The sequence below is a fragment of the Glycine soja genome, chromosome 16 (assembly GCF_004193775.1).
Source record: "Glycine soja cultivar W05 chromosome 16, ASM419377v2, whole genome shotgun sequence".
In the NCBI taxonomy this organism is placed as follows: domain Eukaryota; kingdom Viridiplantae; phylum Streptophyta; class Magnoliopsida; order Fabales; family Fabaceae; genus Glycine; species Glycine soja.
The window spans coordinates 27,574,366-27,646,454 of NC_041017.1; the positions used below are offsets into that span (position 1 = coordinate 27,574,366).

The following is a 72,089-nucleotide window of genomic DNA, read 5'->3' on the forward strand; positions in this document are numbered from 1 at the left end:
TATAAAACAATTGATGTAAAAAAGGAATACATTTTACATTGACAAGATTTGCATGTTGGTTGTAAAATTGATGTAAAAAGCCCATTTTAACTAATGCAAAATATTTCCCCACCATTGGTGAATTTAAAAATATGTGCAAAGACTTTTTTATTTCTTGGGGACCGGTGCAAAGACTTGAAATTGCTAATCTATGCAAAACATTCATGTAAAGACAAATTAGTCATGCATCTCTTGTACTTTGACAAAATAACACATCATATTTTTTGGTGGACTTAATTTTTGTTTTTATATTTTAGTCCTTGTAATTTTAATATTTGGTTTTATTCCTTGTTATCAACTATCAACATTTTACGGATTATGTAATAGTGATGTTGATTGTCCATTGACTTGTCAGGTTACTAATGAGTTAATTTGACTGTCATGTGTAAATTTTGTAGCAATATGGATCTTCAAATTTTCATATGTTCAAAAGAATTTGTTGAAGTCCCACATCGAATGAAGATAATGTCGAGATAAATTATATAAGTGGGGACTAATTCTCACCTTACAAGCCAGTTTTATAGGGTTGAGTTAAGCTCATGAAAAATCCACTTTCTAATAAGCCTTGAGCATGAGGGGAGGTGTGGTCACACTTAGACAGAGGAATGTGATGAAAGTCCCACATGACTCATGAGGAAAAATGTGACATGTTGATGATGTTAGATTAGTTGATGAGAGATTTTAAAAAATTACACATTATTTATTATTAAGATCTTTGATAATATGGACTGATTTTTTTTTAAATTTTACTGGGACTAAAATAAAAAAAAAACATTGAAAGACTATAAATCATAGTTGAATTTTTTATTTATTAAAATTAGTAACATCATTTTTTTGTCGAATTATCTGATGAAATTTTAGTTGTTACAACTTGCTGGTACAATATGAAGTAGAGCTTGATCAACCTGTAATTAATATATGAAATAATTTTATTACACAATTATATAATTATTGAATTTTTTATTATAAATTGCTATAAAGGAATTTAAAATATATAAGCATCGTATATGGAGTCTTTGTATTTTAATTTTTAAAATAAAGTTTTTTTAAATTTTTAAAATAAAGTTTTTTTAAGAGAAAATTCCCTTATTTTGTTGTCTTCGATAAGTGAACGAGAATTAACAAGTCTATCATTTAGTCATACTATGTTTTATGTCGTCATATTTTTTCTTTATTCTAAAAGTTTACTTTTGAAAAACTTAGTTTGTTTTCTTGTCTTTGAACAAGAATTAACAACTTATTCGTATGGTCGTACTATCATCACTCTTCCAGATTTTCATTTTACTGAGTAGTTTCGTATCAGCAAAAATATAATGACCAATAATTGTTTTCAAAACTAACGTATGCACTTGTGCTGCTTTTATCGCGAGCTTCAGGTTCCATTCTTGGATTCAACTGGATTCAAAAATGAAATACATTTTAGATGGAGAAGATTTACAATGTAGAAATTGATGTAAAAAGCCCATTTGTGAATTTAAAAAAAAGTGCTAAAGACATTTTTATTTCTTGGGACAAGTGCCAAGATTTGAAATTGCTAGTTTATGCAAAACATTTATGTAAAGACAAATTAATCTTACATTTCTTGTACTTTGCCAAAATAACACATTTTTTTGTGGGCTTAACTAATTTATTACACAATTATATAATTATTGATTTTTTTTATTATAAATTCTATATTTTTCCCATGAAGAATGGTAAGTTTAAATTTCTTATCACCTGAATGTAATAAAGGAAATTAAAATATATAAACCTCGTATATGAGTCTTGGTATTTTAATTTTAAAAATAATTTTTTTAAAGAGAAAATTTGCTTTTTTTTTTCTTAGATAAGTGAACGAGAATGAACAATTCTGTTGTTTAGCCATACTATCAGCTATATAAATCCTACCGCAGGCTCCATCTTTCATACTTGACAATTAAAGAGAAAACTGATCACAGTAACTGATCTTTGTTTTACTCTTAGTCATTTCATATCAACAAAAATATAATGAGTTGTTATTTTCTGAAACTATTTTATGCACTTTTGCTGCTTTTATTGCATGTTGTAGGGTCCATTCTTGGATTCAACAACCTTCCCAATTTGATATGCCAAACAAGCAAGATAAGTTTAGATTTTGAACCTATTATTAAAATAGGTTCAACTTATATATTTGGCAGGTTAAGCACGAGTTAGGTTAGATCAATCTGTCGAGTCGACTTTTCTTTTAAATTTTTTTCTTGTATTTGTTATAACTCATCCAAACTTGTTGAGGAGGAGGGTTGTTTTGTTATTTTTTGGTTTTTCTTTTTACATTTTGTGGTTGTCTTGTTCCCTTTTATTTTTATTTCATGAGTTTTAAGAGTAATTATTTGAATGGGGAAAAGAACATTTCAGGTGTGATTTTCATGTGGATGTTTGTTGATTATTGTGGGAGAGAAATTGATGATAGAAAGAGTGGCCATGGTTGTTTCATAACTGATGTAGAAAAACATTTTTTATGTTCGTTACTGTTGAATGATTGACAAGTGCACCAAAATAGCACAAGTAATAAAGTTAAAATGAAAGTTTGAGTATCAAATCTTAGGGACTTCGTTTGTACTTAGATAGATGAATTTTTTATTAATAAAAGAATTTAAAGAAAATTTATTTAAAAAGGTTGTGAGAAAAATAGTAAATTAAATTGGTAGAAAAGTAAATTAAAATAAACAAGATAAGAAATTAAACATGAATTTAACATAATTAATAAAAAATAGAAAAGAGAAGAAAACCAATTTTTATAGAAGTTAAATTCAGAAGATGAAAATGTTGGAAACTTAGTCTATCAGAACTATTTTTTGATGTAATATTAATTATTATTTTTTATTTATAATTATTCCAATTTATACCTGCATATACTAATATACTCTAACCAAGATCCTTCGAGTGAAAGAGCCTAATTTATCTATCTTTTTTTCTCAAATTCCTTTGCAGATAGCAAATACTTAAATTGCATTAAGAATAAAAATGTATAACATGCTAAATAAAATCAACCTATCCCTAGTGATGATCTTATTTTAGATACTCTTTTCTAGTTCTTTTAGAAAATAACGTTTTCCAATGCCACCCCTAAAATTTACTATGCAAATTAACCCATAAACAAAGAAATTAGGGATAGGAAAGGATAATCCAAAAGTAATAATATTAAATAGATAGGAAGAAAAAATTACATTAAGAGTAGTTGGTTTGTCAAGTTCCCAAGAATGAGAGTTTAACCTCTCATAGTCATGGGAAACCTTACAATTGCAAGAGAGATGTAAATATAAAGGGAAGAAGATAAGAAAAGGGGATGAACGGAAGAAATGAGATTCTTAATGATAACTTTTCATTCTTCTAGCCTTTGTCTTCTGTAAGAAATTGTAATATCTTGAAATTTATATGTATTTTTTTTCTTCTCTCTCCTTCTTTTATAGGTATAGTTCAACTTGATTTTTATGCAACATTCGTGCTTAGCGAGTATGACCTATTCGTGCTCAGCACGTGTCTCGCGCTAAGCGTGTCTTCATTTTCTTGATTTGACTTACTTTTCTAAATTAGTCCTACTTCGCTAAGCGTGTTGTGCCCATTAAGCCTGTGCGCCTCATGCTAAGTGTCTGAGATGCACTAATATGCTCTTTTGGACTTTACTTTATTTTCCCGAGCTAATTCTTTAGTAAGCATCATAAATTCATCAATTTTAATATTTTCTGCACAAAATCTTAAATGATATTAAAATAACAATTATTTGCATAAAAAGGGAGAAATAAGAGAGAAAAAATATCAATTCCTATATCATTTAACCCCTAAATATACTTATACATAACAATTATCACTTGCAAAACAATTGATGTAAAAAAGGGAATACATTTTACATAGACAAGATTTACACATTGGTTGTAGAATTGATTCAAAAAGTATGTTTCAACCCATGCAAAATATCTCCCCTCCATTGGTGAATTTAAAAACAAGTGGAAAGACTTTTTCATTTCTTGGGGACAAGTGCAAAGACTTGCAATTGCTAGTCTATGCAAAACATCCATGTAAAGACAAATTAGTCTTGCATTTCTTCTACTTTGGCCAAATAACACATCATATTTCTTGGTGGTGGGCTGGTCCCTATAAAATTAGGAATTCTTTTAGTACTTTAAATATTTTTTTTTAAATATTTTAGTATTTTAATTTTGATATTTGGTTTTAGTCCTTACTATCAACTATCAACATTTATTTATTATGTATCAGTGATGTTGGTAAGCCATTGATTTGTCACATTACCAATGAATTTGACAGGGTGTCATGTGTAAATTTTTTTAGTAAGCTGGATTGTTCAAAACAAAGAAAGATGTAAGATTAGTTGATGAGAGATTTAAAAACATAATTTATCCAAAATAATTATATATGAATTATAGATAAAATCTTTGATAACATGATATGTCAATACACTATTAATGTAACTACATGTTATGTCATGGATTAATGTGCAGCTCACGTGTTATTTAGTGACATTACAAAAATTCCCTTGATAATGTAAAAATAAAATCATAGTTATATTTTTTATTTATTAAAATTATTAAATCATTTTTTTTCAAATTATCTGATGAAATTTTCGTTGTTACAACTTGCTGGTACTATATGAAGAAGAGCTTGATGAACCTATAATTAACATATGAAATAATTTTATTACACAATTATATAATAATTATTATAAAATATATTTTTCCCATGAAGAATAGTAAGATTTTATAAGAGTATTTATTTTAAAAGTCATGTTTTAATTAAAGAAAAAAAATCAAATAAAAAACTTTTAAGAAATATGAATAAATAATGGTACAATAAATCATACAAACAAAAACAAGTTTAAATTGTTTATCACCTAGTGTAATAAAGGAAATTAAAATATATAAACCTCGTATATGGAGTCTTCGTATTTTAATTTTAAAAATAATTTTTTTTAAATTGCCACAAAATGTATATTTTCTAGTGTTATGTAAAGGGTTGGACAAGCTAGATATTAATTAAAAACAATGAATTTGACAGGGTGTCATGAAATGTATATTCTCCTCATGCTATTTCGTTGATCAAGGGTCCTATCATCATGGCTCATCGGTATGCTTCTCTTATTAAGAATATGTCTTTACCTGAAAATATTAATTAATATGTGACACTTACACCCAACGAAGAATAGTCAATTTGTCAAAGTGCTTTCCACACTTGAAAAATAAAATTATTAGAGACATTTATAAACATATTACAATATAATGAATTAATGATTGTTTGTTCCTCCCTGGTAAAATTGAGTGGAGCTTGGAGACCAATAAGTACATCACAGGAAATTAGTTAAAAGAATCTCTCAACGAATAATATAGTTGAGAATTTGATTTTTATTTGAGTCTAATAGTAATATAATACAAATATTATAAATGTTATTGTTATATAATAATGATATATATAATAATAATTAGACAAATTATAGTTTTTTATTATATTCATATTGATATTATGAGTATGAAATATTGATATTTTTGTATTGTAATATAAAGATTATATTTTAAATAAACAGCGTATACACTATAATTTTTTAAAATTTTCATATGTATCAAAATATATTAGTACTTTTAAATAATGACAAAAAAATAAATGATATTGTGGTCTTCTTTGTTTTCTAACTCTTTTAATGGGTTAGAAAATTAAGCACACAATCACATCAAATTTTAAAAGTAAAACGATTGCATAGACTTTGAAATTATTAGTCTTCGTGAAAATTTTATATCAAGACAAATTAAGCTTACATTTTCTGCTTTAGCCAAATGACAAATGATATTTATTCATATTAGTTCTAAGTAGACTTTTCACCGTATGATATCAATCTTAAAAAGACTAGAAATACTCTGACGTGCAACCACTTTTTTTATTTCTTGGGGACACAAGTGCAAAGACTTGAAATTGGTAGTTTGTGCAAAACATTCATATAAAGATAAATTAGTATTACATTTCTTGTACTGTTATAAAATAACACATCATATTTTTGGTGGGTTTAAATAATTATTTTTATCTCTATAAAATTAAAGATTCTGTTAGTACTTTAATAAATATTTTTTTATTTATATTTTAGTGCTTGTAATTTTAATATTTGATCTTATGGTTTGCTATAAACTATCAATAGGTTATTATGTAATAGTGATGTTGGTAGTCCATTGATTTGTCCACAATATCAATAGTTTGACATGATATTATATGTGAAGTTTTTGGTAAATTGAATTTTTAAATTAAATTCTCATATGTTTAAGCCTTGTTTGTGTTAATTTTACATAAACTTTTTCTAAGCATGGTGTGCTCGTTAAAGTGACAAACTCAAATACTTTTTATGGGAAGCTCACGTGTCATTTAATGACATTATAAAAATTCCCTTGATAATGTAAAAATAGAATCATAGTTATATTTTTTATTTATTAAAATTTTTAACATCATTTTTTTGTCGAATTATCTGATGATATTTTAGTTATTACCACATGCTGCTACAATATAAAGTATATCTTCATGAACCTGTAATTAATATACGAAATCATTTTATTACAAAATTATATAATTATTGATTTTTTATTATATATTCTATTTTTTCCTTGAAGAATGGTAAGATTTTGTAAGAGTAATTTTTTAAAAGCCATGTCTTGATTAAAAAAAAAAATCAAATCACAACATATAAAAATATGAATAAATAATTGGTACAATAAAACATACAAACAAAAACAAGTTTAAATTGCTTATCAGAAATATTTTTTTTTTAGTGATGGATTACTAAAAAAAATTAGTTTGTTAATGGGGTGATTATAATTTGCTTATTTATTAGTATAAAATAAAGCAAATATCATCAATAGAGAGAATGAGAGGGATAGAAAGCCTGTTGTGGGTGAGTAGAGGTTTCTTTAGCCAAAAAGTTCGACACAAAGTTTCCAATTTTCTACCCCATGCAAAACATTGCTATAGTGAATTTTGTTTTGCGTTGACTTGGAAGTCAATTTATGCAAAGATGGAAAGCAGGTATGTCAAAGAAATTAATAAGGTTGTTGCAACATTGCCATCGAAATTAATAAGTTTTATTTTAGTTTAATTTTGTTATTGTAAACTTTGAAATTTGGTCCCCATTTTTTTTCTTGTAAATTTGGTCTTTCCCCATTTTAACTTTTGTTCATAATTAATTTGATATTCAATATTTAACAGAAATAGAGAAGGCAACACTATCCCATCAATATTTTTGTTAAATATTAGATGTATGAACAAAAAATTATATTAGGAGATTTGTGCTCATGTCGAGAAAATTAAACTATATAAACCTCGTATATGGAGTCTTCGTATTTTAATTTTAAAAATAATTTTTTTTAAAGAGAAAATTTCCTTAATTTTGTTGTCTTCTATAAGTGAACGAGAATAAACAACTGTCATTTAGCCATATATTATCAGCTATATATATCCTGCCGCAGCCTCCATCTTTCATACTTGACAATTAAAGAGAAAACTGGTCACAGTAAGCGATCTTTGTTTTACTCTTAGTCATTTCATATCAACAAAAATATAATGAGTTGTTATTTTCTGAAACTATTTTATGCACTTTTGCTGCTTTTATTGCATGCTGCAGGATCCATTCTTGGATTCAACAGCCTTCCCAATAGCGCAGAAATTAAGTGCATTGAGAGTGAGAGACAAGCACTCCTCAACTTCACACATGGCCTCATAGATGGCTATGGCATGCTCTCTACATGGAGGGACGATGACGCTAAGAGAGACTGTTGCAAATGGAAAGGCATTCAATGCAACAATCAAACTGGTCATGTTGAGACACTTCATCTCCGTGGTCAGGATACACAATATTTGATAGGTGCAATCAATATCTCTTCATTGATTGCCCTTGAAAATATTGAACACTTGGATCTCAGCAATAATGTTTTTGAAGGGAGTATTCCTTCTGATCTTGGAAAGCTTAAACATTTACAATATCTTGATCTAAGTGATAATGATCTAGATGGGGAACTCCCATATCAACTTGGAAATCTCTCGCAGTTGAGGTATCTTGATCTTGGTGAGAATTCATTTTCGGGAGCACTCCCTTTCCAGGTTGGGAATCTTCCTTTGTTGCACACTCTTGGACTTGGTGGCGATTTTGATGTGAAATCTAAGGATGCAGAGTGGTTGACTAAGCTTTCTTCATTGACAAAACTTAAGCTAAGTTCACTACACAACCTTTCCTCTTCTCATCACTGGCTACAAATGATCAGCAAGCTTATTCTAAACTTAAGAGAGTTGAGGCTATTTGATTGTTCTCTTTCAGATACAAATATTCAATCTCTGTTTTATTCACCTTCCAACTTTTCCACTGCTCTTACCATCCTTGATCTTTCTTCAAATAAGCTCACATCCTCAACATTTCAACTGTTGTCAAACTTTAGCCTTAATCTTCAGGAGCTTTATCTTGGTCTTAATAACATTGTTTTGTCATCTCCTCTCTGCCCAAACTTTCCTTCTCTTGTGATCCTTGATCTTTCCTATAATAATTTGACATCATCAGTCTTTCAAGGTGGTTTCAACTTCAGCTCAAAACTTCAAAATCTTTATTTGGGAAGTTGTAGTCTTACTGATCGAAGTTTTCTTATGTCATCTTCTTTCAATATGAGTTCTTCATCTTCTCTTGTTTCCCTTGATCTCTCCTTAAATCTGTTGAAATCAACAACTATATTTTACTGGCTCATTAACTCTACCACCAATCTTCATAAACTTTTCCTTTATAATAACATGTTAGAAGGTCCCATTCCAGATGGATTTGGGAAAGTAATGAACTCTCTTGAAGTTCTTGACCTCTCCGGTAACAAACTGCAAGGCGAGATTCCATCTTTCTTTGGTAACATGTGCGCATTGCAGAGTTTAGACCTCTCAAATAACAAGTTGAAAGGGGAAATTTCTAGCTTATTCCAAAATTCTTCATGGTGCAACAGAGACATATTTAAGAGGTTGGATTTATCTTATAACCGGTTGACTGGCATGTTACCTAAAAGCATTGGATTGCTATTAGAGTTGGAGGATCTTTACTTGGCTGGGAATTCTTTGGAGGGTGACGTCACTGAATCCCATCTTTCTAATTTTTCCAAATTAAAAGACTTGACCCTATCAGAGAACTCGTTGTCTGTGAAATTGGTCCCGAGTTGGGTTCCTCCATTCCAATTAAGTTCATTGGAACTCAGATCTTGCAAGTTGGGCCCCACCTTTCCTAGTTGGCTCAAGACTCAAAGTTCTTTGAATAGTCTTGATATTTCTGATAACGGGATTAATGACTCTGTACCAGACTGGTTTTGGAATAACTTGCAATATATGGGAGATTTAAATATGTCTTTCAATTATCTCATTGGTTCAATTCCTAATATATCATTCAAGCTTCGTAACAGACCGTCTGTACATCTGAATACAAATCAGTTTGAGGGTAAAATTCCGTCATTTTTACTACAAGCTTCCGTGCTGATTCTCTCTGAAAATAATTTTTCAGATTTGTTTTCATTCTTATGTGACCAAAGCACAGCTGCAAATTTTGACACTTTAGATGTATCACACAATCAAATAAAGGGGCAACTCCCAGATTGTTGGAAATCAGTAAAGCAATTAGTGTTTCTTGATTTAAGCAGCAATAAATTGTCAGGGAAGATTCCTATGTCCATGGGCGCCCTTGTTAATATGGAAGCCTTGGTTCTACGAAACAATGGTTTAATGGGTGAGTTGCCTTCTTCTTTGAAGAATTGCAGCAGTTTATTTATGCTGGACCTGAGTGAAAATATGTTGTCTGGTCCAATACCATCATGGATTGGAGAAAGTATGCATCAATTGATAATCTTGAACATGCGAGGAAATCACCTCTCAGGAAATCTACCCTTTCATCTCTGTTATTTGAACCGTATTCAATTGTTGGATCTTTCAAGGAATAACTTGTCAAGTGGAATTCCATCCTGCTTAAAGAATTTGACTGCAATGTCTGAACAGACCATCAACTCAAATGACACTATGTCTAATATATATGGGAATGATAAGTCTTCCTTTGGAATTTATGGTTACATATTCCGAGATTATACGCTTGACATAACATGGATGTGGAAAGGTGTGGAACGGGGGTTCAAGGATCCAGAGTTAGAGCTCAAAAGCATTGATCTTTCTAGTAACAATTTAATGGGTGAAATACCAAAAGAGGTCGGATATTTGCTTGGGTTAGTTTCTTTGAATCTATCAAGAAACAATTTGAGTGGAGAAATTCCTTCTCAGATTGGGAATATAAGTTCACTTGAATCACTTGACTTGTCAAGTAATCACATCTCTGGGAGAATTCCTTCATCTCTTTCTGAAATTGATTATTTGGGAAAATTAGACTTGTCACACAACTCTCTTTCTGGAAGAATCCCATCAGGAAGACATTTTGAAACCTTTGAAGCCTCTTGTTTTGAAGGAAATATTGATCTTTGTGGCGAACAACTTAACAAAACTTGTCCTGGGGATGGAGATCAGACAACAAAAGAGCATCAAGAACCACCAGTCAAAGGTGATGATTCTGTTTTCTATGAGGGATTATACATGAGCTTGGGGATTGGATACTTCACTGGATTTTGGGGCTTATTAGGGCCATTACTACTGTGGCGTCCTTGGAGAATTGCTTACATGAGGTTTCTGAACAGATTAACAGACTATGTATATGTATGCTTATGGTGAATGTGGGAAGTGTTGCTGATCGCTCCAAGGCAGAAAAGGTATGTTCTAGATTTTATTTGTCAAGTTCATGTTTTATGTTCTGACTTTGTTTTACATATATCAAGAATTGCTTTACTGATAACAAAAAAAAGACGATATGTATTTCGAACATAAAGCTCATATTGACAGTAAACCAATTGTTAGAAGTTAATAATTTATTTCTTCACCCCAACTTGACAAATCTATTGCTGCTACTCTAATAATTATTATTTTAACTACAGTGCTATGTGAATAGAGGTAATCTATGAGAAATGAAAAAATAATTACATATATAAAATGATTTTGTATAATTATATATGTGCACTTCAACATTAGAAATACTTTATTATTACCTTTAATTTATTTTTATCTCACTTTTTACCATCACACTATCACATTATATTATTTATTATACTTACACGTTTCTCTTCTTTTTTTTCTCCCCGTAAGTATTAACTACATGTATTATTTTAAATATTTTTTCATAAATTTTAAGGGAATCGACCGTAATTCTTTTTACATGGTATTTTAAATACACTTTGTGAAAAACTTGGGGCCATGGCCCCTGCATGTATACTTCCATTTTCAATTTTATTTAACAAATAAAATTCTGTCTATATCTTTTAATCCACCACATTAATTTTTGTGCAAAAAAATGCTGTTTGTTGCAGATGTGCTGCGTGCTTCTGATCAGAGAAGAAAGCATTATTGGCAGCTACAAGTGCGAAATATTTGTTTAGTATATGAGTTTACAATTAATGTTTTGTATTTAAGTAATGAACTGCAAAATCTTGTTTCCGGAAACTTGGTATGATATTGTTGTATTTTATTGTATAATATATTTGTAATGCTGTTTATTTTTCATTAATGTGCTTACATCTGCGAAATCTAAATAAAATTTGACCACTTCATATTTCATCTTCATCGATGCTTTCTGCTATATTCTCCTAGTTCAGCTATACTTACTGTGAATCAAATTTGTGCATGAGAAGAAGATTGCAAGATACCCTATTTGTTCCTAGTTACTTCCAATATATTTGTATCCTTGTGTTAGACCCCTTCAGTACATGCACTTTTGGTTCGCCTAAATTTGAATGTTCAATCTTGCTTCAAGAAAAATATGACATTTTAATTTTACGAGGATGAAAAATATATCGAAATTTTATCGATAAATTTTGAACATTTTAATATTTATGAGAATTAAAAATATATTTTAATGTTATAAAAATGTCAACAACTAAACAAAATGTATTTTGTTTAACAATTTTAAGAATTGATTAATTGATAGTAATCATAATTTTAAAAAATTAATTAACGTATTATACAAAATGCTGAGCTAAAGATCAATTAAGGGTATTTTTGAATGTTCATGGCCCAACCATTCTTTTACAAGCTAGGTCACTGCCCATGAAACCTACTGATATCGCATCAAAATTTTCTCACTTCTTCCATTAAAGGAACTGGAGGCTGAAAGTCGTAATCATCATTTTTATACTTTTTAGATTATACAAAGTTGGAAAATTAAAACATTAATGCAAATTAAACAAAATATTGATAATGAAAGTGGCGAAAAAATAGAGGACAAAGTATGAGATCTGCACAGGTTATTCTAATTTAATTCTAATTAAGCAATTAATTATTTTCCATTTTACTCCCTTTATGACAAATTTAATTTTTACTTATAAGCCGGTCTCTGATAAACCTTGTACCATATTTTAAAGCAAACCATAACACATCATAAAACTTAATTTATGTATTTCAGGTCTCACATAAAGTTTGACGATATTGTAATTAAATTGGCATGGATCAAAAGAAAGTTACTAAAATGTTATTCACAATCTCTTGTTTGGTAAGACACTTTAGAGAGCTTATAAGCTTCTTTCACTAACTTAAAAACCAGTTTGGCTGAGTTTTGTTTGACACAAATTTATTTTAGTAGCTTTTGGGTTTATTTTACTTTAAGTATTAGAACATTTTTTCTTTAAAGTGTCTTACCAAACAAGAGATTTATTTGAACTGGAGCAAGTCAGAGGTGTCATGAGGGTGGCATAAGGAATGAGAGGGTGAAAAATAAAGGAAGAGCAAATGGGAACAGAGAAGGAAACACCACATCCATGATTCCATATTCTACTCAAAACTGTTTACGTGCCCTTACTATAAGGGAACCAAACATTAATATTTACAGCAAAAATAAAAAGATGATATGAAAAATTAAGCATTGATAGCTGTCCCAGCAGCTTGGAGACTTCAACAACCCATCCATCACTCAAAAACGAACCTTCATTTTCCAATCCTCTCATCACGCCATTCTAATTAATTCACTCGGAACACATTTCCCCAAACATGATTTATCTAATTTTTTTTATTTCATTTAGAATACCAACTTACTATAAGTGAAATCACATCATGAAAGTAAACCTCTGGCTTGTATTTTATTGATCGAGAGGCAAAATATATACAAGTGAATACATTGTCAATTACATAGCATTAGGAGAGAAATAAGCTAAATTTCTAGAAACTAGACAACTATCTTTCCTATATTAAGTAGGTATTTTTATTTAAGCTAATTACAATATTTGACAATAATTAAAATCATATCAAAGAGTTGAGTGAATAATCAAAATATATCAGAATCAAATCCTTGACTGAGTAATTAAAATCAATCATAATCAGATCCTTGATTGTGTAACAAAGAGCATTTTGTACACCTTGAATGGATCGGATGAGGATGATCCATTTTAGTAATTAGTTAAGTGGAATGAAATATTAAATGAGTTAACTCCAATAAGTAATGAATAACACACACATATATATAATGAAAAATATTAATCCGTGCCCACTTAAATTTAGGTATTTTCTATGTAGTAGAAATATGTAGTACATTTTAATTTTTTATTATTTAAAATTAGGTATTTTCTATTATTTTTTAATTTAAAAAATAAATAATAATTCTTAACAATAGTAAAAATTATTTAAAAATATTAAATACATTAAATAAAATGAAAAAAATACAAAAATATTAAATAAAATCATATACAAATATTAAATAAAACTAAAAAACATTAATTTATCAAATAACCAAAATAAAAAAATTATTTATGATTTAAAAAAATACATTAGGTGTAAAATAAATTGAAGTCATAAAATAAGTTACGACTTCAATAAAAAAAGTTTATGACTTTAAAGTCTATGAAAAACAAATTTTACAACTTTAAAATCATATTTTAAAAAAATAAAAATGAAAGTCTGTAAAATTTCTTACAACTTTAATGGAAAAAAAAATCATAACAAATGTCACTACTTCTAATTTAGAAGTTGCATAATTTATTATGACTTATTTCCTTTGAGAATATCAACTTAAATTGTATCTCCAAATGATAAATTTTAAAAGAAAAAAATATCCTTGATCAACAGTTTTGAGATTTCTTATGTGTTTGGTTGACGTTGGAAAATTAAAGAAGAATATAAAATTGATTTTAATTTCATAATTGATTCTAAGTTAAAATATCTTTAAATAATTTCAGTATTGGATCCAAAATTTTATAATAAATTTTACTCCTAATTTAATTTTATAATAAAATATACAAATATAAATTATATCATTTTAAAATCAATTTTATTAACACTCAACGAAGCATACACTTCAACAACCCATCCCTCGCGCAAACCAACATTCATTTCCTAACTCTTTCATTATTATCTCGAGGTTCTGCCCAGAATTTTCATTTGAATTAATTTGGAACTCTTTGCAAACACGATTTATTTGGTTTTTCTACTTTGTACATCTATTTTATCGTTTTAATTTTTCTCTTTAAAATGTATTTTGTAATTTTTAAACCTTCCAACTTCAGCAAAGGCGGATAATCAGTTTTAGCAAGTAGTAAACTGAAATTAAATAACACTGAATAAATTAATTTGAATAAATAAAATTAATAAACTAAATAATTTGTCACATTCTTTTCCTTACTAATTCTGTTCTAGTTTCTCTGAACAATATTAATTCAGTTTGATAATTAGAAAACTATATTGATACCTTTCATATGAACTATTCATTATTTCTTGTTCATGCCTATCAAAAGTGGAGTTTTTTCAAGAATGCTTGACAATTTATGACTAAAGATTCTGAAGTTTTTATTTTTTAATGTATCATTAAACTTTATCTGATGCCAAATTAAAATGAGGGAAATCTAATTAAAATGCATACTTCAAACACTAAAAATGCTGAAGTCGACTGATATCCAGAATACAGATTGATAGTTATTGTTCTGCAAGTACATTTAATTGGGAGGTTCTCTGTATACTGGAGAGGTGATGTATTGCTTCTGACTTCTGGGTTTGCAGAAATTTTTCTATTATTTCTTTATGTTCTTGTTTATTCTTAATGGTCAAGCAAAACGGTTTTCTGTATTTCGAATAAAGGTATTCCTAGAAAGCCTCAATAGAGGGAACAGGGGCATTGGAGCAGTAGAACCTATAATTTCTGTCCAAATAAATTACAATAAAGCAATACTTTTGGCATTATGAATTTAATACTATGAATAATATGATAGGTAATTGCTGTTTTTATTAAGACACTTTTAATGGAGTGGGAAATGCATGGTATTTTTTTTCCTGTCACCAACGAAATTTGCTAGTTGATAGCAACGGACTAATTCCTTTTGAACATCATACAGATCACAAACGGCATTGGAGCAGTAGAACCTATAATATCTGTCTAAATAAATTGTAACCAAGCAATAATTTTTAATAGACACCTTTAATGGAGTGACAAATGGTATTTTTTTTTGGGAAAAAATGTAAATTATATTAAACCCAAAATGATACAACAATAAACTGGGCATACCCGCAGCTAGAGAAAATCAAAAGTCTCCCTGATGCAAGAAGGCTTATATCAAAATGTTAAAACAAATGCAACAGATGCCCTTGTCTATACATAAGAAACTTAATCTTGCTAATAACTTCTATTACAGAAAATTGATAATCTTCAAAATCAGTTTGTTCCTAGACAGTCAGATGAAGTAGACTGTAATTGTTATAGTCAGACAACGAAATTTTTCTTGAATATCTGATGTGGATTTGTCCTTAATTGAAGAGTCAGTAAAGCGCTGCAAAGCAATGAAACGCCTGCGGAAAGGAGTCAAATCACGAATGTGAACTTGGAGAAATTTCCGACAAGAAAAGAACAAATGAGTATTTGACTCAGCCTCATTTTTATTTGAGCATCAACATGACTAATTTCTTTTGAAATATGGAGATCATCCAAATAAATTTTGTTTCTTTTCGTAAAGTCTTTCTTAGACACATGGTCATTAAAGATTATTAGGCATGATTGCAATTGAATGGTCGGTAATTGTCAATGGAAAAAAAATATATATTGATGGATAAATTATTGATAACTTAGTTAAGATTGTCACGAGATCAAGTCAATGTGTAGTGCATAGAATCATCATAAGAAAATATAATGGTTCATCATTTTGGAATTCAAAATGTATTGTGGGGAGTTGTTGGAGATTTCGAATCATGACCAGAAAAAGTAAGTAGTAATTGTAAGTCATGATCTAATAGAAGGATCCCTACAACTTTATATAAACTGTCTATTAACTTTAAGATGTATCTAATTTCTTGTGCTCCATATTTTAGGAAGATAATAAATCAAATACAAACTTATTATATCTTATATTTTATCTTTTACATTTAATTTCAGCCTTTATTATTTTCCTTTATTGTCTTTTTTTTACTACTTTAATTTCTTGTTTTCATTTCATATACTTTTCATTTACATTTCAAACCTTTGTCTTTTACACAATCCTATCTTCTACATTCTTCTTCATTCACCTAAACCTAATTTCTTTTAGGACTGGTTTGAGAACCCATAATCAAGAAGCATATTCCCCCTTCTTGCACAAATCGTTTGATTATTCTGGCCTTTCCAGATCTTGTTGAGATAAGAATAGGGAAAACATATTTCGTCTGATTTTGAATTTTTAAGCGACATCAATGATAAAATTGTTTTTACTTTTATTTTAAATGAGAATTATAGTAATTATAGCAATTCTTGACATCAATTCCTGATATCTTGCCTTACCTACAGTTGAAGCTCCAAGTCAATCATAGTCTCGGCTTCTAAAAACTCTAATGTAAAGTAAAAACTCTTGCAGACCTTTCATGTCATGTGTTCCACCAAATGATATACGTACATGTCCTGTCAGATTCTCTTTGCAATTGCCTTGCCATTGAAGCAGCAGTTTAACATAATTACGCTCTTAGATGAGATCATTTAAATTGTATTAGAAAAAATGGGTGTGCAGACCAACGAGATGCAAATGTTTTGGGATTTTGGCAGTGCATATGAAAATAGTAAATAAGTTGAAACTCAACGGCTGGTAGAAACAAATGAAAAAAAAAATCGGACGTATCTCAAAATAGGAAACTCCGTCTTCAGTGGCTCCAAAAGCCTTGGAAATTGAGAGAGAGAAAGTTTTGCAGTTTTTAACAGCATAAAACTTAAATTTGATTTTGAAATGTACTTTGTTGTTCAATCATCACAAATGATGTTATTAAATATTAAATGGACATTTCATTATTCTTTCCAAATATTAGGAACAAATAAGATATGAAGCAAAAATGAGAAGCAAATTATTTAATATATATATATATATATAATATTTTTTTAGGTATAAGATCGACTTTATGATTAAATAATGAAGGAAGGAGACAAATGATAAATTTGAATCTCTTTTACTAACAAAAAAATAATAAACTTACAGTTAATATTTGAATAAAAAAACTTAATATTTTTTATAAAAAACTATACAACTATATCAACCACAAACACATTACTATCTAATTAATTGTATCATTTATATGAAAAATAAATAGATACATTTTTTTCTTCCTAATTATTACAAACATAAACTCTTTCAAATATATTAATTATAGATTTATAGAAAAACAAATAGATGCATTTCTTTTATGCTCTTTATTGTGAAGTTTACAAATTAGACAATCAATCATTTCATACAAAAGTGGATATATTTATTGATTTGTTAACAATTTAAGTCAATCTTATAGGTGAAAAAAATTATTCAGTAATATTATCAAATATAACTACTACTTAAACTATTTAAATATATGCGTATTTCTAGAATAAAATTTTAATTTATGACATTTTTAATTAAAATAGTTAACTTGATTATTTTTATTGATTTTGATGAATTAGTTATTTATTTTTTAAATATATAAATAAAAGTAATATATCAAAAAAGAAAAAAGTAATTAGATATATAAAATGATTTTCGATAATTATATATGTACACTTCCTCATTACAAATACTTTATTATTATCTTTAATTTCTTTTTATCTCACTTTATACTATCACCCTATCACATTATATTACCTATTATACCTTCACTTCTCTTTCTTTTTTCCTTTTGTCTCCCTAAGTGTCAACTAACATGGCATGTATTATTTTTCAATATTTTTTCCATAAATTTTAAGGGGACCGTAATTCTTTTAACATGGTATTTTAAATACACTTTGTGAAAAACTTGGGGGCCATGGTCCCTGCATGTATATACTTCCATTTTCAATTTTATATAAACAAATATAATTCTGTTTATATCTTGGAATACACCACATTAGTTGTTGTACGAAAAAAATGCTGATAAGTGCAAGATATTTTTTAGTATTACAGTTTACAATATTTTGTATTTAAGTAATGAATTGCAAAATCCTGTTTCCAGGGACTTTCTATGATTTGATTGGATTTAACTTGTAATCCACTATTAACTCTTTGGCAAATATACCAAATTTGTCAAGTAGTAAAATAATGAGAAGTTCGAGTATCGAATCCACAGGGACTTCGTTTGTACTTAGATTAATGTAAATCCAATTTAAAAATAATAAATTAAAATAAATATAAAAAAATATAGTAGATAAGATAAAGATTTAAAGATGAAAATAAAATATTTAAATTAAAAGATGATAAAGATAAAATATAAAGGAAATAAAATTAAAAGATAAGAAAAATAAAAGATAAAAAAATACTGATTTTATATAAACAAATATATTTATGTCTATATCTTGTAATCCACCACATTAATTTCTGTACAAAAAAATGTTGATTGTTGCAAATGTGCTGCACGCTTCTGATCAGAGAAGAAATCATTGTTGGCAGCTACAAGTGGGAGATATTTCTTTAGTATAGGAGTTTACAATGCTTTGTATTTAAGTAATGAACCGCAAAATCTTGTTTCCAGAAACTTAGTATGATGTTGTTGTATTTTATTTGATAATATATTTGTAATGCTGTTTATTTTTCATTATTGTGCTTGGATCTGTGATATCTAAAATTTGACCACTTCATATTTCATCCTCAACAATGCTTTCTACTATAGTCTCCTAGTGCAGCTATACTTACTGTGAATCAAATTTGTGCATGAGAAGAAGAATGCAAGATATCCTATTTGTTCCTACTAACTATCAATATATTTGCACCCTTGTGTTAGACCCCTTGTGTACTTGCACTTTTGCTTCGCCAAAAGATGCAAGCAGAGCATTAAAATTTGCATCAAGCTAGTGTTAGGTTGCTGGTCTTATCACATTTTATGAATTTATCTCACAATTATCATGAAGATAGACAAGGGATCTGTAAATGAAATTCACCCAATGAATGCTAATTTTACTTTTGAAAAACTTAGTTTGTTTTCTTGTCTTTGAACAAGAATTAACAACATATTCATATAGTCGTACTATCATCACTGTTCCTGATCTTCATTTTATTGAGTTGTTTCATATCAGCAAAAATATAATGACCAATAGTTGTTTTCCAAAACTAATGTATGCACTTGTGCTGCTTTTATTGCGTGCTTCAGGTTCCATTCTTGGATTCAACTGGCTTTCCAATGGTGTAGAAATAAAGTGCATAGAGATGGAGAGACAAGCACTACTCAAATTCAAGCAAGGCATCCTAGTTGAACCTGGCATTTTGTCTACATGGAGTGACGACGACAGAAACAGTGATTGTTGAAAATTGAAAGGCATTCAATACAACAATGAAAAAGGTCATGTAAGAATCCATGATCTCCGTGGTCAGAATACACAATATTTGAAAGATGCAAACAATATTTCTTCATTGGTTGCCTTGCAAAATATTAAACATTTGGAGCATTCCTTCTGAACTTGAAAAGCTTTCACATTTACGGTATTAGGATCTAGGTGACAATCTTCTTTATGGAGAAATCCCTCACCAACTTGGAAAGCTTACACATTTACGATATCTTGATCTCAGGGGTAATGATCTCCAAGGACAAATCCCTTATCAACCTGGAAAGCTTATACATTTAAAGTATCTGGATCTGAGTACTAATGATCTCCATGGTGAACTCCCTTAACAACTTGGAAATCTGTCAAAGTTGAAAGTTGAAGTATATTGATCTTACTGGAAATTCATCTTCTGGAGCACTCTGATAGGTTCCAACACTCAGAATAATGCTGGAAATGAAAAAAAAAAAACAAAACAAGAATACTAAGGTAAATTGGATAAATTTTTTCTGTGTACTCTTCTCATTCATACTTCCTTATTTATACATAAACTTCTATACCAAAGATGTAACTAACTTTGGCCTGTAGGACTAATAACAAATTCATAACAGAATGTATATATTCTTTTATTACAGTAACTAACTAAATGGGAAGGATAGTGAAATAGGTAGTGGGGATAACAGAATGGATTTAGTGCTTGCTTAGTAGCTTCAAATAAAGTCCCAGAAGCGTGTGGGTTTTCTGGTATTCCATCTGGGCTTGCTATGGTCCAATTCCCTGTCGCTATTATGCTCTTCATGTTCCTGTATGTCTGAATTGCTATCACACTCCCTTTCCAGGTTCGGAATCTTCCTATTTGCACACTCTTAGACTTGCTGGCAACTTTGATCTCAAATCTAAGGATGCAGAAAGGTTGTCTAATCCCTCTTCCCTAACAAATCTTGACTTTAATTCTTTGCATGATCTTGACTCCTCTCGTAACTGGCTACAAATGATCACCAAGCAGCTATTCAAAACTTAAGAGAGTTGAGGTTAGTGGATTGTAGTCTTTCAGATAATGATCACCAATATGCTGACATCCTCAACATTTCAAGTGTTGTTAAACATTAGCCTTAATCTTTAGGAGCTATATCTTGTAAAAATTCTTGAGGGTTTTCTAGACTAACAATTATAGAAAACCAACAGGATCTTGAAATTTATGGTTCTCACAAACAATCAATAAAGAATAATAGATAATGATGTGTACCTTTCTCCATAGGAACTTCTCTCTGGTGCACTTTGATTTCCTTGATCTTGAGAGAAATAGGATTTCACTTCCTTTGGCCTTTCTTTTCTGTCTCTCTCCGTTCGTGATGGCTATGGATGAGAAAAGTGCACTTTCTGGTCAGGAAGGGGACCTTATTTCACGTTAGTGGGTATTAAGCCCCTTTTATAACCACTACTCCCATCAAGTAGCAGTTAACCTAGAAACTTCTCCTATTAAGCCCAATTACAATTTAGCCCTTAATCGTTAATTATTTATTTATTAGTCCCTACTAAGTCATATGCCTCTCACATGAGACATTAATTCTAACATTCTCCCACTTGGCTCATGTGACATTAATAAACATTATGGACTAAATAAATAAATAGATTAACTAACATAATGCGCATTAAAAGTTGACTAAATTGTTTTATACATTGGGTACATCATAATTTCATGATTAAGAATAGGAACCAATTCGAGTCATGGCGGTTGTACATCATCTAATCGACATAGTCCCTTCCATGTACTACAAATTAGTCTTCTCCTTAATATGACCATTAGTTAGGAGTACATAATTGGTCCAACATAATGTCTTCATTCAAGACAAAACCTGTTAACATTACTTTAACACAAACATGCATGCAAACATAGAGAACAGGTAATCAGAAACATATCATAATTGAGCTCAGAGTGTCAGCAAAATTACATAAGGTAAATTACACTTAATGATCATCAATAACAATAATGCCCATACTTTCAACATGTTCTATAAATGTCTTGGGCGGTAATCCCTTTGTCAAAGGGTCAGCTATCATAAGCTTTGTGCTAATATGTTCTATTGACACTCTTTGTTTCTGAACTTCTTCTTTCACGGCAAAGTACTTCAATTCCATATGCTTAGCACCCGTAGAGTACTTGTCGTTCTTAGAAAAGAATACTGCTGCGAAGTTATCACAATACATTTTCAGCGGCCTAGCAATACTGTCGACAATTCCAAGCCCTGAAATAAAGTTCCGCAGCCAATTAGCCTGAATTGTAGCCTCAAAACATGCTACAAATTCAGTTTCCATGGTGGATGCAGCAACAACTGATTGTTTTGCACTCTTCCATGATATTGCTCCTCCGGCTAAGAGAAATACAAAGCCAAGAGTGGATTTTCTTGTATCCACACATCCAGCAAAGTCTGAGTCTGAATATCCAATCACCTCTAGGTGATCAGACCTCTTATATGTAAGCATGTGGTCTTTTGTTCCCTGTAAGTATCTCAGAACTTTCTTTGCAGCTTTCCAATGTTCCATTCCTGGATTACTTTGATATCTTTCCAACATTCCGGTTGCAAAGCTTATATCTGGTCGAGTGCAGGTCTGAGCATACATAATACTCCTAACAACTGATGCATACGGAATTGCTTCCATTTGCTTCCGTTCCAGATCATTTTTAGGACATTGTGCGAGACTAAATTTGTCTCCTTTCTGAATTGGAACGGGAGATGCTGAGCACTTTTCCATCCTAAATCTCTCTAGTACTTTATTGATATATGCTTTTTGAGACAAGCCTAATAATCCTTGTGATCTATTTCGGAATATTTCTATCCCTATCACATAGCTTGCCTCACCCATATCCTTCATTTCAAAGTTACTAGAAAGAAACTTCTTAGTCTCATGAAGAAGACCAAGATCATTAGTTGCAAGCAATATATCATCAACATACAGGACTAGAAACATATCCTTACTCCCACTGACCTTCAAATATACACACCGATCAACAGTGTTTTCCTTAAATCCAAAGGAAACAATGGTATCATTAAATTTCAAATACCATTGGCGGGAAGCTTGATTAAGACCGTATATTGATTTCTTTAATTTGCACACCATGTGTTCCTTCCCTTCAACTGAGAATCCCATTGGTTGGTCCATATAAACATCCTCCTCTAAATCTCCATTCAAAAAGGCAGTTTTCACATCCATCTGATGTAGCTCCAAGTCATAATGGGCTACTAATGCCATGATAATCCTGAAAGAATCCTTTCGTGAGACTGGTGAAAACGTCTCTTTATAATCAATGCCATCTTTCTGAGTAAATCCCTTAGCAACAAGTCTAGCCTTGTAACGTTCAAGGTTGCCATGAGAGTCACGTTTAGTCTTGAAGACCCACTTACAACCAACTCTCTTACAACCCTTTGGTAATTCTACAAGGTCCCAAACACCATTATGTTCCATGGAATCTATCTCTTCTTTCATGGCATTTAACCACTTCTCAGAATTATCACAACTTACAGCTTGTGAAAATGAAACTGGATCATTATCATTAATGCTTAAGTTTGTTTCTGTTTCATGTAAGTATACCACATAATCATTCGAAATAGCTGGTCTTCTTTCTCTTTGAGACTTCCTTAATGCTACTTCATGTGGTTCTTCCACAATGGGTTCATTATGTATCATGGGCTCATCATTGTGTTGTACTTCTTCATTACTGTTTGTAGCAATAACTGAAGTAGTAATCACCTTACTGCTAGAGGCAAAAGCTAAAGGGACTTGCACTCTAACTTCTTTAATTTCCACTTCTCGTGGAACTGTACTCCCACTGATTTCACCGTTTTCAATGAACCTTGCATTTCCAGTTTCGACAATTCTCATACTATGATTAGGACAGTAAAACATATACCCCTTTGACTTTTCTGGATAACCAATGAAATATCCACTGATTGTTCTTGCATCCAATTTTCTTTCTTGCGGATTGTAAATTCTTATTTCTGCCTGGCAACCCCAAACGTGCAGGTGCCTCATACTAGGTGTCCTATTTGTCCACAGTTCAAAAGGTGTCTTTGGAATTGCCTTACTAGGAACCCTATTTAACAAATACATGGCAGTTTTCAAAGCATACATCCACAAAGATACGGGCAAGGTTGAATTGATTAACATACTCCTAACCATATCCATTAAAGTTCTGTTACGCCTTTCTGATACACCATTTTGTTGTGGCGTACCAGGCATTGTGTATTGCGCACAAAGGCCTCGTTTCTGAAGGAGCTTAGCAAATGGACCTGGGTGTTGCCCAGTTTCATCATATCTTCCGTAATAATCACCACCTCTATCAGATCTAATAATTTTCACCTTTCTGTCTAATTGTCTTTCTACTTCACTCAAGTAAATTTCCAAAGCATTCACTGCCTGAGATTTCTCATGCAGTAAGTAGACATAACCATAACGTGAATAATCATCAATAAAGGTGATAAAGTATTTTTCCCTTCCGAAAGAACTAACATCAAAAGGTCCACAAATATCTGTATGCACAATTTCAAGAAGCTGAGTGCTTCTTGTGGCTCCTTTCTTTGTCTGTTTTGTTTGTTTTCCCTTGATACAATCCACACAAATATTTAGATCCGTAAAATCTAGATCAGGAAGAATTTCATTCTTTATTAATCTTTCTATCCTCTCTCTAGAAATGTGACCTAAACGTTTATGCCACAAGAAAGCAGATCGTTCATTCACTAAACTACGTTTAGTGCCAACATTATGATGCAGAGTTAAAACGGTTTCAACATACAAATCATCCAATTTCAATCTATATAAACCATCGCAAAGAACACCAATACCAATGAGATGATTATACTTAAATAAACTGAAACATCCATTACCAAAATTAAAAGAGTATCCAGTAATATCATGTTTAGATAATGAAACCAAATTCCTAGATAAACTAGGTACATAAAGAGTTTCCAGTAAATCTAAATGATGTCCAGTGTCGAGTTTTAAACGATAAGTCCCGACTGCTTCCACTGGAGCTTTCACTCTATTCCCCATGAAAACAAACTTCTCATTTGGGCTTATGGTCTGGATTGTAAGGAATCCCTGCATAGTATTAGAAACATGAGTTGTACATCCAGAATCAATCCACCATGTATTATGGGGAACTTCAGTTAAGTTTGATTCAAAACATACAAGAGCATTGAGCTCACCTTTCTTTTCGAACCAAGACTTACGCTTTGGGCAATCTTTCTGGAAGTGTCCAGATTTTCCACAAAAATGACAATTATTGTTCTTTGATGCTTTCTTCTGGATTTGCACAGGACCGTCCTTGATCTTTAATGGTCCTTTGCCTTTATCATGTTTCTTTACAAATTTTTTTCCAGCTCCTTGATTCCCTCGGTGGCTTACATAATGGATTGAGTGACTTCCTTGATTCTTAAGCCTCGTTTCTTCCTGAACTAACATACTGTGCAATTCATGCACATTCCATTTATCTTTCATGGTATTATAGCTCATTTGAAACGGGCCATACTCAGACGGTAATGAGTTTAGAATAAACTGAACAAAGAAGTTCTCATTCACAGCCATTCCCAAGGTCTTAAGTCTTGCTGCAATGTTTGTCATCTCAATGACATATTCATGCATAGTACGTGAACCATCAAACTTCATGGTGGTTAGTATACTCATTAATGTCCCAGCAAGAGACTTATCAGCTGTTTGAGAGCGCTCTCCCACTAACCCCATAAACTCTTTAGCACTATCGGTTTTAGGGAGAGCTGTCTTAATACTGTCTGCAACAGTCATTCTCATGAACATTAGGCTGAGTCTGTTAGATCTTTCCCAAGCTTTATAATGAGCTTTCTGTTCATTGCTACTAGCATCAGTAATAGTAGCAGGCTTCTCTTCCAATATAGCAAGGTCAAGATCCAAAACACCGAGATGAAATTGGACTTGCTCATTCCAATCAGAGAAGTTAAGCCCATTAAAAATTGGTACAGATGATACATGAGAATTCAATGAGTTGGGAACAGGTACTGCATAATAAAACTTCACATAAGCATTTTGGTACATGAAACACAAGTCATGCATATAATTTACTTAGATAAAAATCAATGTATATTGATGTTCTCCTTTGGGTGACACACCAACACACAACATACAAACATGATGATGCTAATAAAATTTTAACATTATTTGACAATTAAATATGCACCAATTAGTAGTATCTATTTCCTTTGGGTATATAAATAAAACTAATGATACACACAAATTGCCTACAATAATATTCATTAATTATAAGAACAACTAATCAACCTTTGGGCGATCCATAAATGCCTTATAACAATGAATTTCAATTACCCATAAGCCAACAATCATATAATTTAGCATCCATTATTCTATGAATAATTGAAATAATTATTAATTTGGAATTAAATAACCTTACAAATTTCGCCACTTTGGTGACTAAAAAAATTTAACATACATTTAATTCCAACCAAATATATATGGCCTGCACATACTTATTGCTATTAACAATTCATAGCCATTCCATTAATTCCATTCTAGGCCATAAAATAATATTTGCATTTATTTGTGTTTTTACATTCTAACACGTTCAAGCAAATATGTAGTATATACATATATTTACTGCTACCAATAATTGCAAAACATTCACATTAATTTAATTATAGAACATAAACTTTCAATCCTTTAATCATGTTTAATGATCATTTTCGAGAAAAAAAAATAGGCAAGTGGGATTGGAAATAGCAGAAAGGGGTTTGCAAATAGAAATTCGAAAAGGAATCCTTCCCTACAATAAAGGTACCTGACAGCTTTTCAAAGTTGGAATTAACAATAGGAGCGTAGCACTTTCTCCATAACATGAAACTTGCGGTTACGTAATGGTATATGGCTTTCTCCAAAACGTAATTGGTATTTATTATTATTATTATAATATATAATTTTCATCTCTAATTCCAATAAAAGACATGAATTGGAAGTCCAGCAAAGATCACTCTGGCTTTCTTTCTCAAAAACAGAATTTCCAAAAATTCTACCGCTTTCATGGCTTTCCTTCTCATGAAATTTTATATATCTAGAATTTCATACTTTGCAGCGGAAAATATAATTAACACGAAAGGCACGTTATCAAAACATGTAATTAAAAATACATGTAACATAAATTAAAAATCCCTAAATTTCATAATTAGGGTTTATGCATAATTGGGAGAAATTAAATCATTCTTGGAGAATCATAAATTTCATAACACATGCTCTGATACCACATGTAAAAATTCTTGAGGGTTTCCTAGACTAACAATTATAGAAAACCAACAGGATCTTGAAATTTATGGTTCTCACAAACAATCAATAAAGAATAATAGATAATGATGTGTACCTTTCTCCATAGGAACTTCTCTCTGGTGCACTTTGATTTCCTTCATCTTGAGAGAAATAGGATTTCACTTCCTTTGGCCTTTCTTTTCTGTCTCTCTCCGTTCGTGATGGCTATGGATGAGAAAAGAGCACTTTCTGGTCAGGAAGGAGACCTTATTTCACGTTAGTGGGTATTAAGCCCCTTTTATAACCACTACTCCCATCAAGTAGCAGTTAACCTAGAAACTTCTCCTATTAAGCCCAATTACAATTTAGCCCTTAATCGTTAATTATTTATTTATTAGTCCCTACTAAGTCATATGCCTCTCACATGAGACATTAATTCTAACATATCTTTCTTCCAAAAAAATTGTTTTGTCATCTCCTCTCTATTCAAGCTTTCCTTCTCATGTGACGGTTGTCCTTTCTCCTAATAATATGACATCATCTATATTTCAAGGTAGTTTCGGATTTTGTTCAAAACTTCAAAATCTTTATTTAGGAAATTGCAGTCTTATGGATGGAAATTTTCTTATGTCATCTACTTCCAATATAAAACTCCATACCCTTCTTGTCTTCCTTGATCTCAACTAAAATTTGTTGAAATCTTCGGCTATATTTTACTGGCTGCTTAACTTCACTATAAAACTTCATACCCTTGACCTTGTTGGGGAGATTCAAGGGGTACACCTGTGGATCACGAGCCACCACATAAGGAGATCTGACACCACACTCTAACCCAAAACCTTAAGGCTCAGGTTTATGGGTCTTCTCCTCACTTATATGGTGCTCAACCTTTCCACTTCTACCCGATGTGGGACTTCACCTCACACTTGTAACCCAACACATCTCCCCCTCGAGTGTGAGTCTCTTTCACATTGTAGCCTCCCCCTCGAGCGAAAGTCTTTATCATCCACGAGTATAGCCATGGCCACCTGCGGTACTTGCCCTGCCCGCTAGCCATTTTGGCTACCCTGCTCCACCTGCGATACTTGCATACTCGTCTGAGCCGATCACCAACTTGAACCATCGGCTCTGATACCAATTGTTGGGGAGATTCGAGGGGTACACCTGTGGACCACGAGCCACCACATAAGGAGACCTGACAAACCTTTCTGATAACATGTTACAAGGTCCCATTCTAGATGGATTTGGGAAAGTAATAAACTCCTTCTCTATCTTTCTCTCTAAACTATTCTAATAGCTAGTAAAGGTAAGCATGTGACGTGCCTTGAGGGGGTGAAAATGTGTGGGGTGAGGGTTCTTACTTTTGATCAGATTGAGGGGTTGAAGAACCCTGATATGCAGTGTTGGGGCACTGAGGAAGGTGATGATGCTGAGACTCTAAAGTTGTTCGGGCCAACCATATTTGAAGCCTCAAAGCTTAGGTTTTGTTCTTAGGAGTGGACGAAAATAAACACCTAGGAAATCTCCCAAGGACTTATACTCTAACCCATACGGATATAACCGCTAAGCTCACCTTGGCAATCTCTCAAACCATAAATAATTCTCAGGTATTTTTTTTATCTTTGATCTTACAATTTTGTTTTCATATTCTTTTGGAATCGTTGTTAAGCAAAAATTTAGTGAAGAGGATGCAGATGTTGCCGCAAAACAAAAGAAGCCAGTGTATCTTACATTCTTGCTGTGTAAGAGAACACTTTTTGGTCCAAAACGGTAGCATATCACGATAGATGGTAACATGTGAATCATACTGCCGACCAATTAGATGGGTCCTTGGTTGAATTCATTGAATTTATTCTGTAAAAATAGTCGTTTGAGAAAGTGATTATTTTGCATAATTAATTTGATACGCAACACCCACAGAAATAGGAACGGATTGTTCAACACTCCAACCTGATAGAAAATGAATCCTTTTAAGTCCAAAATGTGTGTTTGACTTATAATTTGGAAACTGCCAACCTAAAATTGGTCATTGTAAATTGTTCTTGTTTACCAATAATAATATATTTTGGTAAATCAAAATAAATTGTATATGTAATTAATTTGAATCAAATCATGGTTTTTGTAGTTCCATAAACCTAATAAATAATGCTTTTGCAGAGATCATTATGAAAACATTAGTAAGTAGGGCCGTGGTCACAATTAATTTAGCAATTAGCTAAAGGTAACCCATTTTTTCTTTTCAATTTCGATTTGCAAATCATTATGAATATTATTTATAAATGAAACCTAGTTTACAAAGTTCAAATTGATCTTCCTCAAAGGAATTAATCCGTCATCATCCCTATGAGTCGAGGAACGTCATTGTCGTTAACAATTCGCCCAACGTGTTTCTCTTCCTTTTCCTCCTCATGTGAGATCGAGATCAAAAGCCCTAACACATCGACATAAGAGAAAGAAGAAATATTAACATCGATTTTTATAAAAAAAAATCAATATTAACATATAAATACAACATCAGTTTTCAAACAATACCAGTTATTATGAAAATTGATGTTAATATCGACACACAACATTAGTTTTCAAAAGAATCGATATCAACGAACTCAACTTATTTATAATTATGTCATTGTATTTTGTAACATCGATTTTTATTAAATTGATGTAAAAATATTGACATTAAATTTATATCTTTTAGTATTATATAAAGTGTTGTATCAAGCTAGATCGAGAGGAATTCAGAATCTGACTTGCTACTCTCGTTCTCCTCTCTCATTCTCCTCATGCTATTCCGTTGATCAAGGGTCCTATCATCTAGTGGTGTGTCACTTATTAGCTTTTATTGCTAGAAAATAGAATACTCGTTTTGCCATTTAAAAAAATTATGTATTTCATTTTAAAAATAGTATAATATATAATTTATATCAAATTAAAAATATTACTTAATATGTTTTTACCTAAAAATATTAATTAATATGTCACACTTGCACCCAACTAAGAAAATATAATAGTAAATTTGTCGAAGTACTTTGCACACATAAAAATAAAATTATTAGAGACATTTATAAAGATAGTAAAATATAATGAATTAATGATTGTTTGTTGGTCATGGAAAAAATAGAATGGAGCTTGGAGACCACTAAATACATTATAGGAAATTAGTAAAAACGAATCTCAACGAATAATATGATTGAAAATTTGAATTTTATTTGAATCTAATAGTAATAGAATATGAATATTATAAATGTTATTGTTATATAATAATGATATATATCATAATAATTAGATAAATTATAGTTTTTATTATATTCATTCTGATTGTATGAGTATAAATATTGATATTTTTGTATTGTAATATAAATATTATATTTTAAATAAATAGTATGATACTTACATTATAATTTTTTTCTTAAATTTTTACATGTATCGTAATATATTAGTACTTTTAAATAATGATAAAAATTGATATTGTTAACTCTTTTGATAGGTTAAAAAAATAAGCACACAATCACATCAAATTTAAAAGGTAAACTGATTGCATAGACTTTAAAATTGTTAGTCTTTGTAGAAATTTTATATCAAGACAAATTAAACTTGTATTTTCTGTGATTTATCCAAATGACATGATATTTACTGGTCTTAATTCTAAATAGACTTTTATCAATCCTAGAAAGATTTAGAAATACTCTAACGTGCAACTAATGACATATGTTTTGGAAGAGAGGAAAGAAAATGAAAAAGAATAAAAAAAGCGTTTAAAATTTGAATTTAAAAAATTAGAAGGAAAAAATTTAAATTGGCTGAAAGTAACACACATTTCCATCACTTTGCCTTTTATTTTTCTTCTCTTATACACCTTACAACTAATTTCATCTTTGAGGAAGACTAACAATACTCTTTTGTGTTATTTATTAAAATTTTTAGAAAATCACGAATTTTAATAGTTTCACATTTAAATATATAAATATATATATATATATATATATATATATATATATATATGTATATTAGAGGTCAGAAATTCAAATTTATAATTTCTAACTAATTTTAGTCAATAATATACAGCATTAAAAAATATTTTTTCTTTATAACAAAAGAAGAGTACTAGTTTCTGTTATTCAGAATATGCCTTTACCTAAAAATATTAATTAACATGTGACACTTACACCCAATGAAGAATAGTAAATTTGTCGAAGTGCTTTCCACACTTGAAAAATAAAATTATTAGAGACATTTATAAACATATTAGAATATAATGAATTAATGATTGTTTGTTCGTTTCTGATAAAATTGAGTGGAGCTTGAAGACCAATAAGTACATCATAGGAAATTAGTTAAAAGAATCTCTCAACGAATAATATAGTTGAGAATTTGATATTTATTTGAGTCTAATAGTAATATAATACAAATATTGTAAATGTTATTGCTATATAATAATGATATATATAATAATAATTAGAAAAATTATAGTTTTTATTATATTCATATTGATTGAATGAGTATGAAATATTGATATGTTTGTATTGTAATATAAAGATTATATTTTAAATAAATAGTGTATACACTATAATTTTTTAAAATTTTCACATGTATCAAAATATGTTAGTAATTTTAAATAATGATAAAAAAAGATGATATTGTGGTTTTCTTTGTTTTCTAACTCTTTTAATGGGTTAGAAAATTAAGCACACAATCACATCAAATTTTAAAAGTAAAAGGATTACATAGACTTTAAAATTATTAGTCTTTGTGGAAATTTTATATCAAGACAAATTAAGCTTGCATTTTCTACGCTTTAGCCAAATGACAAATGATATTTATTCATATTAGTTCTAAGTAGACTTTTCACGGTATGATATCAACCCTAGAAAGACGCAGAAATACTCTAACGTGCAACGATTTTTTTATTTCTTGGGGGCAAGTGCAAAGACTTGAAATTCGTAGTCTGTCAAAACATTTTCGTGTAAAGATAAATTAGTATTTGCATTTCTCGTACTGTGATAAAATAACACATCATATTTTTGGTGGGTTTAAATAATTGTTTTTGTCCCTATAAATTAAGGATTCTGTTAGTACTTTAATAAAGATTTTTTATTTATATTTTAGTGCTTATAATTTTAATATTTGAATTTATGGTTTGCTATAAACTATCAATAGGTTATTATGTAATAGTGATGTTGGTAGTCCATTAATTGGTCCACAATATCAATAGTTTGACATGATATTATACGTAAAGTTTTTGGTAAATTGAATTTTTAAATTAAATTCTCATATGTTTAAGCCTTGTTTGTGTTAATTTTACATAAACGTTTTCTAAGCATGGTGTGGTCGATAAAGTGACAAACTCAAATACTTTTTACGGGAAGCTCACGTGTCATTTAATGACATTACAAAAATTCCCTTGATAATGTAAAAATAGAATCATTGTTATATTTTTTATTTATTAAAATTTTTAACATCACTTTTTTGTCGAATTATCTGATGAAATTTTAGTTATTACCACATGCTGGTACAATATGAAGTATATCTTCATGAACCTGTAATTAATATATATACGAAATCATTTTATTACACAATTATATAATTACTGAAACATAAAAGGTTCACAAAAAAATCAGTCACACCAAATTGAATCCTCAAAACTATAAAATCAAACTACCAGGTACCAACCAAAAAGGCTCAACCTATCCACTCCCATCTGCATGACATATAGGTATTACAGTTGGAACTGAGTGATCAGACCTATAACTAATAAGCTAAAAACAATTCTTACAATTGTAAATAAACTTGTTAATAAGCACTTATGGAAGAAGAAGAAAAATGAACTAAACTTCTCAAATCAGATAAAATTAATTTATACATCTCAGCTTTTGGAGAAGTAGAGCGAGAGAGTTTTTTTTTTTTTTTTTTTTTATAAAAGTTGAAGAACATAAGTTGAATTATGAAACTTTTCATAATCCTGCAAATTCTAAGATCTAGTACTGAATTATATTTCATATTGTTCCCTCTCTAGCTCTCTTTCCCTTTCCATGCCCTTAAATTTTCAACAGGTATATGCAGAGCAGTACCATCTATATCCTTGTAAGCCCCTCCCACAGTTTCATTCTCTTCTATATTCATAGGATAGCCATTACAGAAAATAGATGGGAGGGATTCCGTTAAATTATATCATAAAAACATTACAGTAAAAAAAATGTTAAACTATATGTGCTAAAAGTTACAATTACGTCTGGATTCTAAAACTTAAATGTCTTCATCTTTTTTCCAGGCAGGGTAGCATCTGACCCAACTTTTTTTGTGCTTCTCTCCTCCTTAAAAGGAGAAGTCAAACCAAACACCATTACAGTGAAGCTCTGGAAAATAAAAGTAGCTTTTAAAATGAACAAAAGCCCAGAAAACAGAGCTTCTGTAGAAGCTCATTAGAGGAGCTTCTACTTTGAAGGAGAAAAGAAGCCCAAAAAACAGTAGGTGAAACACTACCCAAGTAGAATTCTATAAAGGTTGACGAAAAATGACTTACATGGTCCACAGCTGCAGGATAGATATGTTCAAACACTTGTCACCTGATATTATTTCCGCTAGATCAACATGTGTGATGAAAAATTTTGCCCCAACATCAGGAAGTCCAAATTGCGTTGCCTCCCACGGCACTTCCACTGGAGTCTTGTACACGTAAAATAATGTCTTCATCAATTCGCCCAACGGATCAGCTTCAGCTGCAACCTCAGCCTCACCAAGACGTCCAACTGGAAAACGCGCATTATGATTTGAATCCTATATGGTACAACAAAATAAGTAGTAAAGTTAATCACAAATGGTGTATTACCAAATTTGTATTCAATTAAATGACATTAGGCAGGGCGATAATTATATTACTTACATCAGTTATAGGCTTCACTAGATGTCTGGGCCATGCAATGAATGTGCTACTCGCGTCCCTGACATACTGAATCTCTGAAGTTGGAAACGGGACACTGGCGTTACCATCGTAAATTGTCTCAACACAAACCCTTACTACATCATCTGCGTAAGCAACAGTGTGTATAATGCCACCAACTCCATACATTTTTCCCGCAGCCACCACCTGTGTACTATCGCCACACACAATGCATAACCCCACAATAGAAGCATCAAGTGTAGACCGCTCCTTAGCAACAACATTTGCAGCAGCCTCGGCACAACTTTCTTTGGTGCTGACACGTGCAACCAATACATCAGGGATAGACGGTCTAAAAGGAGCTGACTGTTGCGTTTGAATTTGTGATAACTCACTCTTGATCGCATCCAACTGCTTCTGCAATAAGTCGATAGTCCGTTTGTTTTCGTCTTCTACCTCTTTCCTCAACTCTTGCTTTATACTTCCTATGATTTCCACCAATTTATCTGCACTCATCGTCGCCGAAGAAGTGTTGGAGCCACTACCACGCGGTCCATAGTAATTACCTATAGTGACACCATGTCCAGCAACACGAACCCGACCTGGGTGCTCTGGACGGCCAATGGCAGTGTTCAGAATGTCTTCACGACCATGCGAGACAAAAGTTCCCTGTGTTGATTGTTCCTGCAAATCATCCTGTAACAATCACAACAAGTAAACTTATAAGTGTCATTACAACTTAAAATTTTTAAGGGTGACATATATTGAGCTTAAAATTTTGTCTGCGATTTCTTGAGCTGCAGCAGATGTCATTTGCCCAAATTTGTTAGTTCTAGCCTTCTTCCACTTCACATGTCTTGCAATAGGGGATGGAGGGTCGACGACCACATCTGTATTGTCAGTACCGTCACCTTGATTGACTCTTGACTTTGTTTTCTCAGCCATCAATTTTTTTCAAGCACGTCGTACCCTCCACGAGACAGTATATGGGGACAGTCGTTAAATTTTTGAATTTCCTGTGCTTTTTTACGGATTCCCTGTCAACATTATTAAATACAAGTCAATATATCAAAACTTTGACAACAATTAAATAAGTTAAATGTTGAGTAAAAGCAATTCAATTTAAACCTTCCAAGTAGGTGTCTGTCGAGTCTTTGAAAATGCTTCCCATGTTTCTCGATCGAAACCATACTTAGCAGATGGATCAATGTTTTGTTGATCGTCTTTGTCATTGTATACATATCTGGAGGTCAGGGAGGACTTAAATTGCCTCCATCTTGTCGCAACCGTGGACATAACCTTCTTCTTCGCAGTTAAACCTTCTGGAATATCAAATTTGGCCTAAAATAATAAATACTTTTCAATCAGTAACTGCATAAACCAAATTTCCACAGGCATTAAATATACACAAAAGTAAACTCGTTACCAGTTGAGTGGACTTGCCAAAATGTCATCCCATACAATAACTTTTAGAGTGTCGGGGACATCTTTCCAAGTAGCATGAACAATAGGGATTTTCTCCCGCGCCACTACCCCCAAGTAACTATGGAATTTTTCTTTATGCGGGCCAAATCCTCTACCAGTACTAGTGTTGACGTGGACAGTTGGTCGTGCTTGATATAAGCTTCGTGCAGTCAACCTTCGGAGCCTGGTAGTTTGTCTAGTCTTCCTTTTTGTGGTTGCACTAGGAGAATCTGGTGGTGGAGGGGATCTCGGGGGTGTTGTCATGGCTGCAATCAAAAAGAAAAATTAATTATGCCAACTTAATTGTCACAACATACAAGTATGAAATTGAAATTATAATTGAAATTGCAAGGTTTCTAATGCATTGATTATTTGTTTCTGGCAGATTAAATCTATGAAAGAAAGTTACTTGCCAGAGTTGAATGAAATGTACCAAAAGATTGCTACCCAACTTCAACAGGTATGATTTGTCAGACAATTTTTAATAACTGCTATTGATAAATAATCTTTTTCCATTATTGTTATTCTTGCAAACTCTAGAGATTGTAGCATGTTCTAAGCCCTATATCAGGTCATCACCTTTCCTCAAAGGGAGTCCTTTATTGTTGTTTTTTCCTCGTAAATTATTTTTACTATGTTTAACCCTGTATCTTTCCTTTATCAGCACAATTCCCTTTCAACACAACCAAAGTTAGATCAACTTGAAAAGATGAATGTATTTAAAATGCTGGAACCACTACTAAAAAAAAGGCTTTTTACGACGGTTAATAAGTGTATTTAACGACGGTTATCAACCGTCATCGTTTAAAACGTCGTTAAAACAAAATCAATTTTTAAGACGGTTATTATAATAACCGTCTTTGAATGTAAGAACCTTTCAAAGACGGTTATTAACTAATAACCGTCTTTGTATGCTATGTTAGAGTTTACATTCAAAGACGGTTATTTGTTAATAATCGTCTTTGAATTGTGTGTCAGAATAGGCATTCAAAGACGGTTATGAGTTAATAACCGTCTTTGTATGTATTCAAAGACGGTTATTTACTAATAACCGTCTTTGAACTGTGTGTCAAAATGGGCATTCAAAGACGGTTATTAACTAATAACCGTCTTTAAAAGGTATGTCAGACTTTACAATCAAAGACGGTTATTACAAATAACCGTCTTTGAAAGTTGTGTCAAAATAGGCATTTAAAGACGATTATTTGCTAATAATCGACTTTAAATGTTGTGTCTTTCAAATACGGTTAATTGTTATTAACCATCTTTGAATGTTGTACCAAATTTTAGATGGAGCAGTACAATAAACAGGTTTATCACAAATAACCATATATGTTGAATTATTGTCAACCAGTTTCAACTATTAGTGTTTAATAATCATAATTATCTTAAAAATTCATATGAACTGAATCAAGGGATTGAACATGGAAATAGCTCAGCTTTAACCATAACATCCAAAAAGGGTTCAGTTTCAAAAATCTAATCATAGCAACCTACAAAAAGCTAAAAATACAGCTACAGATGCTAATTACATTGAAATGTTATGTATATTTATATTTATATGTTTAATTAGCATAAAATATTTGATGTTGCTTAGTACAGTGTGATTTCCAAGGAAAACATTGTAGGTTATTGCAAGATTCTGTCCATTTACTAGTGCATGCGCCTCCAACCCCATCACAACACTTGCATACAATTCCAAGCGTTGCAAAAATCTTTGAGTACCCTGCAATTACATCACATATATAAATCAATGAACAGCCAAAAAAGAATTTAACTAGAATGAACTAATAAAATCATAGATTGTTATATATAGTAATAACTTTTTTATATGAAAAAATCTGTTGGAGATATTAAAAAATCTAACTGATCATTTTTAGTGGAATTTATTTTTAAACAGGTACCTTACTTCAGGGAATGAGAACTAATGACATATTGGTATACATAATAAGAGTATATTAATTTTTATGATAATTATTTTAAAAATTATATCTAAGAGAAATTGTAATTAGTTAATGGTATAATTATCTTTGTATTAAAAATTGGACACCGCAATAAAATCAACTAGCACTGATTTTGTTAACCTGCATGTGCAAATCCTCTGATTTTGTTAACTTGTTAAACATTCTTTAATTTTTATTATTTCTATTGTTTTCTAGTACACCAGTACACCCGTTTCTCCTTCACAAGGATTGAAAATATTATTTATCTTAAATATTAATATAGATTTATGTTTTATGTTAACAAAATAAAAGCAAAACTCATTATGTACTGAGTTTTAAAGAATGAGAAATTAACTTGTTAAGATTCTTTTCTTAATTGAGTGAACCAAATAGCTTCTATTGTTAGTGTACTAAAATTAACATACTGATTGACTTCTGAAAGTGAGGACTGCAGCTTGACCAAATATGCCATCAGTTCCTTTGCTGCACCTGCATCCACGTTCTTTAAGGAAAAAAAAATTGAGGTCACTAACTGATTCTCAAAACAGATTATAACAAAGTAGGAGGAAAATGTGATTGTATCATACTTCATAGTCATATTGAGTATAATAATGGCGCCCATAAGTAGCCCAATGCTGGCAAACTATGTCTTCAACAGTGACAAGCTTGTCTTCAAGTTTATCTTTATTTTTATATGCAAGTATAGATTGATTTGTTTTATTTATATTGTAACTAAGAACTCTTATCTTAGATTGATTGAAATATTATTTTTCAACAATTATTTAAATATTATTACCTTACCTAACTAAAATGTTTTTTATTTCTCCCATTTATTGTATTTTAAAAACTATACTTTACAATCAAAAATTAAAAAATTAATTATAAATAATTCCTACTATAAATTTAAAAAATATTTATATATTTAAAATATTCATGAATACTATTTACTTGTGTATAACACGAATCAATTAGAGTTGTTAACTAGTGATATAAAATTATTATCATTAGTTATGAAAAATAATTAACTCATTTGAATCTATCTAATATATCTATTTATGTAAAGGAAGTTTGAATTTGTATGAATCGTTAGATCAAATTTTTTAAATTAATTTAAAGTTACTTTTAAATTGAAAACACTGTGTTCTTGCGTCTTGAGATTTGACAAGTCACTATAAAAATTCAGAAATTGTGAAAATTCAGAAATGTATTATGAAAATTCAAAAATTGTAACATATCCAGCAGAAAAGATGTTTATTTATAGTCCAGAACATAAGATAGAAAAGATATTTTCTTAAAAGCAAGTAGATGCATCATATAAAAAAGTATCCAATAACTCTAGTTATGCATGGAATCTGATATTCTTTTTTGGCTTCCTAAGCACTCTAATATGACTGAAATCTTCAAAAGTTCAACAGAAACGCACCTAACAACTCATCATTAAGTTTATGATTTTTTTTTAGGTGAGCCATTCAAGCAACCAACATATATCTTAATGTCCAAAACAAAAAGAAGTTACCTGTTTTCCATGTGAAGACAAACTTTTATGCAGTTCCTCTAGAGCAGTGATTCCAACGGTGTCAATGTTCACCAAATCTATCAGAAGAAAAGCCTCATGAATCAAATAATAATACACATACACTTTGTTATTTTAAACACCATATTAATATTTCTTATTTCTTTTTCTCTTTCTTTTCATCACATCACAAAATCTATCAAATCTATATACTTTTTTCTTTTTCTAGGTGTTCAATGGCTATTAACTAGAGTAGTTCATGTATCATTTTTCTTTTAATAATAATAATAAAAAACAACAGCTGATCGAAATTGTAAAATTTTTAACCACATTACTTTCTCACCAATGGTCTTATGTATAATATTCTAAGATGTATATATGTGTACTTTTTTCGATCTTTACGTAATCAGTTATTATAGGTACTTTAGTAAAAGTAAAAGGTGCAAAATATGCTGTTAATTTCATTTTCTTTTCCTTTTTATGGAAAGATCAATATCCTCCTACATTTAATAACGAGAGTCAGAAAGTCTTACTGGAGGTGTCAAGAATTAAAAGTGAAAAGCCTGACTGACATCTCTTCCGTTTTCTTTTCTTTAAAAACTACAAGATATAATATGTTTTTCATATACTAATAGATTTCATTTTCAATATATTACCTAATTTTTTTTATTATATCTAACATTTTCAAAATTTTATTTTTGGTGCTTTTTATTAATTTTTATTTATCAATTAAATGATAACGTGACAAATTATCATAATATCAATTATCAAATAAGTAATGATATGATAAACTAATAGAACATCACATTAGCATAATGATATTAAAAATATACTTTAAATAATTAATATAATTTTTCTAGCATATGAAAAAAATTAATATAGTTTTTCAAATATCTTTTAAAGTCGTCTATGCTAGAAAATTAAGAATATACTTATTATTTTATTTTAAATAACAAATTATAATTAATAAGTAAAGTCATTTCAGAAGGGAGTGAGCAGATATGGAAGTGGCAATGATTACCGCAGCAAGTAGACCAATCTCCACAGAAGCAAACAATACTCCAAAGAATGCTCCAGCGCATGCAAGAAAGTCTATCTTATCAACCTTCCAAATTTTGTAAGCTTCACTTAGGTCAATGAGTCCTGGTAGGGCAGAGAGAATCACAGAAGCAAGAATAGCTATTGGAGTATAAATTAAAAATGAAATGGAAAATAATTAGGTTTGACAAAAAAAAAATAGATAGGGAATGAATATGGTAACTTTGTATATTGTATTAATTAAGTTGAGGGTTTCATATATAATTATAATTATAATTGGTTACTCACAGTAAGGGCAACGACAGCAACCACTAGTCCAATTTTAGCCACTTCTCCAATGTAGGGGTTGTTGAAGTCTAACTGATGGAGGGATCTTGGATTCAACCCCCCTTTGACATGTTTCACAATTTTAACTCCATTTTTATCAGCTCTTGTGATAAACACAATTAAAGTTGACACAACAACAGATACAAGAGGAGAGATTGATGCCAACCAGAATAGTTTCTTCTTCCTTTTACCCTGCCAATTAATTAGCACAAATTAATTTCAAACTATATTTATTAGTTCTAGGAAATTTTAATAATTACATTTCTTGTGCCTGTTTAATTTGGAAGCTAATTAGTTATTATTTTACCTTTACACTAATAAATGGATGCAGAATATGAGTGATTATTTTTTAAAAAAGTTATAAAAAAAAAGTATATAATAATATTTTTAAAAATAAATCAAATTAAACACGTACCTAATCCATCAGATTTTTTTTAATTAAGGGGACAATAAACAAACAAACAGAAAATAACTACATGTTTTTTAATCATTAAACTTATGCTTAATAATATTTATAATTAAATTTATTATAATAAATGTACTGAATGGTGAATTGGAATCTGGTTCCAAAACTATCTTTATTCTTAGTTCCCTCCCCCCCCTCCCCCACCAGCTCCCAATTTATTGGGAAAAGAATAAAAAGTAGCATACTGGATTATGAATTGCTTCCCAAACAGCTTTCATGACAGAGACTATGTCGGTCTTGGTCAAAAAATTGGTGATTCCTAAGAGTCCCTTTAACTGTTGAAGCCCAATCACAATGGCTGCTCCTGCCACAAATCCAACTATTGCAGCATGGGATAGGAAATCCACAAGGAACCCAAGTCTGTTAAATTTTAATGGATGCCAAAGTTAAAAAAGATCACTCTCAACCTTATGGGAAAGTTATAAAAATATAATGATAGGAACATGAGCATAGTATGTTAATTAATTGTTCACCTGAGGAGTCCGAAGGAAGTCTGAAAGATACCAGCAAAGAGAGTAGCAAGCAAAATCAGCTTTGTATAACCCACTGGATCAGTAGCAGGGTCTACTAATTTCTCCATCATTGAGGATAACAGAAGAGAAACCACTGCCACCGGACCAATTGCTATCTCCCTCGAGGTTCCCATTACAGCATAGATAAGTGGTGGTACCACACTTGTATCTAAATCATTTTATTTCACAAATTAGTAATAAACCAATATCGAGTACTAAATTTATTATTTAAAAAGGCATCATATGGAATGAAAAACAATTGTAATGATAATAAGTAGGAAAAAAAGAAATGGAAGAAAAAAAAAAGTCAAACAAGTCACAATTAAGAGAAGCTGGCAAATTAAACACGACGAAAAGAGTTGAAAATAAATCCTACATTAGCATAATTATAAACAAATAAAAAGAGTATACAAGCAAGATTATTACAAGTAGATACTCCATTTTCAGAAAAATAGTTCACTCAAACTACAAGTCCACCATCTCACGATCGTATGGCCCGCCAACAAATTTTAATAAGCTGAAAATGTCTGTTACAGAACATATAACAGGAGTTGACATATGTGCCACACATCTGATCAATAAGAAGTTGACATATGTACAGAAAAATGATATTCAAGCCAGCATAAAATATATCTCCACCACCTACCAGTTCATAAAAACCAGAGTTAGTGAACTTATTAAATTCAAACTCTAAATTCTGTTGTAACAATTGAGCCTACCCAAGAATAAGGCAACTAAAGCTCAAGCTTTAGAACCACAAACAAAAAATTATTTGTTATTAGTTTTTTTTAAAACTAAAAATATGACATATGTTAATAAAAACCATTTCATACACTCTGCAAAACCATTTCATACAGTATTTGTAGTGTACTCTCAATGGAAATACACTTATGAGATAACCTCTAATCTTTTTTTATCAGTGAAAAACTCTATAAAAAAAGGTAAAACCAAAAGACAGAAACTCCAAGGACCTTATAAGTCCAATCAGCTGAGCCCACTGAGCATCAACAGTACTCCATTGATCCCCCTCAATAACCAAAACAATATGAAATACGGCATGTGAGAATAGGGTCAGAGAGGATAACATTAGCACAAACCATGATATCAAAGATGGTTGACAGACACGAAATCTTGTTTGCAAAACAAGAAAAAAGTTTCACTACATAAATAAAAGACATAACTAGTTATATTAGCATCTAAAATACTAGAAAAAAGAAGTGCCAAGTGATGGAATGATAGAAAAGAATAATAAAATCATATATGTCCAAACAAACTTATATCACCAAATGCCTCCTAAAGGGTGATCCTGTTTAACTACTGCACAGGTCAATAAACTCCATCGCATTTATATCACCAAACAAACTTGCAAAAGACAAAATTACATATTTAGAAAAATCATATATGTCCGTACATAGCTGTTTTATGTCCAATGGCCAATGCATCACAATCAGGTGATTCACATGTGAAACAGAAAAATATACAGAATGACCCAAAGCACTGAATGATGTCTACATCTCAAATTTAGACCACAGTGAAAAGGAAAATAAAAAAAATGTAGGCTTCACTTAGAACACAATAATTTTTTGCAGCTCGGTTCCAAAAGAAAATTTGAGTAATTTGAAGGACACGCAACCCACATTTAAGCATGAATGATATGGACAATGATATTTTTTGCTTAGACCACAATAATTGTAAACAATGCTATTTGGCACCTATACCTTTTCTAAAACTGGAGCCATTCCCATTATCACCGAAGCCAAAGCAGAGCGAACATGCTGCAAAGAATTCATTGACAATTCCTGCACTCAAACACAAACATAAACACACACTCTCTCTAAGCCTCCAATTGAAAGCAAATAAATTGAACCCACACTCTCCACTCCCACACTCAACGCAACAATTTCTCTTGCAATGACAAACTCAAACCCAAAAAACCAAACAACAGTTTCCATCATCATCATAGTCTACATTCTCTTCTTCTCACTAGCAACAACTTTGGTGTCGTGTCTGAACCAAGAAGGCTTATACCTCCACCAGCTAAAACTCTCCTTAGACGACCCAGACTCAAAACTCTCTTCATGGAACTCACGAGATGCTACTCCCTGCAACTGGTATGGCGTAACCTGCGACGCGACAACAAACACCACCGTAACGGAGTTGGACTTGTCCGACACCAACATCGGAGGCCCATTCCTCTCAAACATCTTGTATTGTCTCCCAAAGGTCATTTATGTGAACCTGTTCAACAACTCCATCAACGAAACCCTACCTTCAGAAATCTCCCTCTGTAAAAACCTCATCCACCTCGACCTCTCCCAGAATCTTCTCAATGGCCCACTCCCAAACACCCTCCCACAACTTCTTAACCTCCGCTACCTCGACCTCACCGGCAACAACTTCTTCGGCCCCATCCTTGACTCATTCGCAACATTCCAGAACCTGGAAGTTCTCTCCCTCGTTTCGAATCTTCTAGAAGGTACAATCCTTGAAAAAATCATACTCTAATGCGAGGCGAAGGCGAAACGGAGCGTGCAATTCTTGAAAAATCATACTCTAGCTCAAGAGGGAGTAATAGTTTTCTGGTTGCGCATTAGAGCGACGTAGCTAGGGCTGTTAAATTCTTCGAAGAACGAGGACGGTCTTTTATTAAAACCCGTCATAATCTTTATGTCATATAATTACAAGATTGCCACTAAGACACATTCTAAGGCCGTTATTAATAAACGTTTTAGAATGTGTGTCGTAAAAGACAATTTTTAATAAAATAATTATAAAAATGTCACTGCTTTATTTTCTAAGGCGGTTTCGCAAGGACCGTCGTAGGATAGCTGTCGTAAAATCATAACTTTCTAGTAGTGAACGTATTATAGCATTCCTTCAGGTTTCTAAGAGCAACATCTCACCCAATTTCATGGAGAAACTAGGTTCATATGAGAACCATATTATAAACTTCATAAATAGAGAAACTAGGTTCATATGAGAACCATATTATAAACTTCATAAATAGAAAAAGACATAAGAAAGCTATGCCTCCAATGCAGTCAAGGCAACTTCCCCTACCTCATATTGATTGGCAATAAGAAGTGTATCAAAAGGTAAGGTAATGTACTTTTTTGTTATCATTTTATTTCTAAGTGAATTGGATTGAACAGCAGATATTTGTCAAATGAACAAAACCCAAAATGATGAAGAATGATGGCTTTTATTGTGAGAAATTATCAAGAAGAAAATGAAACTCTTCAGTAGTCTTGTAGGAAAAATAATGAGAACTCTTCTTAAATCCATACTACTCAATGTTTATATATATTGATGAACCTTCACATAATATTTGAAAAAATGTGTAATGTAGCAGTAGAAATTACTTGTGCTTTACCCAATAAGGATTTTTTTTTGTTTTTTTTTTCTAGAGTTAATTTCTTTTAGTGCTGTCGTTTTATTCTCTATTGGTTATTTGTATTGAGAATATCTGGTAATTGTTAACATGTCTTTGTGTTGATATGAATGGTATTTCTTTAGTGAGATTTTTGAAGTTTTCAATTTAATATTCAAAGTCATGGTTGGTGTGCTTAAGTTCCACATCTAGTAGTATGGTACGCTTGATGGAGTATTAAGTGACATGGTTCTCCAAGTGTTTAGGTGCTTATCTTACATGCATGATGTGTGCACAATTAAGCATGAAATTTATAATGCATTACAAAATGAGAAATTTTTTATCATCCTTCCTTAGTGGAACAATGGTACAAATTTTCTTGCACAAGAGACGACAAGGTTTCTAATTAACCGATCCCTATTTGATTTGGTTGATTTTATTTTGCAGATTAAGTCCATGAAACAAAATTACTTGCCAGAGTTGAATGAAATGTACCAAAAATCTGCTAGTAAACTTCAGCGGGTATGCTTAGTCAGATAAATTTTTAACAACTGCTCTATGAATAAACCAGCCTTTTCCATTATTATTATTATTATTATTATTATTATTATTTTGGTAATCTCTAAAGATTGCTAAGCACTATTAAGTCATCACCTTTCCTGAAAGTGAAAGGGTGCCCTTTATTATTTTTTTTCTCATCAATTATTTTTAATGTGTTTAACCTTGTACCTTTTTTTTTTCTTTATCAGCATACCTCCCTTCCACAACAACCGAAGTCATATAAACTCGAAAAGTTGAAGAAATTTATGAAGATGTTGGAATGTGCTATAGCATTCCTTCAGGTTTCAAAGAGCAATATCTCACTTAATTACAGGTTGAAACTGGATTCATGTGAGAAGCAGATTATAAAGATCATAAATATAAATAGACCTAACAAAATCGTGCCTCCATTGCAATATGGACAATTTCCCCCACCTCATATGCAGTCTCATTAAAATCAAGTGAACTCTCAATTGCAAACAACAAATATGCAAGGAGGCTTTGTAGCAGCAACCCAGTAGAATAATATCACAAGCTTAAGAATATGGAATTGAACAAAGTTAACAAAAATGGTAGCATGCAGCAAGCTTCATGTGCTTAGGATACAGTAGAACATGAAAGTTTGTATTAGAGTCAAGTTGCGAACTCAACTCATTTCTAGACTTTTTTTTTTTTTTCTGAATTCTCATTTCGTGTCAACTATCCCTACTCTAATTTTATTTATTATGTTTTAATATTTAATGTTCTATACTTTTGTAGATTTAATTTATTGTTTTAAATATACTATAGCAATGTGTGTGCGCGCACGAATTTATGCATTTTTAGGTTTGGTGTATATTTTTTTATCAACAATTATTAATATACCTCCTCTAATTGTTTACTTTTTTTTTAATCCCAAATTCAAAAGCTAGCCTCCATAATTCTATATTGGGTTATCCGATTTTAACCTTTGCAATCATATTTTATTGTATTCTCAATGTCCCTTGGTCCATATGTCTCTCAATTGAACACGAGAGTAAGAGTGTGTTATTCTCGTAAAGTTCTGATCATTGATTCTTTTATACTTGAGTGAAAGAGTAAACACAAATATGTCAAATATCACATATTGGTATGCATGGTCACACATATTTCATGTTCTACTCTATCGAGAGGTCCAATAGCATAACTCCAGATGTAACAAATCTATATATGTGACTGTTTTACTTAGAGTATAGTCTAAAAGGGACATAAAAATCTAACTTAGGAACAATGATTTGAATGAAACAAGTGAGTAATAATGTTGAAAGTTGAAATTGCAGAGATAGATACCTGGCAGAGAATGTGAAACGCAATGAGGACGAGAGAGGCACTTGCAGAGATAGATACCAAACAAATGTGAACCCTAGCACAGATCTATATGAATAAAGTAATTTTCCTTAGTAAGGAACATAATTCAATTTGCTGCATCAGGAATTGTAGCAAGGGATAACGAATTGGTGGAAATAATAATAAAGAAGGGTGAGGGTTACTTACGTAGACAGAGTGAGTGGTCGAAGAAAGAGAGAGGAATGGACTGCGACGGAGGTGACGGCGAGCAGAGAACTAAAGATGCGAGACTACAATGAAAGGGTAGCAAGTCTGGTTCAAGGTTTTGATTATTAAATTGAAATAATTAATTTTATTGTACAAAGTAAATGAATAAATAAATAAAAATATCTAAAATAGTTATAATTTTAAATCAAACTGAGCTAACAACTGCTCATAAGTTTGGTTCGGGTTGAATATCAGTCAAAAATAAAAGTTTGTATTAGAGTCAAAGCTGCGAACTCAACTCATTTCTAGACATGTTTTTTTTTTTTTTTGAATTCTCATTTAGTGTCAACTATCCCTACTCTAATTTTATTGTATTGTCAATGTCCCTTGGTCCATATGTCTCTCAATTGATTATTAGTGATCATCATTGCTGGGCAATCTTACAAAACATGAAAACACAATCCATTGACAAGTGGAAGAAAGCCTTAGCCAAGTAAAAGCCTTATTATAAGATAGATTCATTTAGCAATTAGCATGATACAAAGTAACTTAGCCCATGTAGTGCACAACTAAATGAAAATATGAAATTAGAGAAAAGGGCCCCACTTTGCTTCAAAGATATAGAGAGACATAATATGCAAGATACATGGTTCCTGGCCCCCGAATTGAGGCAAGTGCTGAGGTGCAGAACTGAAATTACAATTATGTTGTATAGAGAGCAATAACATGTATTTTCCAATGAATTGTCCCCCCCCCCCCAGTCAACCACAGGACCCTCCGAGCACAATGCACTCAGCTTTGTACAATAAATCAAACTGAATAGCTTTTTAGTATTTTAGACTCGCTAATTTGAACTTCTGGTCTAGAGAATACTATAATCTGAACAGCTTTGTATTATAAAATTTGCCAAAACCTATGCCAATGTTCCTTAGACCCGAGCACACATGCAGCTTATAGTCAGAGGCTACTAATATAGAGAGGCAACATTCACATATCATTTAATCTTCTCTCAACTATTATCAGAAAAAGGTACAACTAAATTCAGCTTTAGGCATCCCAGGCTTATCAACCCACAAGCAGAATATCTTTTGCACAGTAAGGTGATAAATTTATCAACATATAATATGTTTATGTGGAGATACCTGGATTTTAGCTCCACGATATGTGATGACACCTGGGATGCAAGTTAAGGTGGTAAACTCATAGGAAGCAACCTATAAACAAAAACAAGTAAAAACTTTAGAAAGTTCTTTAATACAAACTAAACTTTAGATAATTTGGAAAATTATTATGCTACCCACCACCCAAACCCAATACAAAGATAAAATCACCCTGCATGCACATTATAATTGATTACTTAATGAACATAATGCATAACCTCTGTTGCATTATTAGAAAGAAAAAGTAGAGCACTCTAATCCTTCTTGAAATCATACAACAAAACTCAAACGTAACCATCAACAAAAACCCCAAAATAAGTTAGGAAACAATCCTATACCAAAGTATATAAAAAATACACTAACTGAAAAGTGAAAAGACATGCATTTTGCTTAGCCAAATACACTGCATACCAGCTAATTAAGCACACACCCACAAAGCACTGCAGTGCCTCTTTTCCTTATAGAAACTAAAGAGCCAAAATATGACTTGACTAGAAGCCAATATTGGAATCAGAAGTTTACATGATGATTATTCCTTTTTATGTTCGATCTTTTTTCTTTTCTTGTTTTACTATATGGATAGTTTACATGATGATTATTCTTGTTCCACTATGAATAATAAAATTTATCATTTCAATATAAGTATATTGGACAACAATATGCTCCATTTACCAAGTGAACATTTTTTTGGGTGAATTTTACCTAGTGATTAGTGAACTATTAAACAGTGCAAATAGGACATGCAACTTCCTTCACCTATCTTGCACATCCATCAGACTTGGAACCTACAAACAACACCACTTAACAGAGTTATAGAGATAAAATTCAAAATCTAAAAGAAAATAAAAATTCAAGCCATCTCAACTAAATTATCTATTACAACAAATTGCTTCAAACCTGCTTACAAGTTATGAATAAAAAATTAAAATTCTATATAGTAATTACATTACCTGATGCCTTTTGATTTCTCTCTAGTTCCTCCTGCCAAGACATTCACCAACAAGAAAGATTACCAAAGTAACTAAAAGTCTATTGGGTTTTACTATGTAACTATGCTATTAACTAATAAACATGGGGAACAATTTGTTCTTGATTGCTGATTATATCTCTAATCTTTAACACTACTTGTGCTTAAGATTAGCTTTTTACATCAATATAATTGTTTGCTTATTTAAAAAAAACATTGACTTGTAATCAGTAAAATTGTCGATTTTCATTTGACCTGTGATCTTGTAATTCTGGCTTAACTTAATGTCCAATGAAACACTCAGAGACCCATTTTTTATTTCACTCACTTGAAAGCAATCTTCAATCTGATTCTAATCTTGGAATTCATATAACAAATGTGATATCAAATGGGAGAGAATTTTTTTACGAGTGAGATTATTTTTTTTAAAAGTTACTTGTTGTTTCGATTATTGTTATTTTTTATACCTAAAACAATAATAAAATGAAATGTGATTTTCTTGGTGTGATTAGTACCATGCTGACTCAACTGAGTGAGGCTTAAAATAAATTTTATGAGGTTTTTTTTCTTTTAATGAGAAAGTTATATGTTTGAGTTTTTTTTATAACATATGGTCTTTTTTAATTTTATAAAATTAATGAAAATATTATTTTTGTTGGTGGACCTTAAACTTAGGTCCTGATTAGTATTGTGTGACTTAGATGTATCTATCAAAATTGATTTTCATCCAAACTTATATAAGTGTACTGGTCAACAAGTAATAAAATTAAAGAAATGGTCATCTCATATAGATCAATTAGCATGTTCTTATCACTAAGTGTTAATTTAGTGAATCAAAATACAAGATTGTCATGGTTAGTAGTTAGTGAAAATTGAAAATCTAATAGCCTATGAAAGACATTTGGACTAATCAAATATTCAAATACTCAAGAAACACAATGACTAAAGGTGGAAAATATAAATCAAGATCCTATACTCCCTTGTTCCTAAATTCACTCACTTGAAATCTTAACCTCACACATTAGATGAACGTTCAAATGTTGCAATAGAGTAACTAGTCTTGATTCCTTGTAACTATAATTTTATGAATTATTAAATAAGAGCTTTAATTCTGTAAGCACTCTCACTTAGCAAGTCTGCATTAGGTTCAGGATTCTAAAGAATGCACATAACCATATACTTATATTCCTAAATCTACGTAATAATGTCTCTTAATTTTAATCAGTTCAACCTTAGATCCAACTTTCCAAGTGCAACTAAAGACATTGAGAAAAGAGAACAAGATTGAATCACATTATATGAAATACAATTGAAGGAATCATTCACAAATTTAGAACAGAGTTTTATTAATTACAAAAAAAAGTACATGAAAATGAAATTAAGAACTTAGCACAAGATATATATCCAACACCACCAATAGCCTTTTTCATTGCAAAGTTACCTCATCGAAAGAAGTTACATGTTCAAGAACTCCAGCTCTGATAGTAGCAACATTCAACACCTTTATTCAGCCAAGGATCTGAAGTGGTCCATCAAATATGATTTACACAAGATAAGGAAAAGGTTATTACATGCTTCAGGGATACTAAGATCACTATTATACAAGTTCATTCCCACAGAAGACAACCAGGAGTTCTCAAATGAAGAGCACAACAGTGATCTATATTATGTGCATGAATACTTAACAGCACACACTCAGGCAACTCAACAAACAGATTCACTGAAAACCTTAGCTGTGTCGTCGTGTCATTTTACTAACAATGATGTTCAGGACAAGGTTTTGCCAACAAACATGTTTCGGACACTCACACTCCCCAAATTGAGAAGATCAGAGGTAAGTAATAAGGGATTCTTTTATGCGACCACAATAGGAAATTCATACTCAAATCACATTATTTTGAGTGTATACAATTTCATAACCCTTTACATTATAAATTAAGCAATCTGACTCATTAAGCTAACAGGTTCATAAAGGAACCAAACCATATTGGATAACCTCAAAAGAGAACAGGCAACAATTTAGCAGAGAATCAGGATGGAAAGAACCATTACCTAATGCAGGTTCGACACTTTCACTAAAATCAGAAGGGAGGAAAAGTATTAACAAGCATGCATTAATTTTAATTTTTAACTAGCTAGCATTATTTTCATTGTGGTGGAACAGTGTGTGACTTAAAGAGTTCAGAGGGCCAGGCTCCAACTTTGTCCCAGAAACTTGTTAGAGAGTATGTTAGAAAGCTACTAGTGAACTCAAATATTCTGAAATTCAGACGTGCAAAAAAAGACAAAGACAAAATACAGGAGATATGCGGAAGATACAGAAGGAAGCAGCTACAGTTTGACTATGTAGAAAATGAAGGTAAAGCAATTTCAGAATCTGAAGACTTCAACTTGTTGGAGAAACAATATAGACAGGTTAAAAAGATGAGCCAGCTGTTGTACGCAGAATCCTGTGTAGTATCAGAAGAGTGGAAAAGCTTCCAAATCGTAAATTGGGACATATGCAAGGAGATAGGAAATACCCACAACTCCATATGTTAGTTTGTCGTGCCCATGGAAATACCCACAACATGCATAAAACTCTGTGGCTTGAACTAACAGTCCCAAAAGGAAAAGCACGAGAACATACCTTGATATGACTTTCTTTGTGGCTTTTCCTCTTCTTCGTGGCGTTGGGAGACACTGTGTGATGGGGGGTTTTGTTTCCAAGAGATTGCGATTGAAGGAGAGGGCGGCGTATGAACGAAACGGTGGCGTAAGACTGCGCGGTTGAAGGAGAGGGCGACCACGGATGAGAAAGCGGCGTAAGAGCAAAAGAACCTTCGTGGGCTAGGTTAAAAATTAAAAAGATATACAAAGACGGTCTTTCGTAAAAACGTCGTTGTCTTACTTTTTGGTAATTACAAAATTGCCACTGGAGGACATTCTAAGACGGTCGTCTATAACCGCCTTAGAATGTACGACGTTAAAGACAAAAATTTTCTCTTTTATTACAAAATTGTCACTGCTTCATATTCTAAGACGGTTTTAAACAACCGCCTTAGAACACGCGTCTTAAAAAATGACTTTTGTAGTAGTGTTATTGATTTTTTATTATATATTCTATTTTTTTCCTTGAAGAATGGTAAGATTTTGTAAGAGTAATTTTTTAAAAGCCATGTCTTAATTAAAAAAAATCAAATCACAACATATAAAAATATGAATAAATAATTGGTACAATAAAACATACAAACAAAAACAAGTTTAAATTGCTTATCACCAGAGTGTAATAAAAGAATTTCCTTCAAAACCGTGGAAAAATACAATATTTTTGACGGAATTAATAAATTTGGTGGAAAATATTCCGTCAAAAATATCTATTTTTTTGTAGTGGTGGATTACTAAAAAAATTAGTTTGTTAATGGGGTGATTATAATTTACTTATTTATTAGTATAAAACAAAGCAAATATCAATGGAGAGGATGAGAGGGATAGAAAGTGTGTTGTGTGTGAGTAGAGGTTTCTTTAGCCAAAAAGTTCGACACAAAGTTTCCAATTTTCTACCCCGTGCAAATCGTTGCTATAGTGTCTTTTGTTTTGCATTGACTTGGAAGTCAATTTATGCAAAGATGGAACACAGATATCTCAAAGAAATTATTAAGGTTGTTACGTTGCCATCGAAATTGATTTGCAGGTCATTATCAGAACATATGGCACTTAAGTTTTATTTTAGTTTAATTTTGTTATTGCCAACTTTGAAATTTGGTCCCCCATTTTTTTTCCTTGTAAATTTGATCTTTCCCCATCTTAACTTTTATTCATAATTAATTTAATATTTAATATTTAACAGAAATGGAGATGACAACACTATTGGATCAATATTTTTTGTTAAATATTAGATGCATGAACAAAAATTATATTAGGAGATTTGTGATCAAGTAGAGGAAATTAAAATATATAAACCTCGTATATGGAGTCTTCGTATTTTAATTTTAAAAATAAAATTTTTGTAAAGAGAAAATTTACTTAATTTTTTGTCTTGGATAAGTGAACGAGAATAAACAACTCTGTCATTTAGCCATACTATCAACTATATATATAAATCCTGCCGCAGGCTCCATCTTTCATACTTGACAATTTAAGAGAAAACTGATCACAGTAAGCGATCTTTGTTTTACTCTTAGTCATTTAATATCAACAAAAATATAATGAGTTGTTATTTTCTGAAACTATTTTATGCACTTTTGCTGCTTTTATTGCATGCTGCAGGATCCATTCTTGGATTCAACAGCCTTCCCAATAGCGCAGAAATTAAGTGCATTGAGAGTGAGAGACAAGCACTCCTCAACTTCAAACATGGCCTCATAGATAAGTATGGCATGCTATCTACATGGAGGGACGATAACACTAACAGAGACTGTTGCAAATGGAAAGGCATTCAATGCAACAATCAAACTGGTCATGTTGAGACGCTTCATCTCCGTGGTCAGGATACACAATATTTGAGTGGTGCAATCAATATCTCTTCATTGATTGCCCTTGAAAATATTGAACACCTGGATCTCAGCTATAATGCTTTTCAAGATATCTCTATCTCTCTGATTCCAGAACTCATGGGCTCGTTCACCAATTTAAGATATCTCTATCTCTCTGATTCTTTATTTGGTGGGAGTATTCCTTCTGATATTGGAAAGCTTACACATTTACTGTCTCTTGATCTAAGTGATAATGATCTCCATGGAAAAATCCCTTATCAACTTGGAAACCTTACACATTTACAATATCTTGATCTAAGTGATAGTGATCTAGATGGGGAACTCCCATATCAACTTGGAAATCTCTCACAGTTGAGGTATCTTGATCTTGGTGGGAATTCATTTTCGGGAGCACTCCCTTTCCAGGTTAGGAATCTTCCTTTGTTGCACACTCTTGGACTTGGTGGCAATTTTGATGTGAAATCTAAGGATGCAGAGTGGTTGACTAATCTTTCTTCCTTGACAAAACTTAAGCTAAGTTCCCTATACTACCTTTCCTCTTCTCATCACTGGCTACAGATATTTGATTGTTCTCTTTCAGATACAAATATTCAAAACTTAAGAGAGTTGAGGCTATTTGATTGTTCTCTTTCAGATACAAATATTCAATCTCTGTTTTATTCACCTTCCAACTTTTCCACTGCTCTTACCATCCTTGATCTTTCTTCAAATAAGCTCACATCCTCAACATTTCAACTGTTGTCAAACTTTAGCCTTAATCTTCAGGAGCTTTATCTTGGTGATAATAACATTGTTTTGTCATCTCCTCTCTGCCCAAACTTTCCTTCTCTTTTGATCCTTGACCTTTCCCATAATAATATGACATCATCAGTCTTTCAAGGTAGCTTCAACTTCAGCTCAAAACTTCAAAATCTTGATTTGCGAAATTGTAGTCTTACGGATGGAAGTTTTCTTATGTCATCTTCTTTCATTATGAGTTCTTCATCTTCTCTTGTTTTCCTTGATCTCTCCTCAAATCTGTTGATATCATCAACTATATTTTACTGGCTCTTTAACTCCACCACCAATCTTCATAACCTTTTCCTTGATAATAACATGTTGGAAGGTCCCATTCCAGATGGATTTGGGAAAGTAATGAACTCTCTTGAAGTTCTTTACCTCTTTGATGACAAACTGCAAGGCGAGATTCCATCTTTCTTTGGTAACATGTGTGCATTTGCAGGGTGACGTCACTGAATCCCATCTTTCTAACTTGCAATATATGGGATATTTAAATATGTCTTTCAATTACCTCATTGGTGTAATTCCTGATATATCAGTGAAGCTTCCTATGAGACCGTCTATAATTCTGAATTCAAATCAGTTTGAGGGTAAAATTCCGTCATTTTTACTACAAGCTTCCGTGCTGATTCTCTCTGAAAATAATTTTTCAGATATGTTTTCATTCTTATGTGACCAAAGCACAGCTGCATATTTGGCCACTTTAGATGTATCACACAATCAAATAAAGGGGCAACTCCCAGATTGTTGGAAATCAGTAAAGCAATTAGTGATTCTTGATTTAAGCAGCAACAAATTGTCAGGGAAGATTCCTATGTCCATGGGCGCCCTTGTTAATATGGAAGCCTTGGTTTTACGAAACAATGGTTTAATGGGTGAGTTGCCTTCTTCTTTGAAGAATTGCAGCAGTTTAATTATGCTGGACCTGAGTGAAAATATGTTGTCGGGTCCAATACCATCATGGATTGGAGAAAGTATGCATCAATTGATAATCTTGAACATGCGAGGAAATCACCTCTCAGGAAATCTACCCATTCATCTCTGTTATTTGAAGCGTATTCAATTGTTGGATCTTTCAAGGAATAACTTGTCAAGTGGAATTCCATCATGCTTAAAGAATTTGACTGCAATGTCTGAACAGACCATCAACTCAAGTGACACTAAGTCTGATATATATTGGAATGATAAGACTTCCTTTGCAAGGCGAGATGCTGACCCTCTAAAGTTGTTCAGGCCAGCCATATTTGAAGTCTCAAAGCTTAGGTTTTGTTCTTAGGAGTGGACGAAAATAAACACCTAGGAAATCTCCCAAGGACTTATACTCTAACCCATACGGATATAACCGCTAAGCTCACCTTGGCAATCTCTCAAACCATAAATAATTCTCAGGTATTTTTTTTATCTTTGATCTTACAATTTTGTTTTCATATTCTTTTGGAATCGTTGTTAAGCAAAAATTTAGTGAAGAGGATGCAGATGTTGTCGCAAAACAAAAGAAGCCAGTGTATCTTACATTCTTGCTGTGTAAGAGAACACTTTTTGGTCCAAAAGGGTAGCATATCACGACAGATGGTAACATGTGAATCATACTGCCGACCAATTAGATGGGTCCTTGGTTGAATTCATTGAATTTATTCTGTAAAAATAGTCGTTTGAGAAAGTGATTATTTTGCATAATTAATTTGATACGCAACACCCACAGAAATAGGAACGGATTGTTCAACACTCCAACCTGATAGAAAATGAATCCTTTTAAGTCCAAAATATGTGTTTTACTTATAATTTGGAAACTGCCAACCTAAAATTGGTCATTGTAAATTGTTCTTGTTTACCAATAATAATATATTTTGGTAAATCAAAATAAATTGTATATGTAATTAATTTGAATCAAATCATGGTTTTTGTAGTTCCATAAACCTAATAAATAGTGCTTTTGCAGAGATCATTATGAAAACATTAATAAGTAGGGTCGTGGTCACAATTAATTTAGCAATTAGCTAAAGGTAACCCATTTTTTCTTTTCAATTTCAATTTGCAAATCATTATGAATATTATTTGTAAATGAAACCTAGTTTACAAAGTTCAAATTGATCTTCCTCAAAGGAATTAATCCGTCATCATCCCTATGAGTCGAGGAACGTCATTGTCGTTAACAATTCGCCCAACGTGTTTCTCTTCCTTTTCCTCCTCATGTGAGATAGAGATCAAAAACCCTAACACATCGACATAAGAGAAAGAAGAAATATTAACATCGATTTTCATAAAAAAAATCAATATTAACATATAAATACAACATCAGTTTTCAAACAATATCAGTTATTATGAAAATTGATGTTAATATCGACACACAACATTAGTTTTCAAAAGAATCGATATTATTTATAATTATGTCACCGTATTTTGTAACATTGATTTTTATTAAATTGATGTTAAAATATTGACATTAAATGTATATTTTTTAGTATTATATAAAGGGTTGTATCAAGCTAGATTGAGAGGAATTCAGAATCTGACTTGCTACTCTCATTCTCCTCATGCTATTCCGTTGATCAAGGGTCCTATCATCTAGTGGTGTGTCAGTTATTAGCTTTTATTGCTAGAGAATAGAATTCTCGTTTTGCCATTTAAAAAAATTATGTATTTCATTTTAAAAATAGTATAATATATAAGTTATATCAAATTAAAAATATTACTTAATTGTTTTTACCTAAAAATATTAATTAATATGTCACACTTGCACCCAACTAAGAAAATATAATAGTAAATTTGTCGAAGTACTTTGCACACATAAAAATAAAATTATTAGAGACATTTATAAAGATAGTAAAATATAATGAATTAATGATTGTTTGTTGGTCCCGGAAAAAATAGAATGTAGCTTGGAGACCAATAAATACATTATAGGAAATTAGTAAAATCGAATCTCTCAACGAATAATATGATTGAAAATTTGAATTTTATTTGAATCTAATAGTAATAGAATATGAATATTATAAATGTTATTGTTATATAATAATGATATATATCATAATAATTGGATAAATTATAGTTTTTATTATATTCATTCTGATTGTATGAGTATAAATATTGATATTTTTGTATTGTAATATAAATATTATATTTTAAATAAATAGTGTGATACTTACATTATAATTTTTTTCTTAAATTTTCACTTAGTATCGTAATATATTAGTACTTTTAAATAATGATAAAAATTGATATTGTTAACTCTTTTGATGGGTTAAAAAAATAAGCACACAAACACATCAAATTTAAAAGGTAAACTTATTGCATAGACTTTGAAATTGTTAGTCTTTGTAGAAATTTTATATCAAGACAAATTAAACTTGTATTTTCTGTGATTTAGTCAAATGACAAATGATATTTATTGGTCTTAATTCTAAATAGACTTTTATCAATCCTAGAAAGATTTAGAAATACTCTAAGGTGCAACTAATGACGTATGTTTTGGAAGAGAGGAAAGAAAATGAAAAAGAATAAAAAAAGCGTTTAAAATTTAAATTTAAAAAATTAGAAGGAAAAAATTTTAATTGGCAGAAAGTAACACACATTTCCATCACTTTGCCTTTTATTTTTCTTCTCTTATACACCTTACACCTAATTTCATCTTTGAGGAAGACTAACAATACTCTTTTGAGTTATTTATTAAAATTTATAGAAAATCACGAATTTTAATAGTTTCACATTTAAATATACATATATATATATATATATATATATATATATATATATATATATATTAGAGGTCAGAAATTCAAATTTATAATTTCTAACTAATTTTAGTCAATAATATACAGCATTAAAAAATATTTTTTTTCTTTATAACAAAAGAAGAGTACTAGCTTCTGTTATTCAGAATACGCCTTTACCTAAAAATATTAATTAACATGTGACACTTACACCCAATGAAGAATAGTAAATTTGTCGAAGTGCTTTCCATACTTGAAAAATAAAATTATTAGAGACATTTATAAACATATTAGAATATAATGAATTAATGATTGTTTGTTCGTTTATGATAAAATTGAGTGGAGCTTGAAGACCAATAAGTACATCATAGGAAATTAGTTAAAAGAATCTCTCAACGAATAATATAGTTGAGAATTTGATTTTTATTTGAGTCTAATAGTAATATAATACAAATATTGTAAATGTTATTGTTATATAATAATGATATATATAATAATAATTAGACAAATTATAGTTTTTATTATATTCATATTGATTGAATGAGTATGAAATATTGATATGTTTGTATTGTAATATAAAGATTATATTTTAAATAAATAGTGTATACACTATAATTTTTTAAAATTTTCACATGTATCGAAATATGTTAGTACTTTTAAATAATGATAAAAAAAAAGATGATATTGTGGTTTTCTATGTTTTCTAACTCTTTTAATGGGTTAGAAAATTAAGCACACAATCACATCAAATTTTAAAAGTAAAAGGATTGCATAGACTTTGAAATTATTAGTCTTTGTGGAAATTTTATATCAAGACAAATTAAGCTTGCATTTTCTACGCTTTAGCCAAATGATAAATGATATTTATTCATATTAGTTCTAAGTAGACTTTTCACGGTATGATATCAACCCTAGAAAGACGCAGAAATACTCTAACGTGCAACGATTTTTTTATTTCTTGGGGACAAGTGCAAAGACTTGAAATTCATAGTCTGTCAAAACATTTTCGTGTAAAGATAAATTAGTATTTGCATTTCTCGTACTGTGATAAAATAACACATCATATTTTTGGTGGGTTTAAATAATTGTTTTTGTCCCTATAAAATTAAGGATTCTGTTAGTACTTTAATAAAGATTTTTTATTTATATTTTAGTGCTTATAATTTTAATATTTGAATTTATGGTTTGCTATAAACTATCAATAGGTTATTATGTAATAGTGATGTTGGTAGTCCATTGATTGGTCCACAATATCAATAGTTTGACATGATATTATATGTAAAGTTTTTGGAAAATTGAATTTTTAAATTAAATTCTCATATGTTTAAGCCTTGTTTGTGTTAATTTTACATAAACGTTTTCTAAGCATGTTGTGGTCGTTAAAGTGACAAACTCAAATACTTTTTACGGGAAGCTCACGTGTCATTTAATGACATTACAAAAATTCCCTTGATAATGTAAAAATAGAATCATTGTTATATTTTTTATTTATTAAAATTTTTAACATCACTTTTTTTGTCGAATTATCTGATGAAATTTTAGTTATTACCACATGCTGGTACAATATGAAGTATATATTCATGAACCTGTAATTAATATATATACGAAATCATTTTATTACACAATTATATAATTATTGATTTTTTATTATATATTCTATTTTTTTCCTTGAAGAATGGTAAGATTTTGTAAGAGTAATTTTTTAAAAGCCATGTCTTAATTAAAAAAAATCAAATCACAACATATAAAAATATGAATAAATAATTGGCACAATAAAACATACAAACAAAAACAAGTTTAAATTGCTTATCACCAGAGTGTAATAAAGGAATTTCCTTCAAAACCATGGAAAAATACAATATTTTTTATGGAATTAATAAATTTGGTGGAAAATATTCCGTCAAAAATATCTATTTTTTTTTTGTAGTGATGGATTACTAAAAAAATTAGTTTGTTAATGGGGTGATTATAATTTACTTATTTATTAGTATAAAACAAAGCAAATATCAATGGAGAGGATGAGACGGATAGAAAGTGTGTTGTGGGTGAGTAGAGGTTTCTTCGTTGCTATAGTGTCTTTTGTTTTGCATTGACTTGGAAGTCAATTTATGCAAAGATGGAAGGCACATATGTCAAAGAAATTATTATAAGGTTGTTACAACATTAATTGCCATCGAAATTGATTTGCAAGTCATTATCAGAACATATGGCACTTAAGTTTTATTTTAGTTTTATTTTGTTATTGCCAACTTTGAAATTTGGTCCCCCATTTTTTTTCCTTATAAATTTGATCTTTTCCAATCTTAACTTTTATTCATAATTAATTTAATATTTAATATTTAACGGAAATGGAGATGGCAACACTATTGGATCAATATTTTTTGTTAAATATTAGATGCATGAACAAAAATTATATTAGGAGATTTGTGATCAAGTAGAGGAAATTAAAATATATAAACCTCGTATATGGAGTCTTCGAATTTTAATTTTAAAAATAAAATTTTTGTAAAGAGAAAATTTACTTAATTTTTTGTCTTGGATAAGTGAACGAGAATAAACAATGTCATTTAGCCATACTATCAACTATATATATAAATCCTGCCGCAGGCTCCATCTTTCATACTTGACAATTTAAGAGAAAACTGACCACAGTAACCGATCTTTGTTTTACTCTTCGTCATTTCATATCAACAAAAATATAATGAGTTGTTATTTTCTGAAACTATTTTATGCACTTTTGCTGCTTTTATTGCATGCCGCAGAAATTAAGTGCATTGAGAGTGAGAGACAAGCACTCCTCAACTTCAAACATGGCCTCATAGATAAGTATGGCATGCTGTCTACATGGAGGGACGATAACACTAACAGAGACTGTTGCAAATGGAAAGGCATTCAATGCAACAATCAAACTGGTCATGTTGAGACACTTCATCTCCGTGGTCAGGGTACACAATATTTGAGAGGTGCAATCAATATCTCTTCATTGATTGCCCTTGAAAATATTGAACACTTGGATCTCAGCAATAATGTTTTTGAAGGGAGTCATATCTCAGAACTCATGGGCTCGTTCACCAATTTAAGATATCTCAATCTCTCTTATTCTTTATTTGGTGGGAGTATTCCTTCTGATCTTGGAAAGCTTACACATTTACTGTCTCTGGATCTAGGTAACAATTATTTACTCCAAGGACAAATTCCTTATCAACTTGGAAATCTTACACATTTACAATATCTTGATCTAAGTGGTAATTATCTGGATGGGGAACTCCCATATCAACTTGGAAATCTCTCACAGTTGAGGTATCTTGATCTTGGTTGGAATTCATTTTCGGGAGCACTCCCTTTCCAAGTTGGGAATCTTCCTTTGTTGCACACTCTTGGACTTGGTGGCGATTTTGATGTGAAATCTAAGGATGCAGAGTGGTTGACTAAGCTTTCTTCATTGACAAAACTTAAGCTAAGTTCACTACACAACCTTTCCTCTTCTCATCACTGGCTACAAATGATCAGCAAGCTTATTCTAAACTTAAGAGAGTTGAGGCTATTTGATTGTTCTCTTTCAGATACAAATATTCAATCTCTGTTTTATTCACCTTCCAACTTTTCCACTGCTCTTACCATCCTTGATCTTTCTTCAAATAAGCTCACATCCTCAACATTTCAACTGTTGTCAAACTTTAGCCTTAATCTTCAGGAGCTTTATCTTGGTCTTAATAACATTGTTTTGTCATCTCCTCTCTGCCCAAACTTTCCTTCTCTTGTGATCCTTGATCTTTCCTATAATAATTTGACATCATCAGTCTTTCAAGGTGGTTTCAACTTCAGCTCAAAACTTCAAAATCTTGATTTGGGAAGTTGTAGTCTTACTGATCGAAGTTTTCTTATGTCATCTTCTTTCAATATGAGTTCTTCATCTTCTCTTGTTTTCCTTGATCTCTCCTCAAATCTGTTGATATCATCAACTATATTTTACTGGCTCTTTAACTCCACCACCAATCTTCATAACCTTTTCCTTTATAATAACATGTTAGAAGGTCCCATTCCAGATGGATTTGGGAAAGTAATGAACTCTCTTGAAGTTCTTTACCTCTCCGGTAACAAACTGCAAGGCGAGATTCCATCTTTCTTTGGTAACATGTGCGCATTGCAGAGTTTAGACCTCTCAAAGAACAAGTTGAATGGGGAAATTTCTAGCTTATTCCAAAATTCTTCATGGTGCAACAGAGACATATTTAAGAGGTTGGATTTATCTTATAACCGGTTGACTGGCATGTTACCTAAAAGCATTGGATTGCTATCAGAGTTGGAGGATCTTAACTTGGCTGGGAATTCTTTGGAGGGTGACGTCACTGAATCCCATCTTTCTAATTTTTCCAAATTACAATCCTTGTACTTATCAGAGAACTCGTTGTCTCTGAAATTGGTCCCGAGTTGCGTTCCTCCATTCCAATTAAGTTCATTGGGACTCAGATCTTGCAAGTCGGGCCCCACCTTTCCTAGTTGGCTCAAGACTCAAAGTTCTTTGTATGAGCTTGATATTTCTGATAACGGGATTAATGACTCTGTACCAGACTGGTTTTGGAATAACTTGCAATATATGAGATATTTAAATATGTCTTTCAATTACCTCATTGGTGCAATTCCTGATATATCATTGAAGCTTCCTATGAGACCATCTATAATTCTGAATTCAAATCAGTTTGAGGGTAAAATTCCGTCATTTTTACTACAAGCTACCGACCTGATGCTCTCTGAAAATAATTTTTCAGATTTGTTTTCATTCTTATGTGACCAAAGCACAGCTGAATATTTGGCCACTTTAGATGTATCACACAATCAAATAAAGGGGCAACTCCCAGATTGTTGGAAATCAGTAAAGCAATTAGTGTTTCTTGATTTAAGCAGCAATAAATTGTCAGGGAAGATTCCTATGTCCATGGGCGCCCTAATTAATATGAAAGCCTTGGTTTTACGAAACAATGGTTTAATGGGTGAGTTGCCTTCTTCTTTGAAGAATTGCAGCAGTTTATTTATGCTGGACCTGAGTGAAAATATGTTGTCGGGTCCAATACCATCATGGATTGGAGAAAGTATGCATCAATTGATAATCTTGAACATGCGAGGAAATCACCTCTCAGGAAATCTACCCATTCATCTCTGTTATTTGAAGCGTATTCAATTGTTGGATCTTTCAAGGAATAACTTGTCAAGTGGAATTCCATCATGCTTAAAGAATTTGACTGCAATGTCTGAACAGACCATCAACTCAAGTGACACTATGTCTGATATATATCGGAATGGTAAGACTTACGTTGTATTTAATGGTTACATATTCGGAGGTTATACGCTTGACATAACATGGATGTGGAAAGGTGTGGAACGGGGGTTCAAGGATCCAGAGTTGGAGCTCAAAAGCATTGATCTTTCTTGTAACAATTTAATGGGTGAAATACCAAAAGAGGTCGGATATTTGCTTGGGTTAGTTTCTTTGAATCTATCAAGAAATAATTTGAGTGGAGAAATTCCTTCTCAGATTGGGAATTTAGGTTCACTAGAATCACTTGACTTGTCAAGAAATCACATCTCTGGGAGAATTCCTTCATCTCTTTCTGAAATTGATGATTTGGGAAAATTAGACTTGTCACACAACTCTCTTTCTGGAAGAATCCCATCAGGAAGACATTTTGAAACCTTTGAAGCCTCTAGTTTTGAAGGAAATATTGATCTTTGTGGCGAACAACTTAACAAAACTTGTCCTGGGGTTGGAGATCAAACAACAGAAGAGGGTCAAGAACCACCAGTCAAAGGTGATGATTCTGTTTTCTATGAGGGATTATACATGAGCTTGGGGATTGGATACTTCACTGGATTTTGGGGCTTATTAGGGCCATTACTACTGTGGCGTCCTTGGAGAATTGCTTACACGAGGTTTCTGAACAGATTAACAGACTATGTATATGTATGCTTATGATGAATGTGGGAAGTGTTGCTAATCGCTCCAAGGCAAAAAGGTATGTTATAGATTTTATTTTTCAGGTTCATGGTTTATGTTTTGACTTAGTTTTATATCAATATATCAAAAATTGTTTTACCTATAAAAAAAAGGTAATATGTATTTCGAACAGAAAGCTCATGTTAACCGTAAACCAATTGATAGAAGTTAATAATTTATTATGTGTCATTTTTTGTGTCTTCCTTACGAAATTCCCTATTTTGACTCTTAATGAGTGATGAATTAAGTTATTGAAAGCTTTTTCTCATAGAAAATTTGGGAAATAATTATTATTCTCAAATCACATATTCTTCCATTTTCACATCTTTTTATGATGCAACCATCTACACTTTAAGAGCGATTTCTTGTAACATATTTTAGTTCCTATGTACTGTTTCTGCATATATGACTACCTTGTTCTATGGCCCATGCTTCTCTTATACATTCTACTCAAAGGCAATGATTACTCTAATTTTTTGAAACAGATGCAGCTTGTTTCGATTCCTTAACACCACCAACTCCTGCCCAATCCCTCAACTGCAAACACAATTCCCCTATTAACTATGCCAAATATGAAGTGCTTGTTGTTACTATATTATCATGTACAGGGTCAAAGCTAGGAATTCACTTAGAGGGACCAAGAAAAATAATAATAATTCAAATTTTTATAGTATAAAAAATATAAAAATATTTATTTTATATATATATATATATATATATATATATATATATATATATATATATATATTAGTTTTTTGAATTATAAGATTTACTTTATGATTAAATAAAGAAGGAAGGAGAGACATGATGAATTTGAATCTCTTTTACTAAAAAATAATAATAAACTAACAGTTAATATTTGAATAATAAAAAACTGGATATTTTTTTATAGAAAAAATATACAACTATATTAAGCATAAAGACATTACTATCTAATTAATTTTATCAAAAAATAAATAAATACATTATTTTCTTCCTAATTATTACCAACATAAACTCGTTCAAATATATTTATTATAACGACTACTTAAACTCGTCACAAATTAGACAATCAATCATTTCATACACAAGTGGATATATTTATTGGTTTATAAACCAATAAATATTATAGGTGAAACAATTTAAGTCAATTTTATAGGTGAAAAAATTATTCAGTAATATTATTAAATAAAACTTCTACTTAAACTATTTAAATCTGAGTATTTTTAGAATAACATTTTAGTTTATGACATTTTTAATTAAAATAGTTAACTTAATTACTTTTATTGATTTTGATGAATTATTTATTTATTTTTTAAATATCTGAATAGTAGTGCTATATGAGAAAAAAAAATTAAATATGTAAAATGATTTTTCATAATTATACATGTACACTTCAACGTTACAATTACTTTATTATTATCTTTAATTTCTGCTAATCTCATTTTACTATCACACTATCATATTATATTACCTATTATACCTACACTTCTCTTTTTTTTTTTTTTTTGTCTTTCAACTAACATGACATGCATTATTTTTCAATATATTTTTTTTCATAAATTTTAAGGGGACCGTAATTCTTTTAACATGGTATTTTAAATACACTTTGTGAAAAACTTTGGGGCCATGGTCCCTGCATGTATACTTCCATTTTCAATTTTATATAAACAAATATAATTCTGTTTTTATCTTGTAATCCACCACATTAATTGTTGTACAAAAAAATGATGATTGTTGCAGATGTGCCGCACGCTTCTGATCAGAGAAGAAAGCATTGTAGGCTGCTACAAGTGCGAAATATTTCTTTAGTATAGGAGTTTACAATGTTTTGTATTTAAGTAATGAACTGCAAAATCTTGTCTCCGGAAACTTGGTATGATATTGTTGTATTTTATTGTATAATATGTTTGTAATACTGTTTATTTTTCATTAATGTGCTTACATCTGTGAAATCTAAAATTTGACCACTTCATATTTCATCTTCATCAATGCCTTCTGCTATATTTTCCTAGTGTTCAGCTATACTTAAAAAAAACATCGTACCCCATTGCTCAGAGGCTCTTCGCTATGCGAAGGTATGGGAGAGGGATGTTGTACGCAGTCTTACCCTTGCATATGCAAAGAGACTGTTTCCGGATTCGAACCCATGACCAACAAGTCACCAAGGCACAACTTCAACTATACTTACAGTGAATAAAATTTGTGCATGAAAAGAAGAATGCAAGATACCCTATTTGTTCCTAGTTACTACCAGTATATTGGCATCCTTGTGTTAGACCCCTTCAGTACATGCACTTTTGGTTCGCCAAAAGTTGCAAGCAAAGCATTAAAATTTGCATGAAGCTAGTGTTAGGTTGCTGGTCTTATCACATTAAAATTAAGCACTGATAGCGGTCCCAGAAGCTTGGATACTTCAACAACCCATCCATCACTCAAAAACGAACATTCATTTTCCAATCCTCTCATCTCGCCATTCTAATTCACTTGGAACACATTTTCGGCAAACACCATTTATTTTATTTTTCTACTCGAAAACTAAGATTATACGAAGACTGAGTTTTCGTTTGGAGTATAGCTTATTCCAAGTCAACATAACCTTGTTTTAGTACATTAAATTCCAACTACTCGTTCAATCCTCCATTTTCTTTTTCACGTGGCCGCGAGTCTCTCTTAGCTGGCACATTACAGTTGACTTTGTTTGGTTCAATGAAGAAATGTGATGTGATGTGATTATTTGGGTATATTTTGTTTTAATTTATCATAGTAAAATTTAAATTAATATCTAGAAAGAAATAAATTATAATATTTATTATGATTTTTTAATTAAAAATTATTATATATGTTATGAATTTTTTTTACATTGAAGTCGAGATTAAACTTTTTTTACAGCATCAATTTTTATTTTTATAAACAAGACATTAAAGTCGTAATAATTTTATTTTATACGACTCAAAATCTTAACAAAAATTCATATGATTTTAAAGTACTATTTTAATTTTTTTGCACATAATGTATTTTTTTAATCATAAATAATTTTTTATTTTAATTATTCGATAAATTAATGTATGTTTTCTCTTTTTTAGTTTTATTTAATATTTTTTTATATTGTTTTATCTAATATTTTTATATTATTTTATTTATTATATTTTTTATATTCAATATTTTTTATATTATTTACTAATGTTAAGGATTAATATTTATTTTGTAAATTATAAATTATTAATATTATTTGATAAATTATAGCTTAATTTTATTTTTTAATATTAATAACAAAACATTTTAATATTTTTGTTAAATAAATGTATGGTAGATTTTTTTATTTAAAATTAAGTCTTTTGTATTATTTTTTTAATTTATAAAACAAATAATAATTATTAATTAACATCAGTAAAAAAATATATAAAAATATATTAAATAAATAATATACAAATATTTTTTAAAAATTATATAAAACCATATAAAAATATAGAAAATATTAAATAAAACTAAAAAAAGAACCCATACATTAATTCATTAAATATTTAAAGTAAAGAATTATTTATGATTTAAAAAATGCATGCAAAACAATTGAAATAGTAAAATAATTTACAACTTTAATAAAAAAAACTTCTTTTATGACTTTAGAGTGTGAAAAAAAACTCTTAAAACTTTGACATTGTATTTAAAAAAATGAAAAAATGAAAGTCGTAAAAATTGTTAGAAGTTCATAGTAAAAAAATTGTAACAGATCTCACAACTTTCAATTCAAAAGTTGAAATATTTGTTAAAACTTATTTATTTTGGGATATTAATTTAAATTTTATCCGCAAATGATAAATTTGAAAAAATAAATTATCCTTGATTGGTCGTTGGTCCTTTTGAGTCTCATGCAGTCCCAAGAGCTTCAAGACTCGGTGCGTGTTTGATTTAGTATTGGAGAATTGATCTTGAATACATTTTCATTTATTTTGTTTCACGTTAAAGAAGAATTCAGAAAATTAATTTTGAGTTGTTAATTGATTCTAGGTTGAAACAACTTTGAATAGGTATTAGATCCAAAATTTTGTATTGAATTTTACTTCTAACTTTATTTTATAATAAAATATCCAAATATAAATCGCATCACTTCAAAATTAATTTTACGCTATCTCTGGTTGTGCCCATGATTTTCATTTGTATTAAATTGGAACTCTTTGCAAACATGATTTATTTGGTTTTTTCTAGTTCATATATCTATTTTATGGTTTTAGCTTTTCTCTTTAAAATGCATTTTGTAATTTGTAAACCTTCATACTTCAGCGAAGGTGGATAATCAGTTTTAGCAAGTAGTTGACTGGAATTAAATAATATTGAATAAATTAATTTGAATAAATAAAATTAATAAACTAAATAATTTTTCAATTAAAAAAGAATACACCTTTATTATAGTAATAGAATTATATAGTTTCTATCTTTTAGAACTTACATATATAATTGATATTTGTATCCCAAAAACTTTAGAAACCATAATCGCATAAATTAGCCAAATAAATCTTGCAAATGAGTTTGTTAATGGATTACTAAAAAAATTAGTTTGTTAATGGGGTGATTATAATTTGCTCATTTATTAGTATAAGACAAAGCAAATATCATCTATGGAGAGAATGAGAGGGATAGAAAGTATGTTGTGGGTGAGTAGAGGTTTCTTTAGCAAAAAAGTCAGACACAAAGTTTCCAATTTTCTACCCCATGCAAAACGTTGCTATAGTGTCTTTTGTTTTGCATTGACTTGGAAGTCAATTTATGCAAAAGATGGAATGCAGATCTGTCAAAGAAATTATTAAGGTTGTTACAACATTGCCATCGAAATTGATTTGTAGGTAATTATATATCAGACAATATGGCACTTAAGTTTTATTTTAGTTTAATTTTGTTATTGCCAAATTTGAAATTTGGCCCCCCAGTTTTTTTTGTTCTGAATTTGGTCTTTCCCCCATTTTAACTTTTGTTCATAATTACACAATTTTACTCCATATTTATTTTTCGATATCTCCTTCATTGCCAAACTTTTTTTTCCGACATAATTTACTCTTTCTCCTATTTATAAGATCTTCCAATAAAGCTACACCTTCAAAAGTGCTTCTGATATGATATGCTTAATTTCTTAATCTCTATTAATAAATAGATAGGAGTTAAAACAGTTGAATGAGATGTGATAACATCTCAAAACTTTTTTTTAATAAAAAATCTAACAAAAAAATAATAATATCTGATTTATTTAATAAAAAATTTATTTATAAATAATATTAGATTTTAAAAAATAAAAAATAAAATTAAATATTTTGATCTGTTGATCCGATCCAAACTGTTCAAAAAAAGTTGATTTGGGTTACGTTTTATTTTTTTTCTTAAAAAACCTAACCAAACTAACTCATTCAAACAACTCACTTACATTCCTAAATTGAAGGCCAAAAGGTGCCCTGGAAACTTCATTTGACCAAATTAGGCAACCCCGACAACTACTCAACATTCCATTAATTGATAGGGAGTACTGTTGATCAGTTGTATAGGACTGTAGATATCCTAAATTGAGAAATTTAAGTTTATTTATGGAAGATAAAGGTTTTTGTCATGGGTTGAGGTGATCTTCTAATCGGGGTTGTGTCTAGAAGTTTGAGTTGTTAGGAGTTGAAAAGCAATGTCTAGATAAATACTAGGTCCCGATATATCATTGAAGCTTTTTTTTATGCTCATTCAACCCTGCTCTTAGACATTAATAGTAAATAATTTATTTATTAGTAAAAATCAGAAGAATGCAGGGGAGAATGAATATGATACGACTTACCAGTAGGAATAGGACTTCTTAGAACACCTGAGAAGTGTAATGTTAATGTAGAACCAGAATACAGTTTCGTGGGAATCAATTTTCAATTTCACATGAATGTAGGTAGCGAACTAGTAATTATTATAATTTCGAAAACTGTTGAAGATATACTTTTGTAACTGCATAATATTTTATTTTTCAATTTTTAAAATAGGATTTAGTAAATAAGTTGATTCCCTATCTTTTAGGAGTAAGTAAGTTTTAATGGATTAGCCTAGTCAATAAGTGGTTCCTATCTTTAAGGAGCAAGTTAGTTTTAATATTCTGTTTTGCTAATATCTTGTTATCTAATTAGTTTATCTTTTTCTATTTATTGTATCGCTGCTGAGAACAATTTGAATTAGAATAGAATAATTCTATTTCCTCTGCATACGTATTGTCTCTCTTCTCTCCTCTGTTTTTTATAATTTCCTCCACAAAACCAACAATTGGTATCAGAGCCTTATTCTTACGAGACCTCTACCATGGAAGGTGAAGCAAGTTTTTCCCACATAACTCTTCCAATCTTTGATGGAGAGAATTATGATCTTTGGGAAGTGAAAATGCAATCCTACATGGAGTCTTTGGATTTATGGGATGCTGTGGAAGAGGATTATGAAATATATCCGCTGCCTGAAAATCCCACCACGGCCCAAATTAAGAATCACAAGGAAAGAAAGATGAAGAAGGCAAAGGCGAGATCATGTTTATTCACTGGTGTTTCACAAATGATATTCATCAGAATCATGACTCTTAAATCACCCAAAGCAATTTGGGATTATCTGAAAGAGGAATACGCTGGAGATGATAGAATACGAAGCATGCAAGTGCTGAATTTAAGGAGAGAATTTGAGCTTCAAAGGATGCAAGAGTCAGAGACAATCAAAGAATACTCAAACAAATTGTTGGGTATTGCCAACAAGATAAAGTTGTTGGGAAGTGATTTTGCTGATTCAAGAATTGTAGAGAAAATTTTGGTAACGGTGCCGGAGAGGTATGAAGCATCTATAGCTTCATTGGAGAACACAAAGGATCTGTCGAAAATCACATTGGCAGAAGTGCTACACGCCCTGCAAGCTCAAGAGCAGCGAAGGTTGATGAGGCAAGATCGTGTTGTCGAAGGTGCTTTGCCCGCCAAACATCATGAAGTTGATGAAAGCAAAAAAGATTTTTTCAAGAAGAATCAGCCAACAAGCAGCGAAAATAATGCAAACAACAAAAACAAAGATAAGGATAAAAAGAAAAATTATCCACCTTGTCATCATTGTGGCAAAAAAGGTCATGCACCTTTCAGATGTTGAAGGAGACCAGATGCAAAATGTAACAAGTGCAACCAGATAGGACATGAAGCGGTGATCTGCACCAACAAAAATCACCATGATGAGGGAGCTCAGATTGCTAATCAAGAAGAAGTGGACCAACTGTTTGTGGCCACATGCTTCTTGAGTAGTGAATCAAGTGAAAGTTGGTTGATTGATAGTGGTTGTACGAACCACATGACATATGATAAGACTTTATTCAAAGATTTGAAGCCAACTAATGTCTCAAAGGTCAGAATTGGGAATGGTGGCTATATTCCTGTAAAAGGAAAATGAACTGTTGCAATTTCAACATGTTCAGGTATCAAATTAGTATCAGATGTTCTTTATGTACCTAACATTGACCAAAACTTGCTAAGTGTAGGTAAGTTGATTAAAAAGGGATTTAAAGTGTCCTTTGAACATCAACATTGCTTTATCTATGATAATTTTGACCGGGAAGTTCTAAGGGTTAAAATGAAAGGTAAAAGCTTTTCATTTGATCCAGCAGAGGAGGAGCATACAGCCTATTTCACTCAAGTCACACCCACGGAACTCTGGCACAAGAGACTTGATCATTGCCGTCTTGAAAGAATGCTAAACATGAAAAAAAGGAAATATGCAAAAGAAAATTTGAAGAAGTTTCAAATGGAGGAATGCAAATCTGTTAGCACTCCAATGAATCAAAAGGAGAAGTTTAGCAAGGAAGAAGGTGTTGATAACATTGATGAAGGATATTGTGGGAGCTTGATTGGATGTCTAATGTATCTCACTTCAACAAGGCCAAACATTCTATTTGCTCAAAAGAACAAAACTGGAATTTTTGTTGACAATCAAGTAGCCATTGCTATTGCAAACAATCTCGTGTGTCATGGGAAGACTAAACATTTCAACATCAAGTTCTATTATTTGATAAAGATGCAACAAAGTGGTGAAGTGAACTTAATTTATTGTAAGTCTAAAGATCAACTGGCTGACATGTTTATAAAGTCACTACCTATCAACAAACTTGAACTCAAAGAATTGGAGTTTGCAGTTCCAAAAGCAAGGAGGAGTGTTGAAGATATACTTTTGTAACTGCATAATATTTTATTTTTCAATTTTTAAAATAGGATTTAGTAAATAAGTTGATTCCCTATCTTTTAGGAGTAAGTCAGTTTTAATGGATTAGCCTAGTCAATAAGTGGTTCCTATCTTTAAGGAGCAAGTTAGTTTTAATATTCTGTTTTGCTAATATTT

General features: G+C 31.0%; 5 protein-coding genes across 6 annotated transcripts; 3 read left to right on the top strand and 2 right to left on the bottom strand.

The window, feature by feature from the left end:
* Positions 1-7,542: 7,542 nt before the first annotated feature.
* LOC114390277 (receptor-like protein EIX2) lies at positions 7,543-11,646 on the top strand. Its single transcript, XM_028350982.1, has 2 exons — positions 7,543-10,802; positions 11,454-11,646. Exon 1 carries the CDS (start codon positions 7,603-7,605, stop codon positions 10,762-10,764), a length of 3,162 nt encoding a protein of 1,053 aa, XP_028206783.1. The 5' UTR covers positions 7,543-7,602; the 3' UTR covers positions 10,765-10,802; positions 11,454-11,646.
* Positions 11,647-37,693: 26,047 nt separating this feature from the next.
* On the bottom strand, positions 37,694-40,075 carry LOC114390285 (phosphoglucomutase, cytoplasmic-like). 2 transcript variants are annotated; one of them, XM_028350991.1, is made up of 3 exons: positions 39,922-40,075; positions 38,904-38,980; positions 37,694-37,889 (listed from the first exon to the last, which is right to left on the bottom strand). In XM_028350991.1, the coding sequence occupies exons 1-3, from the start codon at positions 39,980-39,982 to the stop codon at positions 37,746-37,748; spliced, it is 282 nt and encodes a 93-aa protein (XP_028206792.1). In that variant the 5' UTR covers positions 39,983-40,075; the 3' UTR covers positions 37,694-37,745. The 2 variants fall into 2 exon arrangements, 1 of the variants encoding a protein (XP_028206792.1); XR_003661866.1 differs by lacking the exons at positions 38,904-38,980; positions 39,922-40,075 and adding an exon at positions 37,975-38,092 and having other exon boundaries at positions 37,783-37,889.
* A 133-nt stretch (positions 40,076-40,208) lies between these two features.
* LOC114389920 (sulfate transporter 2.1-like) lies at positions 40,209-43,852 on the bottom strand. Its single transcript, XM_028350623.1, has 4 exons — positions 42,962-43,852; positions 41,205-41,412; positions 40,917-41,091; positions 40,209-40,457 (listed from the first exon to the last, which is right to left on the bottom strand). The coding sequence occupies exons 2-4, from the start codon at positions 41,375-41,377 to the stop codon at positions 40,209-40,211; spliced, it is 597 nt and encodes a 198-aa protein (XP_028206424.1). The 5' UTR covers positions 41,378-41,412; positions 42,962-43,852.
* Positions 43,853-52,945: 9,093 nt separating this feature from the next.
* Positions 52,946-55,873, top strand: LOC114390314 (receptor-like protein 6). Its single transcript, XM_028351017.1, has one exon. The coding sequence runs from the start codon at positions 52,980-52,982 to the stop codon at positions 54,492-54,494; it is 1,515 nt and encodes a 504-aa protein (XP_028206818.1). The 5' UTR covers positions 52,946-52,979; the 3' UTR covers positions 54,495-55,873.
* Positions 55,874-60,408: 4,535 nt separating this feature from the next.
* LOC114388960 (receptor-like protein EIX2) lies at positions 60,409-65,716 on the top strand. The gene is made up of 2 exons (XM_028349516.1): positions 60,409-63,768; positions 65,472-65,716. Exon 1 carries the CDS (start codon positions 60,459-60,461, stop codon positions 63,726-63,728), a length of 3,270 nt encoding a protein of 1,089 aa, XP_028205317.1. The 5' UTR covers positions 60,409-60,458; the 3' UTR covers positions 63,729-63,768; positions 65,472-65,716.
* The last annotated feature ends 6,373 nt before the right edge of the window (positions 65,717-72,089 follow it).

What these genes read in the sequence shown, in the direction of transcription:
- LOC114390277 (XM_028350982.1), top strand. Translation starts at nt 7,603, where the DNA reads ATGAGTTGTTATTTTCTGAAACTATTTTATGCACTTTTGCTGCTTTTA.
- LOC114390285 (XM_028350991.1), bottom strand. Translation starts at nt 39,982, where the DNA reads ATGCGCTGGAGCATTCTTTGGAGTATTGTTTGCTTCTGTGGAGATTGG. An exon ending in AGATTGGTCTACTTGCTGCG is followed by an intron (nt 38,981 to 39,921) that starts GTAATCATTGCC and finishes TTCTTCTGATAG; the next exon opens with ATTTGGTGAACATTGACACC. An exon ending in TGTCTTCACATGGAAAACAG is followed by an intron (nt 37,890 to 38,903) that starts GTAACTTCTTTT and finishes TTTTCCTTAAAG; the next exon opens with AACGTGGATGCAGGTGCAGC.
- LOC114389920 (XM_028350623.1), bottom strand. Translation starts at nt 41,377, where the DNA reads ATGGGAACCTCGAGGGAGATAGCAATTGGTCCGGTGGCAGTGGTTTCT. An exon ending in ACTTCCTTCGGACTCCTCAG is followed by an intron (nt 41,092 to 41,204) that starts GTGAACAATTAA and finishes AAAATTTAACAG; the next exon opens with ACTTGGGTTCCTTGTGGATT. An exon ending in GGGAAGCAATTCATAATCCA is followed by an intron (nt 40,458 to 40,916) that starts GTATGCTACTTT and finishes ATTAATTGGCAG; the next exon opens with GGTAAAAGGAAGAAGAAACT.
- LOC114390314 (XM_028351017.1), top strand. Translation starts at nt 52,980, where the DNA reads ATGAGTTGTTATTTTCTGAAACTATTTTATGCACTTTTGCTGCTTTTA.
- LOC114388960 (XM_028349516.1), top strand. Translation starts at nt 60,459, where the DNA reads ATGAGTTGTTATTTTCTGAAACTATTTTATGCACTTTTGCTGCTTTTA.